The sequence below is a fragment of the Triticum urartu genome, chromosome 1A (genome assembly GCF_056163025.1).
Source record: "Triticum urartu cultivar PI428250 chromosome 1A, HENAU_Tu73, whole genome shotgun sequence".
Lineage (NCBI taxonomy): Eukaryota > Viridiplantae > Streptophyta > Magnoliopsida > Poales > Poaceae > Triticum > Triticum urartu.
This window is the reverse complement of record NC_141873.1, coordinates 36,176,084-36,248,172: the sequence shown is the minus strand read 5'-3', so window position 1 is coordinate 36,248,172 and position 72,089 is coordinate 36,176,084. Positions and strand designations below refer to the sequence as shown.

General features: G+C 44.5%; 3 protein-coding genes and 1 pseudogene across 4 annotated transcripts; 1 reads left to right on the top strand and 3 right to left on the bottom strand.

Moving 5' to 3' along the window:
• Window positions 1-34,702: 34,702 nt before the first annotated feature.
• On the bottom strand, window positions 34,703-37,438 carry LOC147988823 (uncharacterized). The gene is made up of 6 exons (XM_087535968.1): window positions 37,070-37,438; window positions 36,588-37,025; window positions 36,189-36,489; window positions 35,842-36,035; window positions 35,300-35,545; window positions 34,703-34,972 (listed from the first exon to the last, which is right to left on the bottom strand). The coding sequence occupies exons 1-6, from the start codon at window positions 37,436-37,438 to the stop codon at window positions 34,703-34,705; spliced, it is 1,818 nt and encodes a 605-aa protein (XP_087392094.1).
• A 12,979-nt stretch (window positions 37,439-50,417) lies between these two features.
• On the top strand, window positions 50,418-51,369 carry LOC147988822 (uncharacterized). Its single transcript, XM_087513433.1, has 2 exons — window positions 50,418-50,821; window positions 51,088-51,369. Exons 1-2 carry the CDS (start codon window positions 50,418-50,420, stop codon window positions 51,305-51,307), a joined length of 624 nt encoding a protein of 207 aa, XP_087369559.1. The 3' UTR covers window positions 51,308-51,369.
• A 4,526-nt stretch (window positions 51,370-55,895) lies between these two features.
• LOC125545927 (MADS-box transcription factor 23-like) lies at window positions 55,896-62,757 on the bottom strand (annotated as a pseudogene). The gene is made up of 8 exons (XR_015611133.1): window positions 61,218-62,757; window positions 59,534-59,609; window positions 58,818-58,879; window positions 58,065-58,164; window positions 57,924-57,965; window positions 57,733-57,833; window positions 57,458-57,604; window positions 55,896-55,989 (listed from the first exon to the last, which is right to left on the bottom strand). The product of XR_015611133.1 is annotated as an MADS-box transcription factor 23-like (transcript).
• Window positions 62,758-62,899: 142 nt separating this feature from the next.
• LOC125544494 (UDP-galactose/UDP-glucose transporter 5) lies at window positions 62,900-70,466 on the bottom strand. The gene is made up of 11 exons (XM_048708211.2): window positions 70,145-70,466; window positions 69,154-69,267; window positions 68,979-69,071; window positions 68,835-68,900; window positions 68,239-68,337; window positions 65,086-65,165; window positions 64,472-64,584; window positions 64,140-64,228; window positions 63,643-63,729; window positions 63,488-63,556; window positions 62,900-63,401 (listed from the first exon to the last, which is right to left on the bottom strand). Exons 1-11 carry the CDS (start codon window positions 70,271-70,273, stop codon window positions 63,288-63,290), a joined length of 1,053 nt encoding a protein of 350 aa, XP_048564168.2. The 5' UTR covers window positions 70,274-70,466; the 3' UTR covers window positions 62,900-63,287.
• Between the last annotated feature and the right edge of the window lie 1,623 nt (window positions 70,467-72,089).

Here is a 72,089-nt window from a genome sequence, read left to right as displayed (position 1 = left end):
GAGATCCGCCGGTTTTGACACCAACATTGGTGCTTTCATTGAGAGTTCCGCTGTGTGATCGACAAAAGGATTTATGGCTCGCCTGCAGATCAACTGCGACTTCGGCGTCTTCGTCACCAGTTCGACTGGTCACCTTGGTTCGACCAAGAATTGCGCCCCATGTTCGGATCACCATGTTCGGACGAGGGCCTTCATCAAACATCAACTCCGATCTCTATCAAGATCACGAAGGAATTATCTATGGAGCTTGGGGGCTCAACGTCAACATTGCCCTCAAGCGACCGTGCTGTTTTTTTTGGACAGCGAACTCGTATCTATCGCCACCACCTCCTTGAGTATCGCCTTTGACGATCGCTTTGGTGGAATTGTGCGGAATTGGGTCTATAACAACCCTGGAAAATTTCATCAACTTCCGATGGAGGAATCTCTGGCAATCCACGATATACCGGAGCCCTGTCAAATCTGGATGGGAATTTGGATGAGTTTAGGGCGTGGTGTCCAGCTTCTAGCTCGGACGTCCTTTGGAAGATCCAACCGTTGATCGGCTGCGCAATTCCTATATCTACCACCTCTCAAAATTTCAGCTCGATCCGACCGTCCAAACTCCAGAAACGTTCCGATTAGTGCATCACTTTTCGGATCTATTTTCTGCACGAAAACGAATCTGACCCGAGTTCATCTTTTTTATGAACGGGATTTCGGACATCCCTTTTGAAGAAAGTTTTGTATGGGGTATTGTGTTTTGTTCCCGAACACACCCCACTAACTTTAAGATCTTTTGAACATGATCTTCAACATCATGCTGGTGTCAAACCAGTCCTGCAATATTACTCCACGGCTGCGGACCTGCGCTAGACATGTCGTCACTTTAGCCGAGCTCAACTTCTTCGGATCATCATCTCGGCAAGCCGAACAAGAGTCCGGCATCGTGAAGGATAAATCACCATCAACATTGCCGCCCCACGGATTACACGGAGCAGGCATACCGGCATCGCCGCACGGTCGCTTCGTCAAGCCGGCATCGACCACGTCACGACCTGCATCGACAGGGCCGCACTATTGCTTCTTCAAGCTGGTGTCCATCACGCCGACCTACTTCGACATCTCGGCTGGACCGGGGGCTTCACCATCTCTTCATCAACCTGCTCCGGACGCTTCGCCGTCACTAGCCGACCAGCTCCATCACGTTAGCTGGGCCGAGGGCTTTGCCTCGGCGAGTCAACCTTTACCAGCATTGCCATGCCGTCGTTTTATCGTCCATCAGGCAATGGGTGTGCGGAGCGAGTCCCAATTGTGGGAATCATCTTCCTTCGGATTGCTACAACAAATAAATCAGGTGCTATTAATCCCAGTATTTTTTGCTTGTTTGGGTTCATTTTTCCCAAGGAATTATTACTCTGGTTTGTCCATGATATATACACAGGTCTATCAAATGGTGACCGCATTAACGACGGTCGCGTGGTGGTTCGATCAGTTTTCGTACATAGTCCGGCGAACGCCGCATCCGGAGCTCCGACCGACCTGTGAATTCAGGCTTTGCCACGCCTTTACTACATCAGGCCGATGCCCTGGATCGACATTGACTTCGGCGCCAGGCCATATTTCTTCTATTCCTCACTTTGCATAAATTATTTATTATGCAACATTTTTTTAATTATCATTATTACTATTATCTCCGGTTTGCACTATTTTTTGTGCACAGAAAAATGATCCGGGGACTTCGGCGTCACTCTGCCGGTCTGCATTGACCGTGCTATGTCACCACTTCGGCGTGTCGAGCTCTCCGCTCCGCCACCTCGGGACCGGCTTGGGGGATGGAACCTTGCCCCGCATCAAGCTCGGACCGTGTCATCAATACCGAACACATTAACCAGCTAAGTCGCTTTCATGCTCAAAGCTTTAATTTCTAACTTGTGTTCGGTTCGACCAAGAATTATACTTTTTGGAAAAAAGTTGCTTGTAAAAAATTTCCTTGTCCAAACTTTGTTTGTGACGCATAAATTCAAATACCCCGTTTACTTGGGGGCTTCCTTTATGAAGCTTTTCCTCTCGCATATGATTATACTTGTATGGCTTCGTTCCTTGTTCGTGTATTACGCCACAATATGCACCATATTGACTTAAACGATTTGCAAGATGGGTTGCCTCGCTCCTGTGTTTACCCCTACGTTCCCGATTGTTCGGCTAGGGAGTAAAGGGAGCACCTCTGCGATTGTCACGATCGGGTCACCCGAGCCAGACCTCAGACTGGGTGAAGCCGAAAGCTAGCGCTCTTATTGTTTTCAATGATGGTCGGCACACAAAGGAACTCATGAGTACAAAAAATCTATTGCACAAGTCTCATAATAACAATGAGCGCCGAAGAAAGGTATCGGTGGGGGTACTATTTTCTTCGAAGATGCTTCTTACACTTTGCAGTAATATAGCATAAGTTCCCTGAGCGTGCTTTCTCTGTTATAGCCTTATGGCCTGATTGCCTGGTTATTGGAAACACCATCGATATTCTCGACAGATGGAGTACATAACACTTTTCGGTCCTTGACCGAAGAGGGAGAAGCCGACGGTCGGTTAAGACGTGTTTAAAGTTCGGTTGAACATAGATATGATATAAGTACTTCGGTACATGGAATCATTCTTTTACTCAAGTCACTTGGGCGCTCTTAAGTTTATTTGAGCCGTTTTATAATAAGTGTTCTTCTTCTTAGTCGTTGCAAAGTTTTATTATTATTTATCACTCCTTTTTTCGACGTGAGTGTGCGGTCACTAGCCTGGGATCCTAATTTCTCTCTCAAAGCCGCTAGAGTTTAGTTTGCTAAACTGGCCTAATGAGAAGTACTCCGCCCTCGGGATAGGAGGTTGAAGCCGTAGGCTGACCCGCTCGAAGTCTTGAGATAGGATGTATCATGTTAAAGCACGACAGAAGCACTTCCTTTTTCTAAGACCAATTTTTGGATTGGCACCAAACACTTCATCTTGTTCGGACGTCATGTTTTTACTGACGTTTCTTGGTTTTCCAAGCTTTTTGGCACTTTTAAACTATTTGTGCTTTTCCAGCATTAGTCTCGCAGTGCAACGCCGGACACCTTTAGGGATTCAGCAAAAACATTCTCAGATATTGCTATATATGCATCGATTTCGAATTGTGTCTTCGGTCAATAGTTGGGTTGCCCGGCTCCTGCACTTGCTTCCTACGTTCCATTTTGTTTGGCTAGGCGTGCAAAGGGAGAACCACTGCGATTGTGCTTCCAGCTCACATGGTTAAGCACCTCAGTGGAGAAAGCCGAAAACTGACTTTCACAAATAAGCGTAAACTGGTCAGCGATCCGATGACTATGTTAAATGATGCGCCGTTCATAACATTGGCCGAAGTGTTTACGGCTTGACCCCGATTGTCGCCGAACACTACCGGGGGCTATTAACTGGCCTCCCAAACTAAATCCTCAATATTTTGCTCTTACATTAGAGCTGAGGTTTAATGATCATGCTTAGCATGACAACCCAAAGAAAGGAACCGATAGTGGGACTATTTTCTTTGGAAGACATTTCTTCTGTTAAAACTCTCTGCGTACCTTTGTTTATAAAACCGTATGGCCAGATTGCCTTGTTTGTTGTAAATCTTTGCCCTCATAAAGGCTTTATAAAGTAGGACAAACACTCCTCGGCTACTGGCCGAGGAGGTGGAAGCCGATGGCCGGTCAACAAAGTTTTGTACAATGCGGATCCAAGCATTAATGACGTAAAGTACTTGGATACATAGAGTCATTACACATAATTTGTGATTTTACTATGGATATTGATCCTTAATTCGGCCACCCGTGCCCGCATTAAGGCTCGGGGGCTACTGGGCTTCGGGCTTATTATTTACAAATATTAAAGGGGCACATTGATCCCCTGATCTGGTGTTACCACCCGACCAGTGTCTCGGGGGCTACTGCATTGCTTGTCCAATACAGAAAATTTTATGTGCAATATAGTTTCCGAGGAGATTTTGATCGTCAGGTTGGTCAGCCGCACCCAACCTGAGTCTCGAGGACTAAGCACGCCGCTTTTAGTGTCCTGAAGTATTCTGCCGAGCTTGGACTTGATCCTCAGGCCGATTTTGCAAATCAACCTGAGTCTCAGCGGCTACTGGGATCAGCGGTCTTACGTCATCCTTCAGGTGCATCTCGGGTTTTAGACCGACACACACCTTGAGGGCTACTGGCTATATATCTCGGTAGAGAATAAATTGCACCAATAAAAAATATTCACAAAAATCGGCCCACATTCGGGGTGGTGCACCACCTCGGAATCAGCCCGGCATAAAGCTCGGGCACTAGTGGCTGGCTCCATAGAGGGCATTTCCGGCATTAAGCTCGGCTAAACTCCTTCAACTTTTTTGAACCAAGGTGATATGACACCTCAGATATAGTCCGGCATTGGAGCTGGGACACTGTCCGGCATTGGAGCTCGGACATAGTCTGGCGTTGGAGCTCGGATACATTCCGGCGTTGGAGCTCGGAAGCGGTCCGGCATTGGTGCTCGGCCGCAAAAGATACCTCGAATGCAGTCCGGCGTTAGAGCTCGGATGCAAGAGGACACTGCCTCCCGGGAACAACTTCAAACCCGAGGTGTGGCATAAAAATAACAAGGCATTGTTAAAGGCCGGAAACTTAAAGGGGCTCCTCGGATACCCGACGTGTAAACTCGCCGAATGCATTTCGGCGATCCTCAAGATCGAAGATGAGAAGATTTGTTGAACCAGTTTTCAAGACCGTCGACCGAAGATGAAGAACAGTTTGGAAGAATCGAGGAGCGTCCCTAACTTGAAGACCGGTTCAGGGGGCTACTGACGGTGTCCTGGACTAGGGGGTACTCATCACATCGTCTACCGATCAGTTGGATTGGGCCGAGGACCCCCATGGCCGCATACTCATGGGCCAGTTCGGACAGCTGCCGCATACAAGGAAGATTCCACAAGACTTGGCGATCAAGACAAGGACTCCACCCCACCAGCGTATTCGGCTAGGACTCTTGTTATCCTAGGCCTCTGGTGCATTATATAAACCGAGGCCAGGCTAGTCGATAGAACATACAGATACATAACAACAATCATACCATAGGCTAGCTTCTAGGGTTTAGCCTCTCTGATCTCGTGGTAGATCTACTCTTGTACTTCCCATATCATCAATATAAATCGAGCAGGACGTAGGGTTTTACCTCCATCAAGAGGGCCCAAACCTGGGTAAAACTTCGTGTCCCTTGCCTCCTGTTACCATCCGGCCTAGATGCATAGTTCGGGACCCCCTACCCGAGATCCGCCGGTTTTGACACTGACACTCTACGTTCAAATACAACGGGTGCAAAACAGTTGCACACGCGGAATACTCAGGTTAAACTTGACGAGCCTAGCATATAACAGATATGGCCTCGAAACACGGAGACCGAAAGGTCGAGCGTGAATCATATAGTAGATATGATCAACATAGTGATGTTCACCATTGAAACTACTCCATCTCACGTGATGATCGGACATGGTTTAGTTGATTTGGATCACGTGATCACTTAGAGGATTAGAGGGATGTCTATCTAAGTGGGAGTTCTTAAGTAATATGATTAATTGAACTTAAATTTATCATGAACTTAGTACCTGATAGTATCTTGCTTGTCTATGTTGATTGTAGATAGATGGCCCGTGTTGTTGTTCCATTGAATTTTAATGCGTTCCTTGAGAAAGCAAAGTTGAAAGATGATGGTAGCAATTACACAGACTGGGTCCGTAACTTGAGGATTATCCTCATTGCTGCACAAAAGAATTACGTCCTGGAAGCACCGCTGGGTGCCAGGCCTGCTGCAGATGCTGCTGACAACGTTAAGAACGTTTGGCAGAGTAAAGCTGATGACTACTCGATAGTTCAGTGTGCCATGCTTTATGGCTTAGAACCAGGACTTCAACGACATTTTGAATATCATGGAGCATATGAGATGTTCCAGGAGTTGAAGTTAATATTTCAAGCAAATGCCCGGATTGAGAGATATGAAGTCTCCAATAAGTTCTACAGCTGCAAGATGAAGGAGAATAGTTCTGTCAGTGAACATATACTCAAAATTTCTGGGTATCATAATCACTTGACTCAACTGGGAGTTAATCTTCCCGTTGATAGTGTCATTGACATAATTCTTTAATCACTGCCACCAAGCTACAAGAGCTTTGTGATGAACTATAACATGCAAGGGATGGATAAGACGATTCCCGAGCTCTTCGCAATGCTAAAGGCTGCGGAGGTAGAAATCAATAAGGAGCATCAAGTGTTGATGGTAAATAAGACCACCAATTTCAAGAAAAAGGGCAAAGGGAAGAAGAAGGGAAACTTCAAGAAGAACAGCAAACAAGTTGCTGCTCAAGAGAAGAAACCCAAGTCTGGACCTAAGCCTGAGACTAAGTGCTTCTACTGCAAGCAGACTGGTCACTGGAAGCGGAACTGCCCCAAGTATTTGACGGATAAGAAGGATGGCAAGGTGAACAAAGGTATATGTGATATACATGTTATTGATGTGTACCTTACTAATGCTCGCAGTAGCACCTGGGTATTTGATACTGGTTCTGTTGCTAATATTTGCAACTTGAAACAGGGGCTACAGATTAAGCGAAGATTGGCTAAGGACGAGGTGACGATGCGCGTGGGAAATGGTTCCAAAGTCGATGTGATCGCAGTCGGCACGCTACATCTACATCTACCTTCGGGATTAGTTTTAGACCTGAATAATTGTTATTTGGTGCCAGCGTTGAGCATGAACATTATATCTGGATCTTGTTTGATGCGAGACGGTTATTCATTTAAATCAGAGAATAATGGTTGTTCTATTTATATGAGTAATATCTTTTATGGTCATGCGCCCTTGAAGAGTGGTCTATTCTTATTGAATCTCGATAGTAGTGATACACATATTCATAATATTGAAGCCAAAAGATGCAGAGTTGATAATTATAGTGCAACTTATTTGTGGCACTGCCGTCTAGGTCATATCGGTATAAAGCGCATGAAGAAACTCCATACTGATGGACTTTTGGAACCACTTGATGATGAATCACTTGGTACTTGCGAACCATGCCTCATGGGCAAGATGACTAAGACGCTGTTCTCCGGAACTATGGAGCGAGCAACAGATTTGTTGGAAATCATACATACAGATGTGTGTGGTCCGATGAATATTGAGGCTCGCGGCGGGTATCGTTATTTTCTGACCTTCACAGATGATTTAAGCAGATATGGGTATATCTACTTAATGAAACATAAGTCTGAAACATTTGAAAAGTTCAAAGAATTTCAGAGTGAAGTTGAAAATCATCGTAACAAGAAAATAAAGTTTCTACGATCTGATCATGGAGGAGAATATTTGAGTTACGAGTTTGGTCTTCATTTGAAACAATGCAGAATAGTTTCGCAACTCACGTCACCCGGAACACCACAGCGTAATGGTGTGTCCGAACGTTGTAATCGTACTTTACAAGATATGGTGCGATCTATGATATCTCGTACTGATATACCGCTATCATTTTGGGGTTATGCTCTAGAGACAGCTGCATTCACGTTAAATAGGGCACTATCAAAATCCGTTGAGACGACACCTTATGAACTATGGTTTGGCAAGAAACCAAAGTTGTCATTTCTTAAAGTTTGGGCTTGTGATGCTTATGTGAAAAAGTATCAACCTGATAAGCTCGAAACCAAATCGGAGAAATGTGTCTTCATAGGATACCCAAAAGAGACTGTCGGGTACACCTTCTATCACAGATCTGAAGGCAAGACTTCTGTTGCTAAATTTGGAATCTTTCTAGAGAAGGAGTTTCTCTCGAAAGAAGTGAGTGGGAGGAAAGTAGAACTTGATAAGTTAACTGTACCTGCTCCCTTATTGGAAAGTAGTTCATCACATAAACCGGTTTCTGTGACTCCTACACCAATTAGTGAGGAAGCTAATGATGATGATCATGTAACTTCAGATGAAGTTACTACCGAACCTCGTAGGTCAACCAGAGTGAGATCCGCACCAGAGTGGTATGGTAATCCTGTTCTGGAAGTTATGTTGCTAGGCCATGATGAACCTACGAACTATGAAGAAGCGATGGTGAGCCCATATTTCGCAAAATGGCTTGAGGCCAAGAAATATGAGATGGGATCCATGTATGAGAACATAGTGTGGACTTTGGTTGACTTGCCCGATGATCGGCAAGCCATTGAGAATAAATGGATCTTCAAGAAGAAGACTGACGCTGACGGTAATGTTACCATTTATAAAGCTTGACTTGTTGCAAAAGGTTTTCGACAAGTTCAAGGGGTTGACTACGATGAGACCTTCTCACCCGTAGCGATGCTTAAGTCTGTCTGAATCATGTTAGCAATTGCCGCATTTTATGATTATGAAATTTGGCAAATGGATGTCAAAACTGCATTCTTGAATGGATTTCTGGAAGAAGAGTTGTATATGATGCAACCGGAAGGTTTTTTTGATCCAAAGGGAGCTCACAAAGTGTGCAGCTCCAGCGATCCATTTATGGATTGGTGCAAGCCTCTCGGAGTTGGAATAAGCGCTTTGATAGTGTGATCAAAGCATTTGGTTTTATACAGACGTTTGGAGAAGCTTGTATTTACAAGAAAGTGAGTGGGTGCTCTATAGCATTTCTGATATTATATGTGGATGACATATTGTTGATTGGAAATGATATAGAATTTCTGGATAGCATAAAAGGGATACTTGAATAAGAGTTTTTCAATGAAAGGCCTCGGTGAAGCTGCTTATATATTGGGCATCAAGATCTGTAGAGATAGATCAAGACGCTTAATTGGACTTTCACAAAGCACATACCTTGACAATGTTTTGAAGAAGTTCAAAATGGATCAAGCAAAGAAAGGGTTCTTGCTTGTGTTACAAGGTGTGAAGTTGAGTAAGACTCAATGCCCGACCACTGCAGAAGATAGAGAGAATATGAAAGATGTTCCCTATGCTTCAGCCATAGGCTCTATCATGTATGCAATGCTGTGTACCAGACCTGATGTGTGCCTTGCTATTAGTTTAGCAGGGAGGTACCAAAGTAATCCAGGAGTGGATCACTGGACAGCGGTCAAGAACATCCTGAAATACCTGAAAAGGACGAAGGATATGTTTCTCGTTTATGGAGGTGACAAATAGCTCGTCGTAAATGGTTATGTCGATGCAAGCTTTGACACTGATCTGGATGATTCTAAATCACAAACTGTATACGTGTTTACATTGAACGGTGGAGCTGTCAGTTGGTGCAGTTCTAAACAAAGCATCATGGCGGGATCTACGTGTGAAGCGGAGTACATAGCTGCTTCGGAAGCAGCAAATGAAGGAGTCTGGATGAAGGAGTTCATATCCGATCTAGGTGTCATACCTAGTGCATCGGGTCTAATGAAAATCTTTTGTGACAATACTGGTGCAATTGCCTTGGCGAAGGAATCCAGATTTCACAAGAGAACCAAGCACATCAAGAGACGCTTCAATTCCATCCGGGATTTAGTCCAGGTGGGAGACATAGAAATTTGCAAGATACACACGGATCTGAATGTTGCAGACCCGTTGACTAAGCCTCTTCCACGAGAAAAACATGATCAGCACCAAGGCTCCATGGGTGTTAGAATCATTACTATGTAATCTAGATTATTGACTCTAGTGCAAGTGGGGGACTGAAGGAAATATGCCCTAGAGGCAATAATAAAGTTATTATTTATTTCCTTGTATCATGATAAATGTTTATTATTCATGATAGAATTGTATTAACCGGAAACATAATACTTGTGTGAATACATAGACAAACAGAGTGTCAGTAGTATGCCCCTACTTGACTAGCTCGTTGATCAAAGATGATTATGTTTCCTAGCCATAGACATGAGTTGTCATTTGATTAGCGGGATCACATCATTAGGAGAATGATGTGATTGACTTGACCCATTCTGTTAGCTTAGCACACGATCGTTTAGTATTCTGCTATTGCTTTCTTCATGACTCATACATGTTCCTATAACTATGAGATTATGCAACTCCTGTTTACCATAGGAACACTTTGTGTGCTACCAAACGTCACAACATAACTGGGTGATTATAAAGGTGCTCTACAGGTGTCTCCAAAGGTACTTGTTGGGTTGGCGTATTTCAAGAGTAGGATTTGTCACTCCGATTGTCGGAGAGGTATCTCTGGGCCAACTCGGTAATGCACATCCCTTAAGCCTTGCAAGCATTGCAACTAATCAGTTAGTTGTGGGATGATGTATTAGGGAACGAGTAAAGAGACTTGATACGTCCATTTTGCATCATGCTTTTATATCGATATTTATTGCATTATGGGTTGTTATTTCACATTATGTCACAATACTTATGGCTATTCTCTCTTATTTTACAAGGTTTACATAAGGAGGAAGAATGTCGGTAGCTGGAATTCTAGGCTGGAAAAGGAGCAAATATTAGATACCTATTCTGCACAACTCCAAAAGTCCTGAAACTCCACGGAATACCTTATAATAAATAAAGAAAAATCCTCGCCAAAGATGAAGACCAGGGGGCCCACACCCTTCTCACGAGGGTGGGGGGCGCCCCCCCTAGGGCGCGCCCCCTACCTCGTCGGCCCCTGGTGGCTCTCCGATGAGCATCTTCTCCTATATGAAGTCTTTCGTCGAGAAAAAAATAGGAAGCAACCTTTCGGGATGAAACTCCGTTGCCACGAGGCGGAACCTTGGCGGATCCAATCTAGAGCTCCGGCAGAGCTGTTCTGCCAAGGAAACTTCCCTCCCGGAGGGGGAAATCATCGCCATCGTCATCACCAATGCTCCTCTCATCGGGAGAGGGCAATCTCCATCAACATCTTCATCAGCACCATCTCATCTCAAAACCCTAGTTCATCTCTTGTATCCAATTCTTGTCTCCAAGTCCGGGATTGGTTCTAGTAGGTTGCTAGTAGTGTTAATTACTCCTTGTAGTTGATGCTAGTTGGTTTAATTGGTGGAAGATCATATGTTCAGATCTTTTATGCATATTAATACCCCTATGAACATGAATATGCTTTGTGAGTAGTTACGTTTGTTCCTGAGGACAAGGGAGAAGTCTTGCTATTAGTAGTCATGTGAATTTGGTATTCGTTCGATATTTTGATGAGATGTATGTTGTCTAGCCTCTAGTGGTGTTATGTGAATGTCGACTACATAACACTTCACCATTATTTCGGCCTAGAGGAAGGCATTGGGAAGTAATAAGTAGCTGATGGGTTGCTAGAGTGACAGAAGCTTAAACCCTAGTTTATGCGTTGCTTCGTAAGTGGCTGATTTGGATCCATATGTTTCTTGCTATGGTTAGGTTTACCTTAATACTTTTGTTGTAGTTGCGGATGCTTGCAATAGAGGTTAATCATAAGTGGGATGCTTGTTCAAGTAAGAACATCACCCAAGCACCCACTACTAGGAAAAGGCCTACTAATGGCGCACCAGTTTTGCCTACTAATGGTGCACCACTAGTATTTTTTACTAATGGCGCACCACTGCTGCGCCATTAGTATACCACATACTAATGGCGCACCAGTAGTGCGCCATTAGTATGCCTAGAGGTGCGCCATTACTATCTGACTTAGTAATGGCGCACCACATAGAAGTGCGCCATTAGTAATAATTTTTTTTCAAATTTTTTTTCATTTTTTTCATTTGTTTTTTTTAAATTCAATTTTTTTTCTTAATCTAGGGTCACTATGGCTTAATCTCGAGTCAATATGCTTAATCTCAAGTCAAATCGCACTTTGTGGTCAAACTTCCCGAAAGGTCACCCATCCTCACACTACTCCAGCCCAAGCACGCTTAACTTCATAATTCTATCCAACCCCAGCACCACCTCACTTCACAGGCACTTGTTGATATATCTATCATATCAATCCTATTAAACCTTGCTGATGTCTAGAACTTTGTTCATGTTCATGAGTATGATGAAATTTTGAAAAAATATTTCAAACTTCCCGATCATATTACGTATCATATTTTGAAAAATAATTCAAATTTTTTTTTTCAAAACCAATTTTTTTTTCTGTTACTAGTGGCGCACCTAGCATACGGTGCGCCAGTAGTAAGTTTGAAATTTTTTGAATTTTTTTGCCTCCGGATCTTAGAAGCCCCGTAACTTTTTTTCTGTTAGGTTTTTGGTGATCTTGAAAATGTTTAACGGGGAACCCCCTATTAAATTCGGATGTAACTTTTCGAGTAGATGATTTTTCATATAAAAAACTTTTTCATCCGAGTTCGTACGCAAAAGTTATGCCCATTTTTACAAATTCTCGAGACATTTTGCAAAAAAGTCGAAAATTCATGTTTGTAAATTTTGCTAACAACTAGACCACATATCACATGGAAATCTTATTTTCTTTTATTTTTTTGACATTTCTATCATTTTCTTTTATTTTTTTTTGAAACTGAAAAGGCGGTCCAAGTTAGTAGTTTTGCAAAAAAGATAAAGGGGGGGTGCATTCGGGCGAATGTTTGGGCCAAGTTACTAATGGCGCACCGTGGGAGTGGTGCGCCATTACTAGTTCAACTAGTAATGGCGCACCACCCCCACGACCCCACGGTGCGCCATTAGTAGTTTTGAAAAAAAAAATTAAATTTTTTTTACTAATGGCGCACCGTGGGAGCGGTGCGCCATTACTAGTTCAACTACTAATGGCGCACCACTCCCACGGTGCGCCATTAGTAATTTTGAAAAAAATTGAAAAAAATTGTTACTAATGGCGCACCGTGGATGTGGTGCGCCATTAGTATTTGGACACTAATGGCGCACCAACACATGGTGCGCCATTAGTACTAATGGCGCACCACATATCTGGTGCGTCATTAGTGTCATTTCCATCTATAGCCCTTTTCCTAGTAGTGACCGGTCCACCCACATGTCAAATTATCAAAGTACCGAACGCGAATCATATGAACATGATGAAAACTAGCTTGATGATATTCCCATGTGCTTCGGGAGTGCTTTTCCTTATATAAGAGTTTGTCCAGGCTTGTCCTTTGCTACAAAAAGGATTGAGCCACCTTGCTGCACTTTATTTACTTTTGTTACTTGTTGCTCGTTACGAATTATCTCATCACAAAACTATCTGTTACCATTTATTTCAGTACTTGCAGAGAATACCTTGCTGAAAATCATTTATCATTTCTTTCTGCTCCTCGTTGGTTTGACACTCTTACTTATCGAAAGGACTATGATAGATCCCCTATACTTGTGGGTCATCAAGACTCTTTTTTGGTGTCGTTGCCGGGGAGTGAAGCGCCTTTGGTAGGTGGAATTTTGTAAGGAAAAAATTTATATAGTGTGCTGAAATTTACTGTCACTTGTTACTATGAAAAGTAATCCTCTGAGGGGCTTGTTCGGGGTATCTTCACCCCGACCAGTAGAGCAAAGAGTTGGTCCTCAACCTAGTGAACCTATTGAAAATGAAATTCCTTATGAGTATCCTTCGAGTATAATAGAAAAACTACTAGCTAATCCTTTTACATGAGATGGAACAAAGCATCCTGATGAACACCTAATATATGTGGATGAAGTTTGTGGATTATTTAAGCTTGCAGGTATTCCTGATGATGTTGCTAAGAAGAAGGTCTTCCCTTTATCTTTGAAGGGAGACGCATTGACATGGTATAGGCTATGTGATGATATGGGATCATGGAACTATAGAAGATTGAAATTGGAATTTCATCAAAAGTACTACCCTATGCATCTTATTCATCGTGATCGCAATTATATATATAATTTTTGGCCTCGCGAAGGAGAAAGCATCGCTCAAGTTTGGGGGAGGCTTAAATCAATGTTATATTCATGCCCCAATCATGAGCTCCAAAGAGAAACAATTATTCAAAAAAATTATGCTCGGCTTTCTGATAACAATCGCACCATGCTTGATACTTCTTGTGCTGGCTCTTTTATGATGAAGACTATTGAATTCAAATGGGATTTATTGGAAAGAATTAAACGCAACTCTGAAGATTGGGACCTCGACAATGGTAAGGAGTCAGGTATGACACCTAAGTTTGATTCTGTTAAATCTTTTATGGATACTGATATTTTCCGTAAGTTTATCACTAAATATGGACTTGATTCTGAGATAGTAGCTTCTTTCTGTGAATCTTTTGCTACTTATGTTGATCTCCTTAAGGAGAAGTGGTTTAAATATCATCCTCCCATAGAAGTAGAAGTAGCTGCACCTATTAAAGTTGAAGAAAAGACTATCACTTATAATGATCCTATTGTTCCTACTTCTTATGTTGAGAAACCACCTTTCCCTATTAGAATAAAGGATCATGCTAAAGCTTCAACTATGGTTCGTAAAAGCAATATTAAAACATATACACCTCCTGAGCAAGTTAAAGTTGAACCTAATATTTCTATTGTTAAAGATCTCTTGTCTGATAATATAGATGGGCATGTTATTTACTTCTGTAATGAAACTGCTAGAATTGCTAAACCTCGTGATACAAATAAACCTAGACCTGTGGGTAGGCATGCCTGTTATTTATGTTAAAATAGGAGATCAGTGTTATCATGGCTTATGTGATATGGGTGCTAGTGCTAGTGCAATACCTATTGACTTATACAACGAAATTATGCATGATATTGCACCTATTGAGTTAGAAGATATTGATATCACAATTAAACTTGCTAATAGAGATACTATTTCACCGATGGGAATTGTTAGATATGTTGAAGTCTTGTGTGGGAAAACTAAATATCCTGCTGATTTTCTTATTCTTGGTTCCCCACAAGATAGCTTTTGTCCCATTATATTCGGTAGACCCTTCTTAAATACTGCTAATGCTACCATAGATTGCACAAGGGATGTTGTTACTGTCGGCTTGGATGATATGACTCATGAATTTAATTTCTCTAAATTTAGTAAACAACACCGCGAAGAAGAATTGCCTAGTAAGGATGAAATTATTGGTCTTGCTTCTATTGCCGTACCTCCTAGGGATCCTTTAGAACAATATTTGCTAGACCATGAGAATGATATGTTTATGAATGAAAGAAGGGAAATAGATGAAGTATTCTTTAAACAGGAACCTATGCTGAAACACAATTTACCTGTTGAAATACTAGGGGATCCTCCTCCACCTAAGGGTGATCCCATGTTTGAGCTTAAACCATTGCCTGATAATCTTAAATATGCTTATCTTGATGAAAAGAAGATATATCCTGTTTTTATTAGTGCTAACCTTTCAGAGCATGAAGAAGAAAGATTATTGAAAACTTTGAAGAAGCACCGTGCTGCTATTGGATATACTCTTGATGATCTTAAGGGCATTAGTCCCACTCTATGTCAACATAAAATAAATTTGGAAGCAGATGCCAAACCAGTTCGTGATCCTCAACGACGTCTGAATCCTAAAATGAAAGAAGTGGTAAGAAAAGAAATACTAAAGCTGCTGGATGCAGGTATAATTTATCCCGTTGCTGATAGTCAGTGGGTAAGTCCTGTTCATTGTGTCCCTAAGAAGGGAGGTATTACTGTTGTTCCTAATGATAAAGATGAATTGATTCCACAAAGAATTATTACAGGATATAGGATGGTAATTGATTTCCACAAATTAAATAAGGCTACTAAGAAAGATCATTAACCCTTACCTTTTATTGATCAAATGCTAGAAAGATTATGCAAACATACACATTACTGCTTTCTAGATGGTTATTTTGGTTTCTCTCAAATACCTGTGTTGGCTAAAGATCAATCAAAGACTACTTTTACATGCCCTTTTGGTACTTTTGCTTATATACATATGCCTTTTGGTTTATGTAATGCACCTGCTACCTTTCAAAGATGCATGATGGCTATATTCTCTGACTTTTGTGAAAAGATTTGTGACGTTTTCATGGACGACTTTTCCTTCTATGGATCTACTTTTGATGATTGCTTGAGCAATCTTGATCGAGTTTTGCACAGATGTGAAGAAACTAATCTTGTCCTGAATTGGGAAAAGTGCCACTTTATGGTTAATGAAGGTATTGTCTTGGGGCACAAAGTTTCTGAAAGAGGTATTGAAGTTGATAAAGCCAAGGTTGATGCTATTGAAAAGATGCCATGTCCCAAGGACATCAAAGGTATAAGAAGTTTCCTTGGTCACGCCGGATTTTATAGGAGGTTCATTAAGGACTTCTCAAAAATTTCTCGGCCTCTGACTAATTTATTACAAAAAGATATACCATTTGTCTTTGACGATGATTGTGTAGAAGCATTTGAAAGACTTAAGAAAGCATTAGTCTCTGCACCTATTGTTCAGCCACCTGATTGGAATTTACACTTTGAAATTATGTGTGATGCTAGTGATTATGCTGTAGGTGCTGTTCTAGGGCAAAGAGTTGATAAGAAATTAAATGTTATCCATTATGCTAGTAAGACTCTAGACAATGCTCAAAGAAATTATGCTACTACTGAAAAAGAACTTTTACCAGTTGTATTTGCTTGTGATAAGTTTAGACCTTATATTGTCGATTCTAAAGTAACTATCCACACTGATCATGCTACTATTAAATATCTTATGGAGAAGAAAGATGCTAAACCTAGACTTATTAGATGGGTTCTCTTGCTACAAGAATTTGATTTGCATATTGTTGATAGAAAAGGAGCTGAGAACCCCGTTGCAGACAACTTATCTAGGTTAGAGAATGTTCTTGATGACCCACTACCTATTGATGATAGCTTTCCTGATGAACAATTAAATGTCATAAGTACTTCTCGTAGTATCCCTTAGTATGCTGATTATGCTAATTACATAGTTGCTAAATTTATACCACCTAGCTTCACATACCAATAAAAGAAAAAGTTCTTCTATGATTTGAGACATTACTTTTGGGATGACCCACATCTTTATAAAGAAGGAGTAGATGGTTTCATTAGACATTGTGTACGTGAGCATGAACAGGAACAGATCCTACGCAAGTGTCACTCTGAAACTTATGGAGGACACCACGCGGGAGATAGAACTGCACATAAGGTATTGCAATCCGGTTTTTATTGGCCTACTCTCTTCAATGATGCCCGTAAGTTTGTCCTATCTTGTGATGAATATCAAAGAATTGGTAATATTAGTAGACGTCAAGAAATGCCTATGAATTATTCACTTGTTATTGAACCGTTTGATATTTGGGGCTTTGATTATATGGGACCTTTTCCTGCATCTAATGGATATACACATATTTTAGTTGTTGTTGATTACGTTACTAAGTGGGTAGAAGCTATTCCAACTAGTAGTGCTGATCATAACACTTCTATTAAAATGCTTAAAGAAGTTATTTTCCCTAGGTTTGGAGTCCCTAGATATTTAATGACTGATTGTGGTTCACATTTTATTCATGGTGCTTTCCGTAAAATTCTTGCTAAATATGACGTCAATCACAGAATTGCATCTCCATATCACCCACAGTCTAGTGGTCAAGTAGAATTGAGTAATAGAGAACTCAAATTAATTTTGCAGAAGACTGTCAATAGGTCTAGAAAGAATTGGTCCAGGAAACTTAATGATGCATTATGGGCCTATAGAACTGCATATAAAAATCCTATGGGTATGTCTCCGTATAAAATGGTCTATGGAAAAGCATGTCTCTTACCTCTCGAACTAGAACATAAGGCATGGCTATTAAAGAGCTCAACTATGATTTCAAACTTGCCGGTGAAAAGAGGTTATTTGATATTAGCTCACTTGATGAATGGAGAACCCAAGCTTATGAAAATGCCAAGTTGTTTAAAGAAAAAGTTAAAAGATGGCATGACAAAAGGATACAAAAGCATGAGTTTAATGTAGGTGATTATGTATTGCTATACAACTCTCGTTTAAGATTTTTTGTAGGGAAACTTCTCTCTAAATGGGAAGGCCCCTATGTTATCGAGGAGGTCTATCATTCCGGTGCCATAAAAATCAATAACTTTGAAGGCACAAATCCGAAGGTGGTAAATAGTCAAAGAATCAAACATTATATCTCAGGTAATCCCATAAATGTTGAAACCAATATTATTGAAACCGTAACCCCGGAGGAATACATAAGGGACACTTTCCAGAACGTTTCAGACTCCGAAAAGGAATAGGTATGTGGTACGGTAAGTAAACCGACTCCAAAACAATTTTTAAGGCAATATTTCTCTGTTTTGGAATATTTAAAAAAATAGAAAATTAAGTAGCAGTCTGGGAAGGACACGAGGGCCTCACGAGGGTGGAGGGCGCGCCCTACCCCCTGGGCGCGCCCCCTACCTCGTGAGCACCTCGTGTGCCTTCCGGACTCTGTTTTCTTGCACGATACGTATTTTGGTCGGTAAAAATTCACTATATAATCTCCCGGGGGTTTTGACTCCCGTATCACGCAAAAATCTCCTTTTTTTGTTTCGAGCTGTTTTTCTGATAGATCTAGATTATCATGACGTCCCCAAGTGTTTCCAAGGATAAGTTCTTCGAGAAGGTCATCAACCCTTACCTCGCGGAGGTGCTGCAACACCCTCAAACCATTGAGATGCGTGATGGGTTGCTGCACATCCGCGATGCTAAGGGACCAAAGGGAATCGGAAGCGTGGAGACGAGGCTCGAAGAAATGGAGCAACAAGTTTTCAAGTGCCAGGGGATGGTGGAGCGTGGAATCAACGCTAGCCACATGATGCTCGCGGAGTTCACTAACAACTATAAGCCGGATGCCAAGAACACCGAGGAGGCCATCTTCAAGCTACATGAGAAGATCGAGCACCTCCAAGCCCAAATCTATGACCTGCAAAACCAAAACTGTGAGTATGAATATAGATTCAAAAGAATGAGTTTGGCTGCAGATTCGAGGATTCCGGAGACTCGATCATCTTTCTATAATGGTGAACCTATGCCTTGGAAGATTGATGACAAGCCCGCATCATCAACAACACCTCCACCGTCTCCTCCAACAAAGAAGAATTGAGTATCTGGGTATGGGCACTCCACTTGGCAACTGCCAAGCTTGGGGGAGTGCCCCGGTATCGTATCACCATCACTTTTATCTTTACCGTTTTCCTTAGTTCGATCTTATTAGTAGTATCTTGATCTAGTAGAATAAAAGTTCTTAGTGTGATCCAGTTGTGAGTTTTGCTTTATTATCCTTCTATGTAATCGAGTCCGTGAGCTATATAATAAAGATTAGTTTTGAGTCAAGGGCTTGATTATTTTTCCATGATCCTAAGTAAATAAAAGAAAAGAGAAAGAAATAAAAAGAAACAAAGAGATCATATGGATCTCATGGAGAGTAATGAGCTCACATAGAAAAAGTATGATGAATAAAAGTTGTTGAGAGTTGACAAGCATAGTTTTGGTCATCGTTGCAATTAATAGGAAGTAATAAATAAAGAGAGGTCTTCACATATAGATATACTATCTTGGACATCTTTTATGATTGTGAGCACTAATTAAAATATGACATGCTAAAGAGTTGACATTGGACAAGGAAGACAACGTAATGGGTTATGTTTTCTTACATCTAAGATAAATTATATTGTCTTGGATCCTCCAACATGTTGAGCTTGCCTTTCCCCCTCATGCTAGCCAAATTCATTGCACCAAGTAGAGATAGTACTTGTGCTTCCAGATACCCTTAAACCAGTTTTGCCATGAGAGTCCACCATACCTACCTATGGATTGAGTAAGATCCTTCAAGTAAGTTGTCATGGTGCAAAGCAATAAAAATTGCTCTCTAAATATGTATGATTGATTGGTGTGGGAGAAATAAGCTTTATACGATCTTGTGATGTGGAAGTAATAAAAGCGACGGACTGCATAATAAAGGTTCATATCACAAGGGGCAATATAAAGTGACGTTCTTTCGCATTAAGATTTTGTGCATCCAACCATAAAAGCGCATGACAACCTCTGCTTCCCTCTGCGAAGGGCCTATCTTTTACTTTTATCTCCTACCTTGCATAAGAGTCATGGTGATTTTCACCCTTCCTTTTTACACTTTATCCTTTGGCAAGCACAGTATGTTGGAAAGATCCTGGTATATATGGCTAATTGGATGTGAGTTTTCATGAACTATTACTGTTGACATTACCCTTGAGGTAAAACGTTGGGAGGCAAAAGTATAAGCCCCTATCTTTCTCTGTGTCCGATTAAGACTCAATACCCATAAGTATTGCATGAGTGTCAGCAATTGTGAAAGATTATATGATAGTTGAGTATGTGGACTTGCTGAAAAGCTCTTATACATTGACTCTTTCCTATGTTATGATAAATTGCAATTGCTTCAATGACCGAGATTATAGTTTGCTAGTTTTCAATGAAGTTTACGATTCATGCTTGATATTGTAATTGAATTATTACTCTAGCATAAGATATCATATGACAAGAATTATATAAGTTGCTGCTCTAATAATGATCATGATGCCCTCATGTCCGTATTTTATTTTTATCGACACCTTCATCTCTAAATATGGGGACATATTTTTTGATTTCGGCTTTTCGCTTGAGGACAAGCGAGGTCTAAGCTTGGGGGAGTTGATACGTCCATTTTGCATCATGCTTTTATATCGATGTTTATTGCATTATGGGCTGTATTTCACATTATGTCACAATACTTATGTCTATTCTCTCTTATTTTACAAGGTTTACATAAGGAGGGAGAATGTCGGCAGCTGGAATTCTGGGCTGGAAAAGGAGCAAATATTAGAGACCTATTCTGCACAACTCCAAAAGTCCTGAAACTCCATGGAACACCTTATAATAAATAATGAAAAATCCTCGCCAAAGATGAAGACCAGGGGGCCCACACCCTTCTCACGAGGGTGGGGGCGCCCCCTCCCCCTAGGGCGCGCCCCCTACCTCGTGGGCCCCCTGGTGGCTCTCCGATGAGCATCTTCTCCAATATGAAGTCTTTCGTCGAGAAAAAAATAGGAAGCAACCTTTCGGGAGGAAACTCCGCCGCCACGAGGCGGAACCTTGGCGGATCCAATCTAGAGCTCCAGCAGAGCTGTTCTGCCGGGGAAACTTCCCTCCCGGAGGGGGAAATCATCGCCATCGTCATCACCAACGCTCCTCTCATTGGGAGAGGGAAATCTCCATCAACATCTTCATCAGCACCATCTCATCTCAAAACCCTAGTTCATCTCTTGTATCCAATTCTTGTCTCCAAGTCCGGGATTGGTGCTAGTAGGTTGCTAGTAGTGTTATTTACTCCTTGTAGTTGATGCTAGTTGGTTTAATTGGTGGAAGATCATATGTTCAGATCCTTTATGCATATTAATACCCCTCTGATTATGAACATGAATATGCTTTGTGAGTAGTTACGTTTGTTCCTGAGGAAAAGGGAGAAGTCTTGCTATTAGTAGTCATGTGAATTTGGTATTCGTTTGATATTTTGATGAGATGTATTTTGTCTAGCCTCTAGTGGTGTTATGTGAATGTCGACTACATAACACTTCACCATTATTTAGGCCTAGATGAAGGCATTGGGAAGTAATAAGTAGCTGATGGGTTGCTAGAGTGACAGAAGCTTAAACCCTAGTTTATGTGTTGCTTCGTAAGGGGCTGATTTGGATCCATATGTTTCATGCTATGGTTAGGTTTACCTTAATACTTTTGTTGTAGTTGCGGATGCTTGCAATAGAGGTTATAAGTGGGATGCTTGTTCAAGTAAGAACAGCACCCAAGCACCGGTCCACCCACATGTCAAATTAACAAAGTACCAAACGTGAATCATATGAACGTGATGAAAACTAGCTTGATGATATTCCCATGTGTCCTCGGGAGCGTTTTTCCTTATATAAGAGTTTGTCCAGGCTTGCCCTTTGCTACAAAAAGGATTGGGCCGCCTTGCTGCACTTTATTTACTTTTGTTACTTGTTGCTCGTTACAAATTATCTCCTCACAAAACTATCTGTTACCATTTATTTCAGTATTTGCAGAGAATACCTTGCTGAAAACCATTTATCATTTCCTTCTGCTCCTCGTTGGGTTCGACACTCTTACTTATCGAAAGGACTACGATAGATCCCCTATACTTGTGGATCATCAAGACTTGCCAGTAACGAGATTAAACTAGGTATTGAGATACCGACGATCGGATCTTGGGCAAGTAACATACCGATGACAAAGGGAACAGCGTATGTTGTTATGCGATTTGACCGATAAAGATCTTCGTAGAATATGTGGGAACCAATATGAGCATCCAGGTTCCGCTATTGGTTATTGACCGGAGACGTGTCTCGGTCATGTCTACATAGTTCTCGAACCCGTAGGGTCCGCACGCTTAAAGTTTCGATGACATTTACATTATGAGTTTTTATGTTTTGATGTACCGAAGGTTGTTCGGAGTCCCGGATGTGATCATGGACATAACGAGGAGTCTCAAAATGGTCAAGACATGAAGATTGATATATTGGACGACTATATTTGGACACCGGAATGGTTCCGGGGGTTATCGGATATATACTGGAGTACCGGGGGGTTACTGTTGGAAATATGCCCTAGAGGCAATAATAAAAGGATTATTATTATATTTCCTTGTTCATGATAAATTGTCTTTTATTCATGCTATAATTGTGTTATCCGGAAATCGTAATACATGTGTGAATACATAGACACCAAACATGTCCCTAGTAAGCCTCTAGTTGACTAGCTCGTTGATCAGATAGTCATGGTTTCCTGACTATGGACATTGGATGTCATTGATAACGAGATCACATCATTAGGAGAATGATGTGATGGACAAGACCCAATCCCAAACATAGCACAAGATCGTATAGTTCGTTTGCTAGAGTTTTTCCAATGTCAAGTATCTTTTCCTTAGACCATGAGATCGTGCAACTCCCGGATACCGTAGGAGTGCTTTGGGTGTACCAAACGTCACAACGTAACTGGGTGACTATAAAGGTATACTATGGGTATCTCCGAAAGTATCTGTTGGGTTGACACGGATCAAGACTGGGATTTGTCACTCCATATGACGGAGAGGTATCTCTGGGCCCACTCGGTAATGCATCATCATAATGAGCTCAAAGTGACCAAGTGTCTGGTCACGGGATCATGCATTACGGTACGAGTAAAGTGACTTGCCGGTAATGAGATTGAACGAGGTATTGGGATACCGACGATCGAATCTCAGGCAAGTAACATACCGATTGACGAAGGGAATTGTATACGGGGTTGCTTGAATCCTCGACATCGTGGTTCATCCGATGAGATCATCGAGGAGCATGTGGGAGCCAACATGGGTATCCAGATCCCGCTGTTGGTTATTGACCGGAGAGTCATCTCGGTCATGTCTACATGTCTCCCGAACCCGTAGGGTCTACACACTTAAGGTTCGGTGATGCTAGGGTTGTATGGATATGAGTATGCAGTAATCCGAAAGTTGTTCGGAGTCCCGGATGAGATCCCGGACGTCACGAGGAGTTCTGGAATGGTCCGGAGGTGAAGAATTATATATAGGAAGTGCAGTTTGGGCCATCGGGAGAGTTTCGGGGGTCAACGGTATTGTACCAGGACCACCGGAAGGGTCCCGGGGGTCCACCGGGTGGGGCCACCCATCCTGGAGGGACCCATGGGCTGAAGTGGGGAGGGAACCAGCCCATAGTGGGCTGGTGCCCCCCCCTTGGGCCCCCCATGCGCCTAGGGTTGGGAACCCTAGGGGAGGGAGCGCCTCCACTTGCCTTGGGGGGCACTCCACCCCCTTGGACGCCCCCCCCTAGGAGATCCCATCTCCTAGGGCCGGTGCACCCCTAGGGGGGCCTATATCAAAGGGGGGGAGGGAGGGCAGCCGGACCCTGAAGTCTTGGCGCCTCCCTCTCCCCTGCTACACCTCTCCCTCTCGTAGAAGAATGGCGAAGCCCTGCTGCGGTGACTGCTGCATCCACCACCACGCCGTCGTGCTGCTGGATCTTCATCAACCTCTCCTTTCCCCTTGCTGGATCAAGAAGGAGGAGACGTCACGCTGACCGTACGTGTGTTGAACGCGGAGGTGCCGTCCGTTCGGCGCTAGGATCTCCGGTGATTTGGATCACGTCGAGTACGACTCCCTCATCCCCGTTCTCTTGAACGCTTCCGCTCGCGATCTACCAAGGTATGTAGATGCATCCGATCACTCGTTGCTAGTTGACTCCATAGATTGATCTTGGTGAAACATAGGAAATTTTTTGTTTTCTGCAACATTCCCCAACAGTGGCATCATGAGCTAGGTCTATGCGTAGTTCTCTTTGCACGAGTAGAACACAATTTCTTGTGGGCGTAGATGTTGTCAACTTTCTTGCCGCTACTAGTCTTATTTTGCTTCAGCGGTATTGTGGGATGAAGCGGCCCGGACCAACCTTACACGTACGCTTACGTGAGACCGGTTCCACCGACTGACATGCACTAGTTGCATAAGATGGATGGCGGGTGTCTGTCTCTCCCACTTTAGTTGGAGCGGATTTGATGAATAGGGTCCTTATGAAGGGTAAATAGAAGTTGACAAATCACGTTGTGGCTTTAACGTAGGTAAGAAAACGTTCTTGCTAGAACCCTCTTGCAGCCATGTAAAACTTGCAACAACAATTAGAGGACGTCTAACTTGTTTTTGCAGCAAGTGTTTTATGATGTGATATGGCCAAAGTTGTGATGAATGATGAATGGTATATGTGATGTATGAGATCATGTTCTTGTAATAGGAATCACGACTTGCATGTCGATGAGTATGACAACCGGTAGGAGCCATAGGAGTTGTCTTTATTTTTTGTATGACCCGCGTGTCATTGAGAAACGCCATGTAAATTACTTTACTTTATTGCTAAACGTGTTAGCCATAGTAGTAGAAGTAATAGTTGGCGAGCAACTTCATGGAGACACGATGATGGAGATCATGATGATGGAGATCATGGTGTCATGCCGGTGACAAGATGATCATGGAGCCCCAAGATGGAGATCACAGGAGCTATATGATATTGGCCATATCATGTCACTATTATTTGATTGCATGAGATGTTTATCATGTTTTTGCATCTTGTTTACTTAGAACAACGGTAGTAAATAAGATGATCCCTCATAATAATTTCAAGAAAGTGTTTCCCCTAACTGTGCACCGTTGCGACAGTTCGTTGTTTCGAAGCACCACGTGATGATCGGGTGTGATAGATTCCAACGTTCACATACAACGGGTGTAAGACAGATTTACACATGCAAACACTTAGGTTGACTTGACGAGCCTAGCATGTACAGACATGGCCTCGGAACACAGAAGACCGAAAGGTCGAGCATGAGTCGTATAGAAGATACGATCAACATGAAGATGTTCACCGATGTTGACTAGTCCGTCTCACGTGATGATCGGACACGGCCTAGTTAACTCAGATCATGTTATACTTAGATGACTGGAGGGATGTCTATCTAAGTGGGAGTTCATTGAATAATTTGATTAGATGAACTTAATTATCATGAACTTAGTCTGAAATCTTTACAACATGTTTGTAGATCAAATGGCCAACGTTGTCCTCAACTTCAACGCGTTCCTAGAGAAAACCAAGCTGAAAGACGATGGCAGCAACTATACGGACTGGGTCTGGAACCTGAGGATCGTCCTCATAGCGGCCAAGAAAGATTATGTCCTACAAGCACCGCTAGGTGAAGCACCTGCTCTCCCTGCAGAACAAGACGTTATGAACGCTTGGCAGACACGTACCGATGATTACTCCCTCGTTCAGTGCGGCATGCTTTATAGCTTAGAGCCGGGGCTCCAAGAGCGTTTTGAGAGACACGGAGCATATGAGATGTTCGAAGAGCTGAAAATGGTTTTTCAAGCTCATGCCCGGTCAAGAGATATGAAATCTCCGACAAGTTCTTCAGCTGTAAAATGGAGGAAAAAAGTTCTGTAAGTGAGCACATACTCACTATGTCTGGGTTACATAACCGCTTGACTCAGCTGGGAGTTAATCTCCCGGATGACGCGGTCATTGACAGAATCCTTCAGTCGCTTCCACCGAGCTACAAGAGCTTTGTGATGAACTTCAATATGCAGGGGATGGAAAAGACCATTCCTGAAGTATTTGCAATGCTAAAATCAGCAGAGGTAGAAGTCAAAAAGGAACATCAAGTGTTGATGGTGAATAAAACCACTAAGTTCAAGAAAGGCAAGGGTAAGAAGAACTTCAAGAAGGGCGACAAGGGAGTTGCCGCGCCCGGTAAGCAAGCTGCCGGGAAGAAGCCAAAGAATGGACCCAAGCCCAAAACTGAGTGCTTTTATTGCAAGGGAAGTGGTCACTGGAAGCGGAACTACCCCAAATACTTAGCGGACAAGAAGGCCGGCATCACGAAAGGTATATGTGATATACATGTAATTGATGTGTACCTTACCAGTACTCATAGTAGCTCCTGTGTATTTGATACCGGTGCAGTTGCTCACATTTGTAACTCAAAGCAGGAGCTGCGGAATAAGCGGAGACTGGCGAAGGACGAGGTGACGATGCGCGTCGGGAATGGTTCCAAGGTCGATGTGATCGCCGTCGGCACGCTACCTCTACATTTACCTACGGGATTAGTTTTAAACCTCAATAATTGTTATTTAGTGCCAGCTTTGAGCATGAACATTGTATCAGGATCTCGTTTAATTTGAGATGGCTACTCATTTAAATCCGAGAATAATGGTTGTTCTATTTATATGAGAGATATGTTTTATGGTCATGCTCTGATGGTGAATGGTTTATTCTTAATGAATCTCGAGCGTAATGCTACACATATTCATAGTGTGAATACCAAAAGATGTAAGGTTGATAATGATAGTCCCACATACTTGTGGCACTGCCGCCTTGGTCACATAGGTGTCAAACGCATGAAGAAGCTCCATGCATATGGACTTTTAGAGTCTCTTGATTACGAATCATTTGACACGTGCGAACCATGCCTCATGGGTAAAATGACCAAGACTCCATTCTCAGGAACAATGGAGCGAGCAAACAACTTATTAGAAATCATACATACTGATGTGTGCGGTCCAATGACTGTTGAGGCTCGCGGTGGCTATCGTTATGTTCTCACCCTCACTGATGACTTGAGTAGATATGGGTATGTCTATTTAATGAAACACAAGTCTGAGACCTTTGAAAAGTTCAAGGAATTTCAGAGTGAGGTTGAGAATCAACGTGACAGGAAAATCAAGTTCTTGCGATCAGATCGTGGGGGAGAATACTTGAGTCACGAATTTGGCACACACTTAAGAAAATGTGGAATAGTTTGACAACTCACACCGCCTAGAACACCTCAGCGTAATGGTGTGTCCGAACGTCGTAATCGCACTCTATTAGATATGGTGCGATCTATGATGTCTCTTACCGATTTACCGCTATCATTTTGGGGCTATGCTTTAGAGACTGCCGCATTCACTTTGAATAGGGCTCCGTCGAAATCCGTTGAGACGACACCGTATGAATTATGGTTTGGGAAGAAACCTAAGCTGTCGTTTCTAAAAGTTTGGGGATGCGATGCTTATGTCAAGAAACTTCAACCTGAAAAGCTCGAACCCAAGTCGGGAAAATGCGTCTTCATAGGATACCCTAAAGAAACTATTGGGTATACCTTCTACCTCAGATCCGAAGGCAAGATCTTTGTTGCCAAGAATGGATCCTTTCTAGAGAAAGAGTTTCTCTCGAAAGAAGTAAGTGGGAGGAAAGTAGAACTTGATGAAGTATTACCTCTTGAACCGGAAAGTGGCGCAACTCAGGAAAATGTTCCTGTGGTGCCTGCACCAATTAGAGAGGAAGTTAATGATGATGATCAAGATACTTCTGATCAAGCTCCTACTGAACTTCGAAGGTCCACAAGGACACGTTCCGCACCAGAGTGGTACGGCAACCCTGTCTTGGAAATCATGTTGTTAGACAACGGTGAACCTTCGAACTATGAAGAAGCGATGGCGGGCCCGGATTCCGACAAATGGCTGGAAGCCATGAAATCCGAGATAGGATCCATGTATGAAAATGAAGTATGGACTTTGACTGACTTGCCTGATGATCGGCAAGCCATAGAAAATAAATGGATCTTTAAGAAGAAGACAGACGCGGATGGTAATGTGACCATCTATAAAGCTCGGCTTGTCGCTAAGGGTTATCGACAAGTTCAAGGGGTTGACTACGATGAGACTTTCTCACCTGTAGCGAAGCTGAAGTCCGTTCGAATCATGATAGAAATTGCCGCATTCTATGATTATGAGATATGGCAAATGGACGTCAAAACGGCATTCCTTAATGGTTTCCTTAAGGAAGAATTGTATATGATGCAGCCAGAAGGTTTTGTCGATCCTAAGAATGCTGACAAGGTGTGCAAGCTCCAACGCTCGATTTATGGGCTGGTGCAAGCATCTCGGAGTTGGAACATTCGCTTTGATGAGATGATCAAAGCGTTTGGGTTTATGCAGACTTATGGAGAAGCCTGCGTTTACAAGAAAGTGAGTGGGAGCTCTGTAGCATTTCTCATATTATATGTGGATGACATACTTTTGATGGGAAATGATATAGAGCTTTTGGACAGCATTAAGGCCTACTTGAATAAGAGTTTTTCAATGAAGGACCTTAGAGAAGCTGCTTATATATTAGGCATCAAGATCTATAGAGATAGATCAAGACGCCTCATAGGTCTTTCACAAAGCACATACCTTGATAAGATATTGAAGAAGTTCAATATGGATCAGTCTAAGAAGGGGTTCTTGCCTGTGTTGCAAGGTGCGAAATTGAGCTCAGCTCAATGTCCGACCACGGCAGAAGATATAGAAGAGATGAGTGTCATCCCCTATGCCTCAGCCATAGGGTCTATTATGTATGCCATGCTGTGTACCAGACCTGATGTAAACCTTGCCGTAAATTTGGTAGGTAGGTACCAAAGTAATCCCGGCAAGGAACACCGGACAGCGGTAAAGAATATCCTGAAGTACCTGAAAAGGACTAAGGAAATGTTTCTCGTTTATGGAGGTGACGAAGAGCTCGTCGTAAAGGGTTACGTCGACGCTAGCTTCGACACAGATCTGGATGACTCTAAGTCACAAACCGGATACGTGTATATTTTGAATGGTGGGGCAGTAAGCTGGTGCAGTTGCAAGCAGAGCGTCGTGGCAGGATCTACATGTGAAGCGGAGTACATGGCAGCCTCGGAGGTAGCACATGAAGCAATTTGGGTGAAGGAGTTCATCACCGACCTAGGAGTCATACCCAATGCGTCGGGGCCGATCAAACTCTTCTGTGACAACACTAGAGCTATTGCACTTGCCAAGGAGCCCAGGTTTCACAAGAAGACCAGGCACATCAAGCGTCGCTTCAACTCCATTCGTGAAAATGTTCAAGATGGAGACATAGATATTTGTAAAGTACATACGGACCTGAATGTAGCAGATCCGTTGACTAAACCTCTCCCTAGAGCAAAACATGATCAACAACAGAATTCCATGGGTGTTCGATGCATCACAATGTAACTAGATTATTGACTCTAGTGCAAGTGGGAGACTATTGGAAATATGCCCTAGAGGCAATAATAAAAGGATTATTATTATATTTCTTTGTTCATGATAAATTGTCTTTTATTCATGCTATAATTGTGTTATCCGGAAATTGTAATACATGTGTGAATACATAGACACCAAACATGTCCCTAGTAAGCCTCTAGTTGACTAGCTCGTTGATCAACAGATAGTCATGGTTTCCTGACTATGGACATTGGATGTCATTGATAACGGGATCACATCATTAGGAGAATGATGTGATGGACAAGACCCAATACCAAACATAGCACAAGATCGTATAGTTCGTTTGCTAGAGTTTTTCCAATGTCAAGTATCTTTTCCTTAGACCATGAAATCGTGCAACTCCCGGATACCGTAGGAGTGCTTTGGGTGTACCAAACGTCATAACGTAACTGGGTGACTATAAAGGTATACTACGGGTTTCTCCGAAAGTATCTATTGGGTTGACACGGATCAAGACTGGGATTTGTCACTCCATATGACGGAGAGGTATCTCTGGGCCCACTCGGTAATGCATCATCATAATGAGCTCAAAGTGACCAAGTGTCTGGTCACGGGATCATGCATTACGGTACGAGTAAAGTGACTTGCCGGTAACGAGTTTGAACGAGGTATTGGGATACCGACGATCGAATCTCGGGCAAGTAACATACCGATTGACAAAGGGAATTGTATACGGGGTTGCTTGAATCCTCGACATCGTGGTTCATCCGATGAGATCATCGAGGAGCATGTGGGAGCCAACATGGGTATCCAGATCCCGCTGTTGGTTATTGACCGGAGAGTCGTCTCGGTCATGTCTACATGTCTCCCGAACCCGTAGGGTCTACACACTTAAGGTTCGGTGACGCTAGGGTTGTATGGATATGAGTATGCAGTAATACGAAAGTTGTTCGGAGTCCCGGATGAGATCCCGGACGTCACGGGGAGTTCCGAAATGGTCCGGAGGTGAATAATTATATATAGGAAGTGCAGTTTCGGCCATCGGGAGAGTCCCGGGGGTCCACCGGGTGGGGCCACCCATCCCGGAGGGCCCCATGGGCTGAAGTGGGGAGGGAACCAGCCCATAGTGGGCTGGTGCGCCCCCCTTGGGCCCCCCATGCGCCTAGGGTTGGGAACCCTAGGGGAGGGGGCTCCTCCACTTGCCTTGGGGGGCACTCCACCCCCTTGGCCGCCGCCCCCCTAGGAGATCCCATCTCCTAGGGCCGGCGCACCCCTAGGGGGGCCTATATAAAAGGGGGGAGGGAGGGCAGACGCACCCTAAAGTCTTGGCGCCTCCCTCTCCCCTGCTACACCTCTCCCTCTCGAAGAAGAATGGCGAAGCCCTGCTGCGGTGACTGCTGCATCCACCACCACGCCGTCGTGCTGCTGGATCTTCATCAACCTCTCATTTCCCCTTGCTGGATCAAGAAGGAGGAGACGTCACACTGACCGTACGTGTGTTGAACGCGGAGGTGCCGTCCATTCGGCGCTAGGATCTCCGGTGATTTGGATCACGTCGAGTACGACTCCCTCATCCCCGTTCTCTTGAACGCTTCCGCTCGCGATCTACAAAGGTATGTAGATGCATCCGATCACTCGTTGCTAGTTGACTCCATAGATTGATCTTGGTGAAACATAGGAAAATTTTTGTTTTCTGCAACGTTCCCCAACAGTTTACAGACCACCCCCCACCCCCCGAGGTTATTGGGCCTCATGGGCCCAATTGGTGGAAGAGGAGAGGCGGCCAAGGGGCAGCCGCGCGCCCTCCCCCCCCCCCAAGTCCGAATTGGACAAGGAGGGGGCGGCGCCCCCCATTTCCTTTCCCCTCTATCTCCTTCCCTCTCCTCTCCTAATCCAACAAGGAAAAGGGAGGGAGTCCTACTCCCGGCGGGAGTAGGACTCCTCCTGGCGCACCTCTCCTGGCCGGCCGCCTCCCTCCCCTGCTCCTTTATATACGGGGGCAGGGGCACCCTAGAGATACAACAATTGATCTGTTGATCTTTTAGTCGTGTGTGGTGCCCCCCTCCACCATAGTCCACCTCGATAATACTGTAGCGGTACTTAGGCGAAGCCCTGCATCGGTAGAACATCATCATCGTCACCACGCCGTCTAGTTGGCGAAACTCTCCCTCAACACTCGGCTGGATCGGAGTTCGAGGGACATCATCGGGCTGAACGTGTCCTGAACTCGGAGGTGCCGTGCGTTCAGTACTTGATCGGTCGGATCGTGAAGACGTACGACTACATCAAACGCGTTGTGCTAACGCTTCCGCTTTCGGTCTACGAGGGTACGTGGACAGCACTCTCCCCTCTCGTTGTTATGCATCACCATGATCTTGCATGTGCGTAGGAATTTTTTTTGAAATTACTACGTTCCCCAACACCAGCTGGCTGTACTGATCCCCAAGTTTATCCAATTGCTTGTTCACCTTGTCCAACTCTTTCTTATGCTTCTCATGGTCCATAACTCTGCCACAGTTCTCCTCATGAAACATCTCCCATATCTTCACCAAGAATCTTTGAAGAATAGAAAGCCATGGGGCATCAACCCACTCAGCAACTCCACAATCAATACCATCCTGCATCAAGTATTACTAAATTAATAAGCTAACTGAAACAATAACTAAATCAAACATGCAAATAGTTGCACTTATAGTAAAGATTCAGTCACACTTGCCATTACAGTAGAGATTCAGTGGACTTGCAGTTAAAGGAAAGGTTCAGTCACATTAGCAGTTAAAGGAAAGGTTCAGTTACATGTCTATTTCCCTAAACTAGAGCTATAATTCATACAAATAAACACTTAACTATCATGTCTAATCCACTGTAAATAGCAAGTCTAATACACTGAAACTACAGCATACAAGCATTGCAAATTCACTGTTACAAGCATGTCTAATCCATCGAAACTATAATACACTACAACAATTGAATCAATACCACACTCCAACATACTTGAATAGTTCAATCCAATGAGATAAACTGAATTTTCTGATAGAAATAGGAACCACTGGCTGCCACTAACAAAAAACCTAGTTGGAGAACACAAACTTGAACCCCATAGCCATAGAATCTCCTCCTAGTGTTGATTCCTTCAAATGCAACATATTTCATGCATGAGGCCAAGTGCAGCCTACGTTTGATGCTTGGATCTGCAGCTCTACCACAAAATGATGCATCTACGGAGTGTCAGGGTTCTCCTTCATTGTAGCACAAGTATTAACCACAGAACAAAGAACTACTGCTCAAAGATGGTCTCAAATCCAAGACCAAGAACACATGAACCCTAACCCTAGGTGCAAAGCAGAGCACTTACCCACTGCTGCTCCATGTCCATGCCGGCCAGATCCTCCTCCTTGCTGCTCTCCTCTCCATCCTTCCACGACGGCACCACTGAAAGGTGGCGAGGGAATAGTCCTCCTTAGCAATGGCGGAGACCTCGGCGGCGACAGAGAGGGGAGAGAGTAGAGCAGGGAGAGTGAGCGAGTGGAGGGGATCAGGCGAGTGCGCTCGTTTATGTACGAGCGCCGACCCTAGCGGTCGTCAACCAACTCGCCGTCTCTATTGTCCGACGTGGCACCTGACCGGCGGGTCAAGCATTTAAGAAATCGGGGTTAGTGGCTTCAAAACGGTCATTTGTGTTTATTGAGAAAATTTACAAGCAAAGCGCTAGATTTTTGCGACGGTAGAAATGTGGTGGCAAATCCGGATGCAAACTTCAAATGTGGTGTGTGTCTTTTTTTTGCTATTCACTCTATATAAGATGCCATTGGATGTCATTTTTGAAAAATAATGTGACTCCGTATCAAATTTACCTTTCGCCTCGTATGCACATGGCATCACGCTTTGCCATCGCAATTTGTCCAATCCATGTGTTGTGCATAGAAAATGATAAGATAAAGTAGTACATACTTTCTGAGATCCTGTCGCAGACATAAACTGTAGGTTATATCTGCATATCTCTCAGCAGAAAAAAAGGGTATATCTACAGATCAAGATTGAGTAAAGTAGAAAGTATTTCTTCAGTCCGGGTTAATTGACCTCCCTCGCGTTTTTGGTCGAACTTTGATCGTCTATACGACTAAAATACATTTAAAAATATGCTATGAAAAATAGATAAGAAGATGTTCATAGTATAATCTTTGTGACATTTAGTTTATATTTTATTAGTTAAATTTATGATCAAATTTTAATTCAAAATACGAACGGGCCTAATAAACCGAAACGAAGGGAGTAAGAGCATCTACATCCAGGATCGGTTAATATCAATCCCCAAATGTTTGCGGTCGTGCCCGGACAATGACTGGGCGCGTCCGTTTGGAACCTTCATTTATACATGCATGCAACCATGCCCTACATACTTCGGAAATTGTCCGGTCAAACGCATGTGATAGGTAAAGATGAAGAGAGAAAGTGAAAAAGAAAGAATAAAGAAAGAGAAAAGGTGGTCCAGGGTGGGCCGCATCCTACGTGGAGGGCTGCTCGAACATCCTCATATAGTCCTATCCTCCCCATATTTGGTGTAGATATAGGTATTTATGCACAGCCCGGTCATACAAAGACAAAATGAAGGATCCGATTGAGTGGCTTTTTTTCTTCTCTCTTCTATTCGAACAACGCTTGGGCAGTCTAATTGGACATTCGAGGGGTCCGGTTATAGATCCTCTAGGAGACTACATGATGAAGCTTACTACTTCATTTTTACCGGTTTAGACGGCTTATCTCAATTTTTTCGTTTTTTCTGAATTAAAGGCTTATATCCGTCTCCTATTGAGATTCCGAGGTGTATTAAATCTTTGCATGCAAGAATTTGAAAAGGAAGCCACCAATGCATGTTCCTAATCATCTAGTGACCAAGCATGCATGCACTGCAATTAATCCAAATTAATGCATCGGTTTGATTTGGCTAGTTTTGTGAAGTATCAGATACATCCCTCCACTTATCATCTGTCTTGATTGATGAGATTTCAGATTTCAGCTAAGCCGGAAAGAACGGAGTACTACGTTGCTCAAGTCGTATAACAGGACAAGTGAGTTCATATTGTATACGGAAAGTTGGTCTGCCCCAGAATTTTAAATATATGACAAGTTGGATATCTTAAGGCTTAAGCAATCCACAGCTAAGTAATCGGAAGTCTTCGCTACGGTCCTAACGAGAAATAACAAGAATATAATATGTATACGTACGGTGGTTGATTGTGATAAGCTAGCTAAGCTGTTTGCAAAAAAAAAGTCATATACGATGTCCATTTCCACTTAGGTAAGCGTAGACAGACTGTATTTCTGTCGAGGGGGCCACGGCGACGGGGGCCGTGGCGTCGGGGGCCGCGGCGGGGGCGGCCGAAGAGGCTGCTGCGTCGGGGGCCGCTGCAAGGGCCGCAGCACCAGGGGCCACTGGCGCGGGGAGCGCGGGCAGGGCCGAACCCGGGGCGCGGCTGGGCGGTCCGCCAGAGGTGGAGGCAGGGACGAACCGCGCCGCAGGAGACTCCGAGGGTGACGGTACCTACTGAAACGGGAACACGAGTTCATCAAAGTACACATGCCGCGAAGTGAAAACGCGGTGGGAGACTGGATCATAGCACCAGTAACCTTTGATGTTGGGAGGATAGCCAAGGAAGATGCAAGGAAGTGACCGGGGCGCGAGTTTGTGAGGAGCGGTGGACGCGGTGCTAGGATAACAGAGACACCCGAAAATGTGAAGGCCATCATAAGATGGAATCGCACCGAAGAGGAGCTGGTGAGGTTTGTAGTTCCAGCGGGAACGACATGGGCGAATGTTAATGAGGAGGCTAGCGGTCGCGAGCACGTCCGGCCAGAACCGAGCAGGTACGTAGGAGTGGAAGAGCAACGTGCGGACACAGTCATTAAGCGTGCGAAGGACGCGCTCGACGCGACCATTCTGCTGTGACGTGTAGGGGCAGGTGAGCCGAAAGATGGTGCCGTGGGACGCAAGTAAATTGCGGACGGCGACGTTGTCAAACTCCTTGCCGTTGTCAGTTTGTAAGGCGAGAATAGGACGACCGAATTGTGTGGTGACATATGAATAAAAGGCGGTGAGTGTGGCAAGAGCGTCGGACTTGCGACGGAGACGGAAGGTCCACACAAATGAGTAAAATCATCCAATATCACCAGATAGTATAAATAGCCCATGTTGCTAGCAACCGGGGACATCCAAACATCACTATGCAATAACTGAAACGGAAAGGTGGAAATGTTTGTAGACTCGCTAAAGGGAAGACGAACGTGCTTTCCAAGACGGGAAGCCTCACAAGTGTGATCGTCGACCTTATTACATGAGAAGGAAAAACTCTGAAGAATCTGACGCATAACGGTGGAGTTGGGATGACCAAGACGGGCATGCCAAAGATCGACACTGGCGGCGAAGGCGGCGGGGCGACGGGTGGTGGTGGTGCCGGAGGAATGCACTGGATAAAGCTTGTCCGGGCTATCACATCGGTGGAGCATCATCTGTGTGCGGGCGTCCTTCACAGAAAAACCGATATCGTCAAATTCAACAGTTATAGGATTCTCATGAGCAAGGCGACGAACGGAAACAAGATTAGTGACTAAGTCAGGAGACACAAGAACATTAGACGTATGCACAGGAGTGGAAGTAGAAGGAAAAGACATATGACCGACGTGAGTAATGGGTAGGGAGGAACCGTTACCAACGGTGATACGGGTGGGAGTATGAACGGGAGTGGCAGATGTGAAGTTACCGGGATGAGCATTCATGTGAGCAGTGGCGCCCGAGTCCATGTACCAGTCACCACCGCCACCATAGGAGCTTGGTGCCGAGGCGGAGTGCAGTGCAACGAGCAAGGCCGGGTCCCACAGTGGCGGCACCTGAGGAGGGTAGAACCCTCCGTAGGCCGATGCGGGAGCAGCCCCGAAGGTCGGAGCGGTGGCGGCGCCGTAGGCGGGCGCGGCCCCATAGGCCGGCGTGGACCCGTAGGCAGCGCAGGCGGGGGGGGCACCATAGCCGCTGTAGGGAGCGGCGTTCTGCGCGGCAAAGAGGCCCTGGTGACCCGCCGGGTGGGGCCCAAGGATGCTCGGAGCCGGAGCCCGAGGGACCGGCATGGAGTACGCGTGGACGACGCCGGTCCATGGGTTGGTGCCATACGTCCATGGGGGAGCCACCTGCTGCTGCTGACGAGCCCCTCCCCTCCTCCCCGGCGCCTGTTACTGCTTTGGGGGGCAACGGGAGGCGCGGGCGGGAGGGGGAAGTACCCCGGAGGCGCTGGTGGCGGCGGCTGCTGGCGCGACGCGGGTGAGGCGGTCGGTGGAGGGGCGCCGCGGGAGGTGCCGGCGGCGAGGGCGTGGTGCTGCACACGCTTATTGACCCCCTTCATCCGGCTCTCCTCCAACCTCAAGTATGCCACAAACTTGGGGAAGGAGGGCTCCGGCATCAAGGTGAGGTTAGAGGCGGCGTTGCCGAAGTCCTCGTTGAGGCCGGCGGTGAGGGTGCTGAGGAGGAGGTCGTCATCCACCTTGGCTCCAATGTCACGGAGCTCATCCGCCAACGTCTTCAGGCGGCGGCAGTAGTCATCAATGGACTGTTCATCCTGATGACAGTCAAAAATTCCTGCTGCAAAAAAACGTTGCGCTGAAGCTTGTTGCCGGTGAAGAGGCTGTTCAGCTTGACCCACATGGCGCGGGCATCGTCACCGGCGCTCACGACCGTGTGGAACAAGTCCTTGGAGATGGTGGTGAAGAACCACCGGATAATCGTGGCGTCCATCGTGGTCCACTCGGCGTCGTCCACCATGGCGCGGGAGTCCACGGTGCCATCCACATGATCCACAAGATTGTTCTCGCGGAAGAGCAGCTTAAAGTACGTCTTCCACGCGAAGTACGTGAAGTTGGAGGCGTCGAGGATCACGGGGACGCGTGCATGGACGTTGATGTCATGGATCTCGGCAGGGTCGACGGCGAAGGGGTTGGAGTAGGTGGAGGCGTTGGAAGACATGACAATGAGATCGTGGGGAGGGAAGCGGCGGCGCGGCTGAGGAGAGGCGGCGCGGCGTGGAGGGGAAGGCGCGCGGTGGGGAGGTGGCGCGCGGGGAGGAGGGGTTGTGGCGATGGCTTGGGGCGGCGGCGGGAGGTCGCGGCGGCGGCGGCGGCCCGAGGCGGCGGCTAGGGTTAGCGGAAGCTGGAAGATCGACTTGCGATTGATACCATGTAGAGAATGATTTGGTGCATCGATGATTGATAGTGCACATATATATAGGTACAAAGGGTGCGACCGGTATCTTGTCTCCAAAGATACACATACATACAGAAAGAGACAGATACTACAGGTACTGCATACAGAACCCAAACCTACGTACATGTACACATGTTCTACAAAAATGGCCAACTTTTAGGATAGGAGCAGGGTCGGTCCTGACTTTTTCGAGGCCCGGGGCGAGCTTTAAAAGTGGGCCCCATGAAAAAAGACATTTCTTTTTGAAAGACATAGTCACTAATTTCATTCATACTGATATATATCACAAAAGTTTATCGGACTTCAAACATCTAACTAAACAACAGTACCAAGAATTCATTAGCAAATACAATCTCATAATACACCAGGGACATGGTAAATTTTAGCAAACAACCAACAAAGCTTTTTAGGTTATACGTATACTGCAGGAAAGGAGAGGGGACAGCTGAATCGTTGGAGGAGAAAAGTAGAAATTGAACCAGACAATTCCAAACATCTTCGACCTCGCTCCATCCTCAATTTCGTGTTTGAGAAACCTGTATAGAAAGAGAAGACCAACTAGTGAGCTAAAATTACATAATTGAGTACAAAGATCAAATGGAAAACAGACTGAAAAGTTACTAGAACTTTTTGAGGCGGTGTCCATCCTAGTTGCAAAGCAAACATAACTGATGTGGTTCGGCTGGCCTACCCCCTGCGGCTGCTCATAGGATGGGACGTACTTATAGGTAGCGTGCTGCAGAAAAAAAAGAGAAATCCATAAGGTACGAGTAGTAGTGATGAAAAATTTAAGGGTGATCAACGGAACCAGTCATAATCATTGCTAGGTGCTTCGGAAGAGGAGCGGAACGGAGAACAAGAAGACAGACGCGGGGAGAAGAAACATCGGCTGTAGCGTTAGCCCCTTAGTTAGATCGATGAAATCCGAACTCTACTTGAAGAAACGATTGGCTGAACAATAAAACAATGGGCTGTATAGCGTACGTACCACACAGGTTGGGGCCCCTCATCAGGTGGGGCCCTAGGGCGTATCCCACTTCTAGTTTTCAAGTTATATTCTTTTATGATGTTTCCTAAAAAGGGCATTGGTTAACGTTTGTTTGTACTGTTATTGTTTATCTATACTTTGTTAATTACAAATTTACCCTAGAATTCTATGATCTTTGCCTAAAAACAAGAAGTCTACTTCCTCGTGAGGCACTGGTTGTATGTTGCTCTTTCATTGCATATTTATCATGAAAATTTCATATTGACCTCCATATTGACTGCAAAGGCGTCACTAAGATCAATAATGTGCTATGGCGATAGATTCCTCTCTTTGATTTGTTATCCTCTCTCGGCATCTGAAAACAACCGACTTGAGCTGTTCCTATATTCGTAGCAGGGAAGCAAATGTACGCGCATGTGACCTCCTAACTGCCTATGGTGATAGATTCCTCTCTTTGATTTGTTATCCTCTCTCGGCATCTGAAAACAACCGCTCGAGCTGTTCTTATATTCGTAGCACAGAAGCAAATGTACATCGCATGTGACCTCCTAACTGCCTATGGCGATAGATTCCTCTCTTTGATTTGTTATCCTCTCTCGGCATCTGAAAACAACCGCTCGAGCTGTTCTTATATTCGTAGCACGGAAGCAAATGTACATTGCATGTGACCTCCTAACTGCCAAAGCATCTAGCCGATCACGGAACCTCAACAGGGTGCACTGTCATGTGCTAGAACCATGCATGTGAGAGGGCCAATCGTCTTCTTTCACTTTGCATGCGCGTACATTATGTAAGCGTTCCGTTCAACTACCAGCTCTTCATGACACACCCAAAAATGGCAACATTTGCTGACTTCCTCCCTCTTGTTGGTGCAAAGGTTTTCCTTTGAAATAAAATGGTAACGTGAAGGTACCTGGAGAACTTCCTTTGAATAAATGGTACTCCAAATCTCGCAGAATGTTGCCTGCAACTGAAAACTCTAACCACCATGTTTTTTTATGACACTTTATTTTATTTGAATGCAAGTTTATGCATCCGGGATTCAACAAAGCAAATTCCTGTTGCTTTGTTAGCAACAGTAATAATTTATTTAAAGAACAAGAAAAATAAAATACATGGAGCAAGTTGCAAATCTCCCAATTGTGGTTTATTTTTGTTAGAATTTGTGTTTATCTCCTTGATGTAATCTCAACCTTATTCTATCTCTCTCTCCCGTAGCCTGCTAGGATTCCTGTAAACAGCCAACTCCTCTCCCGACTTGGTTTCCTCTTCTTGTAAGCCACGACAGGGCTGTTCTGTCTCTCGCAATATAAATCAACGCGGCTCCTCATCGAGGAGTATGAACGCTTCCAAATCTTTCATGGTAATCAGAGCATCCTCTTCCTTAGACATCTAGCCACAAAAAAATCAAACACCAAGCACATCAGCATCGCCCCCATGTCGTCGTCAACAGGTGTCGCCCTCAACCTCGGCGCGCCCCCGTCTGAAAAGCTTGCGAGAGGCAACTTTATCCTCTGGAAAACGCAAGTGCTCCCAGCCCTGCGAGGTGCGCAGGTGACGGGGCTTTTGGACAACTCCGATGTTGCTCCCCCCAAGATGGTGGAGATCACCAAGGCGGACAAAACTTCGGCCATGGAGCCAAACCCGCTGTACGGGCCATGGATTGCCAAAGATCAGCAGGTCCTCTCATACTTACTCAATTCTATGACTCCAGAAATTCTTGGACAGGTCGTCGGGAAGGACTCTACCTTCGAGCTATGGACGACGGTGACAAATCTCTTCGCCTCTCAGTCGCAATCCAGGATCACAAACCTGAGAATTGCGATCACCACAACCAAGAAGGGCTCCATGTCAAGCTCTGCCTTCATGGCGAAGATGAAAAACCTTGCAGATGAACTAGCTGCTGCTGGCCGTCCGGTGTCAGATCCGGAGATGGTTGATTATATTCTTGAAGGGCTAGACCGTGACTATGATCCTATGGTTGCGGCGGTTGGTGCTGTCAAGAACTTGATCACGGCGGACGACCTCTTCACCCAAATCTCCGCTTTTGATCAGATGATGGAGATGTTGGGCGATTCATCTTCAGGCACTTTCCATACATCTGCAAACGCGGCTTACAGAGGCCGTGGCCAAGCTCGTGGAAGATTCTATCGCGGGCGAGGAGGAAGGGGGCGCGGCCGTGGCGACCGCCAGCCCCCTCCTGCTGGTGGAGGCGGTGCCTACAGAGGACGTCCTCGACAGCAACCACAACAGCAGCAAGGGCGTGATCAGCAACAACAACATGACTACCCTGAGTGTCAGATTTGCTTTAAGCATCATCCAGGGGGTGCACGCACATGTTGGTGGCGCTATGAAGAAAATAATCAGGAGGAAAAGGGGGCACATGTTGTCTCCTATGGTGTGGATACCAATTGGTATGCCGACAGCGGAGCTACAAACCACATCACTGGGGAACTTGACAAATTGACGATGCGAGAGAGGTACAATGGTGGAGACCAAATTCACACGGCGAGTGGTTCTGGTATGGAAATTTTACATATTGGTAGTTCAATTGTTAAAAACCCCGTAGAAACTTTGCACTTGAAAAATATCTTACATGTTCCTGAAACATCCAAAAACCTTGTTTCCGTTCATCGATTCACTCTTGACAACAATATTCTTATAGAGTTTTATCCTTATTTTTTCTTGGTAAAGGACCTAGCCACGAGGAGAATCATTCTTAGAGGACGGTGCGTGGGAGGTCTCTATCCACTCATATCATCATCATCATCGTCGTCATCATGGTCAAATAAACAAGCTTATGTCGTCACTAAGCCATCTTCAGCAAAGTGGCACAGTCGTTTGGGTCATCCATCTTCAGTTATTGTTAGATATGTTCTTAGCAAAAATAAACTCTCATATGAGTCTAGTATTGAGTCAGTTTGTGATCCGTGTCAACAGGCCAAAAGTCATCAGCTACCTTATCCTATTTCTACTAGTGTATCTACCGCTCCATTGCAACTTATTTTTTTCAGATGTATGGGGGCCAGCCCCTATGTGACGCCCGGATAATTAAGCTACAGTAATTCCCTGCTAATGATGCCACGTCACCAGGGTTACTGTTGTTAACCTCACGTTAGTTCAAAAACGGATTCAAAATTCTAATTCAAAATATGGCAAACCACAAAAGTTTTCGAACATCAAAACTAAATTGTTCGGGTTGTGTCAAATAATGCATAAGTAATTATGATGGAGGACCACGTTTTTATAAAGTGTTTAAATGATCTAATATAAATAAAATAGGATCAATCAAAATGATTTAAATGCCATTACTAATTAATAAAGTATCAAAATAAATTATATGGGGACTAGACTTTTGGTGGCAGTGCAGCTTATTGCATAGTATTTATATGTCAAGGCTCCACTTTTTACAAAAGTCATTTGGTTCAAGTTTTAAATGGAAAACAGAAGGTAATTAAAAGAAACAAAAAAAAGAAAAGGGCAAAACAGAAAATAAAACAAGAGAAAAGGAAAACCCCCTCCCCTGGGCCAAGGCCCAGCTGGCCAGGCCAGGCCAGCCCACTCCCCACGTCGCCTCCTCCTCTGTTCACAGAGGGGGTCGTGGGCAGAGCCGATGCCCGCCACGGCACCGGCCGACGTCGTGGCGGCCATCCGGCCGGCGACCCCGGCCTACAAGACCCCGGTGCCCCTCCCTCAAACCCTAGCCCCCGACCCCCCTCGCTCGCGCTCTCCCCACAGCCTCTCGCTCACCCCTCCCCCTCTCTCTGTTTTGACGGCCGGGCGGAACATCACCACGCCGTCGTCAAGCCCGCGGCCACCGGCCACCGCTCGCCGCACCGACGAGTTCAGGAGGATCGCCATCGTCGACCTCGTCCATCCAGAGCGTCAAATCGAGCGGAGCCGCACCGATTTGCCGCCATCGATCTCGTCTTCGACATCCTGCACCGACGGCCGCCGTCGTCGATTCGCTCGACCCTGACCGTCCCCAGCCTCCCCGACCACGTCCCCGGCTCCTTGGTGAGCTTCTCCTCCGGATTCCCCCTTCCTCAGCCTTGATTTGGTCGCCGTTTGCCGTCCCGAGCTCATCCGAGTCCGCTTGTACGCGTACGTACGTGCGTGAGTATTTGCTCGCGCTGCTCCTGCTGCCGTCACGCGCGGCCGCGCCGCGCCCGCCTGCGTCTACTGCTGCTCCTGCCGCGCGCCTCCCAACTGCTGCTGCTCGTGGCCGCTGCCTCATGTGTTGCCGTTGCTGCCGCTAAAACTCTGTTCCTGCTCCCTGCTAGCTCCGCTGTTGTTGCTGATTTGCTGATGCTGCTGCCACTTCCCGCGCCGGCGTACGCCTCCGCCCGCCTGCGTGTGTGCCCCGTCGTAGCCAGGCCACGCCCACGCGCGGCTGCCGCCGCTTGTCACCATGCAGCGCCGCGCCCCGCGCCCAGCTCGTATGCATGCCGCTGCTGCTCTACTGAATCTACTATTGCTACTACCTACTGTAGCTATTACTAGTTAGCTTTTCTATTTCTACACTGACTAGCCCTCTAAACAGCCCCTAAACTGTGGCTAAACACTGTTAACAGGAGCAAGAATAATATTTCTAGGTTGTACACTTGTCAAAGCTCAAATGTTTCCATTGGACCAAATCAATTTGATGCATGGATTAATTCCTATAAAAATCACAAAATGCTATCTTTTCTAAATAGAGAACAGAATTAACCCCTAGCACTATGTATGCATGTGTTGTGTGTACAGCGCGTGTGTGTAGTGCATGTGTGGTGTGTGTGGCCAGCTGTGCCACAGCCGTGTGTGGCCGGTCATGCTAGTTAGGAGTAGTTTAATTAGTAGGAGTAGTAGTTAATTAGTCTAATAGTAGATGACATGTGGATCCCCACTTCTAAATTAACTAGTTAAATAAACCTATTAAAATACTAGTCAATGATAGGTGGACCCCCTCTAATTATCCACTTAAACGAAATTGTTGTATATGTGTCAATGACGCCTGGGCCCGATCTGCAGTTTTGACCAGTTAACAGTCAAATAATTGACTGTTGACTAGAGTGTTGACTGAATCAACTGGACCCCTTGGTCCCACCTGTCATCCACTGTGGCTAGCCCACGATGGGTATAGAAAGTATATCCTGTTTTATTTTCGAATTATAATAAATTCAGAATTAAAAAAATCATTTAAAGCTTTAAAATTTAATATAAAGTAAATCGTACCTCAGATGAAAAAACTTTGTACATGAAAGTTGCTCAGAACGAAGAGACGAATCCGGATGCGCAGTCTGTTCGTCCGTCACATATCCCTAGCATAGCGAACACGCAACTTGCCCCCTCCGCCTCCTCTGCCCGAAAACGCGAAACACCGGGGATATTTTCCCGGATGTCATCCCCCTTCACCGGTATCACCTACTACCGCGTTAGGGCACCTCTAACGCCGTTACTTGTCATGTCATGCATCACTATGCATATGCTTGCATTATATTTATTGTTTCTTCCCCCTCTTCTCTCGCTAGACACCGAGACCGACGCCACTGCTACCCAGTACGACTACGGTGTTGACGACCCCTCTCTCTTGCCAGAGCAACCAGGCAAGCCCCCCCCCCCCCCTTGATCACCAGATATCACCTACTCTCCTCTATACTGCTTGCATTAGAGTAGTGTAGCATGTTACTGCTTTCCGTTATTCCTATCCTGATGCATAGCCTATCCTTGCTACTACTGTTGTTACCATTACCTGCTATCCTACTGCTTAGTATAGGATGCTAGTGTTGCATCAGTGGCCCTACACTCTTGTCCGTCTGCCATGCTATACTACTGAGCCGTGATCACTTTGGGAGGTGATCACGAGCATATACAATATACTTTGCATAGTTACCTTACCTGTGATACTGTTCGGAGATGGGGGCTGAAGGGGCAGGTGGCTCCATCCCGGTAGAGGTGGGCCTGGGTTCCCGACGGCCCCCGACTATTACTTTGAGGCGGAGCGACAGGGTAGGTTGAGACCACCTAGGAGAGAGGTGGGCCTGGCCCTGGTCGGCGTTCGCAGATACTTAACACGTTTAACGAGATCTTGGTATTTGATCTGAGTCTGGCCACTGGCTTATACGCACTAACCATCTACGCGGGGACAGTTATGGGCACTCGACATCGTGGTATCAGCCGAAGCCTTCGTGACGTCAGCAACGGAGCGGCGCGTGCTGGATTGGACTGGAACGCCTACTAGGCTAGGTCTGCTTCCGGCCGCCCACGCAACGTGCAGGTGTGCTAAGGGCGATGGGCCCAGACCCCTGGGCGCTTAGGTTTAGACCGGCGTGCTGACCTCTCTGTTGGTCTAGGTGGGGCTGCGACGTGTTGATCTTCCGAGGCCGGGCATGACCCAGAAAAGTGTGTCCGGCCAAATGGGATCGAGCGTGTTGGGTTATGTGGTGCACCCCTGCAGGGAAGTTAATCTATTCGAATAGCCGTGATCTTCGGTAACAGGACGACTTGGAGTTGTACCTTGACCTTATGACAACTAGAACTGGATACTTAATAAAACACACCCTTCCAAGTGCCAGATACCACCGGTGATCGCTCTCTCACAGGGCGACGAGGGGAGGATCATCGGTTAGGATTATGCTATGCGATGCTACTTGGAGGACTTCAGTCTACTCTCTTCTACATGCTGCAAGACGGAGGCTGCCAGAAGCGTAGTCTTCGAAAGGACTAGCTATCCCCCCCTTATTCCGGCTTTCTGCAGTTCAGTCCACATATGATTCCCTTAATCCATTTGATACCAATGCATACATATGTAGTATAGCTCGTTGCTTGCGAGTACTTTGGATGAGTACTCACGGTTGCTTTCTCCCTCTTTCCCCCCCTATCCCTTCTACCTGGTTGTCGCAACCAGATGTTGGAGCCCAGGAGCCAGACGCCACCTTCGACGACGACTCCTACTACACCGGAGGTGCCTACTACTGCGTGATGCCCGCTGACGACGACCAGGAGTAGTTAGGAGGATCCCAAGCAGGAGGCCTGCGCCTCTTTCGATCTGTATCCCAGTTTGTGCTAGCCTTCTTAAGGCAAACTTGTTTAACTTATGTCTGTACTCAGATATTGTTGCTTCCGCTGACTCGTCTATGATCGAGCTCTTGTATTCGAGCCCTCGAGGCCCCTGGCTTGTAATATGATGCTTGTATGACTTATTTTATTTGTAGAGTTGTGTTGTGATATCTTCCCGTGAGTCCCTGATCTTGATCGTACACGTTTGCGTGTATGATTAGTGTACGATTAAATCGGGGGCGTCACAAGTTGGTACCAGAGCCGACTGCCTGTTGGAATCCCCCTTCCACACTCCTTGGCCGAAGTTGAGTCTAGACATTACAAAAACTTTTACTAACACGGCTGTGCGGCCCATGGGCCCACGTCGCCATTGGGTGGTATTAGGATCTTTTACTTCTCGATCTTTACTCCGGGATTCTGAACTCTCTTCTATTCGTGTTAAACGATTTTTACTAAAATCTAACTTTAGGTTCTCGAAAATACTTTCTCTCAGAGAGCCCCTTCAGTCCAGATGATCACCGGCTGCACTAGAAGATTTCGAAGATACTCTCCGATATTCTCTCGAGACCTTGTGTCCGTTGCTTTTGCAATTCCCTTCCACCGAAATATCCCTATGGATAAATACTTACACCTGTCGTTCTTACTTTTATTCCCAGTTGATCTTGTTATTACAAGATAACCCAAAATTCTCTATAATGTTTCGAGTATACTTTATGCCCACTGCCTTGCAGTTCCTTGCCACCTGAATACCCCTACGGATAATTCTCGCACTTATCGAGTATCCGCTCATCCCCCAGTTGTTCATGTGTTTCACAATGGTCATCAAAATACTATTCGATCCTCCAAAATCCTTAGTAGCTTATTGCTCTGCAATACTTGTCTGCTTGCATGATGGATGCTTTCCATATGTCTGGCAATATTCATTAGTATCCTTAGACACCATCATTTTGATACCTTTGATTCAACATGAGTGCGAATGCACGCAATCATCAGTTGATCCTTCTAAATTATCTTTCCAGCTCAGACATCATTTTAAACAGGAGCTGGTTCTCAACAAATCCAATTGCCGTCGATTGTACCCCTAAGGCTATTCAACTTATCCATCCCTAATCAGAACATTGCTTCTGATCCCTTGAATTGAAAATCATAATTCCTTTGCATTTGTGCTCTGGATTAGTCAGTTGTTTCCATAATCCAATGCCTTTGCATTGTTACTTCCTCTGGTTGTGTGCCGATGCGCACGTCGGCTCTGTTATGGACCGGCAGATCCTTTAATGGATTTTATCCGACAGCATCCTTCATATTCAATAACCTTGTGAGCCTTCCCTCGGATACATAATGCCTTTTGTAAATGGTATCATCTACTTTCTCAACCTTGCTCTACTTTCGAGCTTGTAATATTTACTCTTGAAACTTGTGGTATATGTTTCTAAGAAGCCCCTATGGGTTGAACATATGCCTTCTCTAAACTGTGTGAACTCGAAAGCTTTCGCGAGTCATACACCTCTGGTATTTTGCCAGATAAAATTTCAAACACTACAACTTCTTCGAAAGTGAGAAGTGAATGAAAGGTTATTCATTGGAGAAGTGGGAGTCGACCTTGAACTTTGTGTTCATGCCCATGGACACGATGTAGATCTTATCATTAAAGCTTCTCTTAAATTAAATTATTCCTTTGGTATAAGTTCATCTTATATCCGGGATCTGGCCTTTTGCAATCGTGGTTCCGACCATGTTCTCTTTTAAATACCATTTCGCGTGCAAGTTTAAGCGCTTGTCTTCTGTAGAGCAATACCCCAGTCCAACCTCTACTTTGATTTGTCATCGAGTATTACCCCTCAGGTATCTCGAAATTATCATGGAACTGCATAACTTCTTATGAGTTCTTCTTCAAGTATTATTTGACTTTCCTTGCATCATCATTTGACTTGATGTCATCGCTGACCGATTACATCTTCATGAAATCTCTCGACAAATGTGTCGTGGTCATCATCAACATCCTGAGCTCTTCCAAGATATATATCGAATTCTTGATTAGATATACCATCCTCGCCCCTCAATGGTTTGTGTTATCCCCGACCACTTTATTGCCTTCCGTTAAACACAAAATCATTCGTGTTTTGTGTTATACCTTGAGATCCTTGCTATCCAGCATTTGCTCTTCTTTACCTTGGAATATTACCACCTTTTATGTCAAGAATGTCGTGGTAATTTTACCACCTCTTGAGAATTCTTGATATAGTAATATCTCTCGCCTTTTGCGTTCATTTCTTGGTCTCCGTGTTAATTCTAACCGGAATACCGACAAATGGTCTGTGATGTGTAAATTCTAAACTTCTAGCAACCCTATTTGCTTTGAAGTTATTGGTCTACAGTTCCATTCTAAGTCTATTGCTTATTGAATCATCATTCGAACATTGATCGTGCTACCTAGTCCAGATTCCTGGGTGCACCCTTCTATCATTGTTCAGTTGTGTATGTTTCCCTCGAGCATACATCATTATATCATTTGATCCGACAAATGATATTTCCTTATTCACATAATTGTGGAAATCAAATCCTTTGGAAATCTCGATGATTTGTTGCTGAGCCTATCAGCCACCTCATCCTCTCCTTGGTTTAATGATGAACTCCTGTTGCGGAACTCGCTTCCATAGTTCAATTCCCGAGAATCTTAAAATGCCATCTTGACAATTTGTGTTGCAATTTCTTCTCAGGTATCCTAACACCATTCAGATCTGAATCTCAGTCAGATATGATGGTTGGAACATATTTCCAAGAGTTATAACATTGGTCTTTATGTGACCCAGTAAGGTGATGTCGTGCCTAGCACACCTGTCCCGAGGACCTATCATTATAGTTTCCTTTTTAACAAGGTTAACCATTCTTCCATGAGGAAATTGTAAGGCTTATTCTACAAGTTATTCCTGATGGATCCTTTGTGTTTCCAAAGTCTGATCTTCACAGGATGACCATGTCAATGCTATCTCGAAGCATGTCTATGGTACTCTGAATTTCAACAAGAACATTTGAAGCCCAATGCTAAATGTTTCCTGCTCTATTATCCAAACACCGTTGTATGGATAATGTCATGAAAATCTCTCTCCCCTACCTAAAGAGTTTTCTACGTTATATCCTGTCATGGATATCATGCTCAGCTTGTCCTTGAGAAGGATATACCCTTGAAATATGTTGAAATATGTGTTTAAACACATTTTTCTTTCCATTGTTCTGATTAAATAGGATAGACACTTTTCCCTTTCCATTGGTTTGTTTAAACCCTTTCTATGATCTATAAGATATAAGCAGTAATAATTCCCTGCTTGTGCAAACACCTTGGTGTACAACTCTGTCAGTAAGACCCTGTTGCTATTGTTGATGACATTCCGGTAGCCACCGATGGACGAGAACTTTGCCTATTGGTCCGCCTCGTTTCGACGAGCAGGAAAATGGTTCTCTTCGTCCCTCGCCCTTGGTACCGACGTTGTTGCCGACATAATCGATGGGCCACCCTCTGACATGCCTTGCTTACATGATCGTGCAAGACGTCACCCCTCTTCCTACTTTTAACCCACATGGTGGACCCATAACCCACAGTTCCACAGGATCGAAACCTGACTCACCTGTACAATCCTGTTTCTAATGGTTATTCCCATGCTTGGCTTTGTATTTAACTCACGGGCCACCTTCCTAGTGCTCTATTCTGGTATCAGACGCTATACTTACTCTCGCTGCTCTGAACCCCTTTCTCACTCTGGTTCGGACTTCGAGCAACTATCTATCTGCTTGGAACCTCTTATTGTACCTTCGAACCTCACTCTCGATGTGTTTTATTTGTTCAACTCAAGAGGTACTCATATACTCATTCATGGGTTAATCCCAGATTATTACCCTTATAGCATTCTGTCGTTGCCGATCTACCCCGTTACCTATTCGTAAGTACGATGAAGATCCCGAAGAAAGGATGTCGACTTCATCATGATGACCGGCAGCAAAGGAATGAAGACATCAATGTAATGGATCGACCTCTTCGAGAAGAGCAACTATGACCGAGAAGAATCGTTAGAATTTCGTAACCAGAACTTTCCCCCTTACTCCCGGTCCTAAATCTCGGGACGAGATTTCTTGGAGGAGAATTGTGACGCCCGGATAATTAAGCTACAGTAATTCCCTGCTAATGATGCCACGTCACCAGGGTTACTGTTGTTAACCTCACGTTAGTTCAAAAACGGATTCAAAATTCTAATTCAAAATATGGCAAACCACAAAAGTTTTCGAACATCAAAACTAAATTGTTCGGGTTGTGTCAAATAATGCATAAGTAATTATGATGGAGGACCACGTTTTTATAAAGTGTTTAAATGCTCTAATATAAATAAAATAGGATCAATCAAAATGATTTAAATGCCATTACTAATTAATAAAGTATCAAACTAAATTATATGGGGACTAGACTTTTGGTGGCAGTGCAGCTTATTGCATAGTATTTATATGTCAAGGCTCCACTTTTTACAAAAGTCATTTGGTTCAAGTTTTAAATGGAAAACAGAAGGTAATTAAAAGAAACAAAAAAAAAGAAAAGGGCAAAACAGAAAATAAAACAAGAGAAAAGGAAAACCCCCTCCCCTGGGCCAAGGCCCAGCTGGCCAGGCCAGGCCAGCCCACTCCCCACGTCGCCTCCTCATCTGTTCACGGAGGGGGTCGTGGGCAAAGCCAATGCCCGCCACGGCACCGGCCGACGTCGTGGCGGCCATCCGGCCGGCGACCCTGGCCTACAAGACCCCGGTGCCCCTCCCTCTAACCCTAGCCCCCGACCCCCCTCGCTCGCGCTCTCCCCACAGCCTCTCGCTCACCCCTCCCCCTCTCTCTGTTTTGACGGCCGGGCGGGACGTCACCACGCCGTCGTCAAGCCCGCGGCCACCGGCCACCGCTCACCGCACCGACGAGTTCAGGAGGATCGCCATCGTCGACCTCGTCCATCCAGAGCGTCAAATCGAGCGGAGCCGCACCGATTTGCCGCCATCGATCTCGTCTTCGACATCCTGCACCGACGGCCGCCGTCGTCGATTCGCTCGACCCCGACCGTCCCCAGCCTCCCCGACCATGTCCCCGGCTCCTTGGTGAGCTTCTCCTCCGGATTCCCCCTTCCTCAGCCTTGATTTGGTCGCCGTTTGCCGTCCCGAGCTCATCCGAGTCCGCTTGTACGCGTACGTACGTGCGTGAGTATTTGCTCGCGCTGCTCCTGCTGCCGCCACGCGCAGCCGCGCCGCGCCCGCCTGCGTCTACTGCTGCTCCTGCCGCGCGCCTCCCAACTGCTGCTGCTCGTGGCCGCTGCCTCATGTGTTGCCGTTGCTGCCGCTAAAACTCTGTTCCTGCTCCCTGCTAGCTCCGCTGTTGTTGCTGATTTGCTGATGCTGCTGCCACTTCCCGCGCCGGCGTACGCCTCCGCCCGCCTGCGTGTGTGCCCCGTCGTAGCCAGGCCACGCCCACGCGCGGCTGCCGCCGCTTGTCACCATGCAGCGCCGCGCCCCGCGCCCAGCTCGTATGCATGCCGCTGCTGCTCTACTGAATCTACTATTGCTACTACCTACTGTAGCTATTACTAGTTAGCTTTTCTATTTCTACACTGACTAGCCCTCTAAACAGCCCCTAAACTGTGGCTAAACACTGTTAACAGGAGCAAGAATAATATTTCTAGGTTGTACACTTGTCAAAGCTCAAATGTTTCCATTGGACCAAATCAATTTGATGCATGGATTAATTCCTATAAAAATCACAAAATGCTATCTTTTCTAAATAGAGAACAGAATTAACCCCTAGCACTATGTATGCATGTGTTGTGTGTACAGCGCGTGTGTGTGTGCATGTGTGGTGTGTGTGGCCAGCTGTGCCACAGCCGTGTGTGGCCGGTCATGCTAGTTAGGAGTAGTTTAATTAGTAGGAGTAGTAGTTAATTAGTCTAATAGTAGATGACATGTGGATCCCCACTTCTAAATTAACTAGTTAAATAAACCTATTAAAATACTAGTCAATGATAGGTGGACCCTCTCTAATTATCCACTTAAACGAAATTGTTGTATATGTGTCAATGACGCCTGGGCCCGATCTGCAGTTTTGACCAGTTAACAGTCAACTAATTGACTGTTGACTAGAGTGTTGACTGAGTCAACTGGACCCCTTGGTCCCACCTGTCATCCACTATGGCTAGCCCACGATGGGTATAGAAAGTATATCCTGTTTTATTTTCGAATTATAATAAATTCAGAATTAAAAAAATCATTTAAAGCTTTAAAATTTAATATAAAGTAAATCGTACCTCAGATGAAAAAACTTTGTACATGAAAGTTGCTCAGAACGAAGAGACGAATCCGGATGCGCAGTCTGTTCGTCCGTCACATATCCCTAGCATAGCGAACACGCAACTTGCCCCCTCCACCTCCTCTGCCCGAAAACGCGAAACATTGGGGATATTTTCCCGGATGTCATCCCCCTTCACCGGTATCACCTACTACCGCGTTAGGGCACCTCTAACGCCGTTACTTGTCATGTCATGCATCACTATGCATATGCTTGCATTATATTTATTGTTTCTTCCCCCTCTTCTCTCGCTAGACACCGAGACCGACGCCGCTGCTACCCAGTACGACTACGGTGTTGACGACCCCTCTCTCTTGCCAGAGCAACCAGGCAAGCCCCCCCCTTGATCACCAGATATCGCCTACTCTCCTCTATACTGCTTGCATTAGAGTAGTGTAGCATGTTACTGCTTTCCGTTATTCCTATCTTGATGCATAGCCTATCCTTGCTACTATTGTTGTTACCATTACCTGCTATCCTACTGCTTAGTATAGGATGCTAGTGTTCCATCAGTGGCCCTACACTCTTGTCCGTCTGCCATGCTATACTACTGAGCCGTGATCACTTCGGGAGGTGATCACGAGCATATACAATATACTTTGCATAGTTACCTTACCTGTGATACTGTTCGGAGATGGGGGCTGAAGGGGCAGGTGGCTCCATCCCGGTAGAGGTGGGCCTGGGTTCCCGACGGCCCCCGACTGTTAGTTTGAGGCGGAGCGACAGGGCAGGTTGAGACCACCTAGGAGAGAGGTGGGCCTGGCCCTGGTCGGCGTTCGCAGATACTTAACACGTTTAACGAGATCTTGGTATTTGATCTGAGTCTGGCCACTGGCTTATACGCACTAACCATCTACGTGGGACAGTTATGGGCACTCGACGTCGTGGTATCAGCCGAAGCCTTCGTGACGTCAGCAACGGAGCGGCGCGCGCTGGATTGGACTGGAACGCCTACTAGGCTAGGTCTGCTTCCGGCCGCCCACGCAACGTGCAGGTGTGCTAAGGGCGATGGGCCCAGACCCCTGGGCGCTTAGGTTTAGACCGGCGTGCTGACCTCTCTGTTGGTCTAGGTGGGGCTGCGACGCGTTGATCTTCCAAGGCCGGGCATGACCCAGAAAAGTGTGTCCGGCCAAATGGGATCGAGCGTGTTGGGTTATGTGGTGCACCCCTGCAGGGAAGTTAATCTATTCGAATAGCCGTGATCTTCGGTAACAGGACGACTTGGAGTTGTACCTTGACCTTATGACAACTAGAACCAGATACTTAATAAAACACACCCTTCCAAGTGCCAGATACCACCGGTGATCGCTCTCTCACAGGGCGACGAGGGGAGGATCATCGGTTAGGATTATGCTATGCGATGCTACTTGGAGGACTTCAGTCTACTCTCTTCTACATGTTGCAAGACGGAGGCTGTCAGAAGCGTAGTCTTCGAAAGGACTAGTTATCCCCCCCTTATTCCGGCTTTCTGCAGTTCAGTCCACATATGATTCCCTTAATCCATTTGATACCAATGCATACATATGTAGTATAGCTCGTTGCTTGCGAGTACTTTGGATGAGTACTCACGGTTGCTTTCTCCCTCTTTCCCCCCCTATCCCTTCTACCTGGTTGTCGCAACCAGATGTTGGAGCCCAGGAGCCAGACGCCACCTTCGACGACGACTCCTACTACACCGGAGGTGCCTACTACTACGTGATGCCCGCTGACGACGACCAGGAGTAGTTAGGAGGATCCCAGGCAGGAGGCCTGCGCCTCTTTCGATCTGTATCCCAGTTTGTGCTAGCCTTCTTAAGGCAAACTTGTTTAACTTATGTCTGTACTCAGATATTGTTGCTTCCGCTGACTCGTCTATGATCGAGCTCTTGTATTCGAGCCCTCGAGGCCCCTGGCTTGTAATATGATGCTTGTATGACTTATTTTATTTGTAGAGTTGTGTTGTGATATCTTCCCGTGAGTCCCTGGTCTTGATCGTACACGTTTGCGTGTATGATTAGTGTACGATTAAATCGGGGGCGTCACACCCTACTTCAGTTGGTAGATTTTCCTATTATGTAAGCTTCATTGATGATTATAGTAAATTTACTTGGATTTACTTATTGAAGAAGCGATCTGAAATCTTTCAAGTTTTCATCAACTTACAAAATCTTGTTGAACGCAAACTAAACTCCAAGATCATTGCTATGCAGACTCACTAGGGTGGTGAGTATGAGAAGTTAAATTCCTTTTTTCAAAAACTTGGTATTTCGCATCATGTCTCTTGTCCTCATGCTCATCAACAAAACGGATCGGCTGAAAGAAAGCACCGTCATATTGTTGATGTAGGACTCGCATTACTAGCAAATGCATCCATGCCACTCAAATTCTGGGATGAAGCTTTTTTAACTGCTACATATCTTATCAACTTGCTCCCAAGCAAAGTTATCAAACTTGAAACACCCATTACATGGCTTCTTGGTGTCACACCTGATTACACATCTCTCCGTATCTTTGGTTGCGCATGTTGGCCAAATCTTCGACCCTATAACACACGCAAACTTGCTTTCCGTTCAAAAAAATGTGTTTTCTTAGGCTATAGCCCTATGCACAAGGGGGTTAAATGTCTAGATGTTCCCACTGGTAGGGTTTATATATCTAGAGACGTTGTCTTCGATGAATCCGTGTTTCCCTTTGCATCTCTTCATCCAAATGCCGGTGCTCTTCTTCGAAAGGAAATTCTCCTTCTTCCATCACATCTTCGAAATTTTGATCACGGGGGAGACAATTGTACTGACCAATATGATGATAATCCTGCCAGTTCCTCTACTCTTATGCCTGTGCAGGTTCCTGAAGAAAACGGCGTTCAAAACGGTCAAAACCATGAAAATTTCGCTCAAGATGATGTGTTATTTCATGCTCCAGAAGAAGACGAACCTGGCGCTGATCCCGGTGATGATTTGGCGGCGCCTGGTACTCCTGCCCGCTGGCAGGCCTCGGATCGGGCGCGCACATCCTTTTTGGATCGCGTCCCAGGCGGCCTAGATTCCTGGGCGGGCCAACCCCGCACCGACGCGTCCCCCGATAGCGGGACCAGCCGCGCGGTTGTTTCCTCCTCGCGCCCCGCGCGCATGCATGCTGGCGGATCCTCTGCACCTGCGAGTCCTGCAGCTTCCCGGGCGTCCAATGGCAGGGGGGTCACACCGATCTACTGGATCTTCTGCGCACACGTCAGATGGATCTCCTGCACCAGCAGATTTAGCAGCAGCAAGTGGATCTTCTGCGCCAATACTCCCTGTACACATGCCACAAGAAGAAGCTCCCTTGCGAGTTATGACCAGATTACAAAAAGGTATACGTAATCCAAAAATACGTACTGATGGTACTATACCGTATGGCATGCTATGTATTTCAGGGGAACCAACAACATTAACTGATGCACTTGGTGACCCTAAGTGGAAGACAGCAATGGATGAGGAGTATTCTGCACTTATGAGGAACAAAACTTGGCGTCTTGTGGCCTGACCAAAGAGGTAAAAATATTATTGATTGCAAGTGGGTGTACAGAATCAAAAAGAAAGCAGATGGCTCCATTGACAGGTATAAGGCACGTCTAGTTGCAAAGGGCTTTAAACAACGTTATGGTTTAGACTATGAGGATACCTTCAGTCCCGTTGTAAAAGCTGCAACTATAAGACTTGTGTTAGCCATTGCTGTATCTAGGGGATGGAGTCTAAGACAGCTAGATATACAGAACGCGTTTTTACATGGTGTTCTAGAAGAGGAGGTGTTCATGAGGCAGCCACCAGGATATGAGAATAAGAAAATGCCACGGTATGTCTGCAAGCTTGACAAAGCACTCTATGGTTTGAAACAAGCACCTAGAGCATGGTACTCCAGGTTGAGCTCACAGCTGAAGTATCTTGGTTTTATTGCTTCCAAAGCTGACACATCTCTGTTCATTTATAACAAGGGAAAAGTAGTCATTTTTGTGCTCATATATGTGGATGATATCATAGTTGCAAGTTCATCACAAAGTGCTACTAATGCTCTTCTACATGATTTGAGCTTAGAATTTGCTTTGAAAGATCTGGGTGATTTGCACTTTTTACTAGGCATTGAAGTTAAGAAGACTCAAGATGGCATAGTACTAAATCAAGAGAAATATGTTACTGGGCTTCTATCTCGCATGGGGATGAAAAACTGCAAGCCTGCGCCTACACCTTTGTCCTCCTCGGAGAAACTTTCAGCATATGAAAGAGAGCCACTTCAGGAGGGAGATAGCACAAGGTATAGAAGCACTGTTGGAGCATTGCAGTACTTGACTCTTACTCGTCTAGATATCTCTTTTGCTGTTAATAAGGTTTGTCAATATCTGCATGCACCTACTACTACACATTGGACAGTTGTCAAGATAATTGTAAGGTATGTTAAACATACTATGGGAACAGGACTGCATTTCAGACGCTCCAATTCCACTCTTGTGAGTGCATTCTCCGATGCTGATTGGGCAGGTTGCAATGATGACAGAAAATCAACTGGAGGCTTTGCAATATTTTTTGGTCCTAATCTTATTCCTTGGAGTGCCAGGAAACAGGCCACTGTGTCAAGGTCAAGTACAGAGGCTGAGTACAAATCTTTGGCTAATGCAACTGCAGAAATTATTTGGATTGAGTCACTACTAGAAGAATTGGGAATTAAGCAGAATCGCATCTCATGCTTATGGTGTGATAATTTGGGAGCAACATATTTGTCAGCAAATCCAGTGTTTCATGCAAGAACCAAGCATATAGAGATTGACTTTCACTTTGTACGTGAAAGGGTTGCAGCAAAGAAACTTGAGATACGGTTCATTCCTTCCAAAGATCAAGTGGCGGATGGATTTACTAAGGCACTACCAGCAAAACCATTTGAAGAGTTCAAGAGGACTCTAAACGTAGGATAGTTGAGATTAAGGGAGGATGTTAGAATTTGTGTTTATCTCCTTGATGTAATCTCAACCTTATTCTATCTCTCTCTCCCGTAGCCTGCTAGGATTCCTGTAAACAGCCAACTCCTCTCCCGACTTGGTTTCCTCTTCTTGTAAGCCACGACAGGGCTGTTCTGTCTCTCGCAATATAAATCAACGTGGCTCCTCATCGAGGAGTATGAACGCTTCCAAATCTTTCAGTTTTTACAGCACTGGAAACATGCATGAACTTGCACTTGATTTAGAACGGAGTTGGCACATCAATCCTCGATCATCTGGCAGTCCTAGCAGTAGAAACTTTTAGCCTGTCATTTTTTGAATCTTTCAGCTGGTAGCCATAGACTGTTGCATGCATTGCAGGGAGAGGTTGCTCATAATGTCAGTTTATGTGTGCTTGCTTTGGCTTAATAATTTCAAGGGCAAAGCAAATTAGAAAAAAAAAACTTTATCGTACCCCAGCGTTGGTGATTCTGGTTGCTCATCCCTTTCTGCATGGTCTGGATAGCTGAGTTCCAGACGAACTGGATCCTCTCGAGCAGCAATGTAGTACTCACTAGATGAACTTGTAATTGTCCCGTTTACTTCGGCCTGGCCATTTAACTGAAAATGGAATCAACATGACAACTTACACATGCACATGTACGCAAGATAAGTTTGTGGAGTATGGATTGAGTGCTCCTTTAAACTCCCTTTGTTTTATTTTATTTTATTTTTCCATGGATCGATGGACTCTTATACTCATGCACCTTGTTTTGCAAATCTATGTTCTCTTGACGAATGATGTTTAGTTTCTTGTGTAGCTCAATATTTTCCTGGTGCACGAGGCTTGCCTGCAGTTCAAAAGCATTAGGCTATTTAGACATAAAACGTACCGCCCTATAATATGGTGGTAATAGCTTCGTAATGATAAAAGCACTTACCTTCTTCTTTAGCTCTTAAGTTTCATCAATCATAAGTTGGTCCTGGAAAGAACAACGTGGTTAGTGGCACTACAGATGCATGATGTCTATATACATATTTTGCATGATATCTACATTGTGCTTAGGAACACTAAGCATTACCTTTGTTAGCCGAATGTTATGTATGCTTGTTTCCAGCTGGTTCTCTAAACCCCTCAAGTCTTCCAAACCTAAGCCGGATAGATGTTGTCCCAGCAACTGTCTGCAGTAGTTTAGTGAATGCACACATGTATTAGTGCTCTTCTCTCTAAATATACTTAGATAATTTGTTGATTTTCTATTACTGTTCATTAGGGGTGTTAACAGTGCAACTTCTGTTATAAGAAATTATGTATCAGAAGAACCTTTCTTTTATCACTATTTCATTGTTGCTCAAATAAAAGTTATTTTTTGCTTTTGCAAATATATACAGTTATGTGATATTATACATTGCCTTTCATTGTAAAATTCATATTATTTTTCATGCATGCGGATACAAGGAGTCATCAAACTACGGCAGTGGTAGAGGGAAATGCATGACCCGTTTTCGTCCGTATTAATATTATCTTGAAAATATGAGAAATTGATAACCTTAAGCCTTATTTTTTAATATTTGAGGGAATACAACCAAAGGGAACACACATATATCGATACATGCTCGGACGCTGCATGGAATAACTGTTAGCAATATAGTGCGAATGTGTACTCATCGTAATCTGAGTATGGATAATACGCCTATTAGGGCTTTGAATGGACGTAATTTAATACTTTAGCAGATGCAAAATCAGTAGCTATTTCTTTCATAATTACTATTGATATATCAATCATATAAGTTTACGTGTAATTGTTTTTGTAGGGATAATTTATTTGGCATACCTATGATTCTCTTGCAAGTTATGTAGTTGTTGCCTCAGACGCACTCCCTCCGCTTGCCAGAACTGTTAATGGATTTTCATGTATATAGCAATAGTTTGTGCTCTCGAATTTGAAATAGAACAAATGAACAAAGAGAACCTATATTGTAGTGGGTGTATTCTAATTTGGTGGAATAGTGAATTACCCATTCACTGGAACTGCTAAAGCAAAGAGAATAGTTCCATATTATGTACATAACTATTGCTAACAACCAGATCTAGTTCCTTAGATGTCACTAACATATTGTAATCCCATGTGCAAGATGTTGGGAATGATATCTCATTCACATTTAGACAAGAAAAGTCTATCCACTTTGGGTCGTGATCCTAGATCCCCGGTGAAAAATGGGCAAGGGAGAGCTAGGGGTTCCCACATTAGATATGGCTATATGGAAATGGCCGTCCTAATGGTTGTTTGCAAATTAGTGATCATCATACACTATTCCTTCATGATTCTTACTGTTAACTTTCACCGTTGTTATCCTATGAGAAGGTATATTGCTAAATATATGGTGAATTAATTAGAGATGCCATGCATGTTTTCCACATGTCACGAAGATGAGCTATGTACTTTCAACTACAGTATAAGGACACGAAGAAAAGACTCGATGAACTTGGAAGAAAACATAAACCACATGACTAGCTAGCTTATTGATAAACATTGATTGAAAGGCATACCTTAGCCTCAGCGCTTGCACTCATGAATTGTTGGCCCTCCTTAACATGTTGGTATCTTTCAATTATGGATTTCATCCTAGTAAAGGGATAACATATTATAAGCTCACAGACAAGACATAATTATAGCATGAGTGAGTGCATGAGGAAAAGATTCTACATCAATAGTTTCTTTGTGTTACTTTCATACATGGGATGCATATTGGAATGAATGTTTAGTCATAGTATATGCATGTATTACTTGTGTATGATCGAAGGGTAACATAATTTTATTTATATACATTTTTTATTAAACCCATCGGTTCATATTGTTTAAATAGTACCGACCTGAATATTTAATTAAAAAGGGTTTGTGTAGTATTGTCCTAATTTTGAAAACTAAGTACATATGAATAGGTGTAAAAATGGAAACATCAAAAATAAAAAGAAATATGTATGAACTAATGTCCTAGACTTGGCTAGTATCTTGGATGATACCGAAGAAACAAATTGGCTAATGATCTCTATATATAATAATTGATACATGAAAAAAGTATTCATAAGTACTTGCTAATGTGATTTGGAGATAATATATATAGAGGAGAAGTGGGAGCTTGAGAATTTGAGACAGCATGAAATGGCCATAAAGGTACTTCACAATGTTAGTAATGAAAATAAGCTGGAGAGAGAAATAATGTGTCTCATATGATCAGTAGGTAATTAATATAATTGGAGGGGGAGATAGCAAGGAGTAAACCATTTGCAAATTAACTGTTACTAGGTATGCATGCACACTATGTGGAAACATGTTCAATACAGTGTTTTCTTCAAATATGTGGTGCTTTTGAGTCCTAATCAGTGAGAACTTGTGAATGCATCAACAAATAACACTAGTTTGCCGCAAATAACAAGTAAATAACACTATTTGAAATTACATGCTTAAGTGAGATTACACATATCAACAAACACCACCAGACCTGCTCATATCTTATACAGGCGAGACTAGCAAAATACCAGCTCATCCTTTTACTAAGGTGACATCTCTCGATCGTCAATATAGAGAAAGGAGATGCGTGGACTTCGCATGCTCTGCGAAGTAGGAAAGTAAAATATCGCCAAAAAAATAATTAGGAGCAACAAGGCAGTAATCAATTTGAGATAGCAAGGAGGAAACCATTTGCAAATTAACTGTTACTAGGAAACCATTTGCAAATTAACGTTCTTGGGTGGAATGAAGAAATTATTTAAATTTAGCTCGGAACATTGACTGATGGCATGGGCATGAATTAATACTGAATCACTTGTTAACCGAGGTTCTAGGTGTGCTTGCAAGATTCATCTACCGGGGTTTGCACGTGTTGAGAGATAGAGGGTATGTTTGGTTGATGGTAAATTCAACCCTCCAATTCTACATGAATGTTTTGTGCTTTCCTTGGATAGTAGCCAAAATATTGACATTTCGGTGCTCTCTAGCCAAAATATTGGCTAGCCAAATTTGTTGCTGCAGTTGGTAGATTTTGTACTAAAACCAAACATGCTCTAAGAAAGATGGTGGTTGGATCTTGTTATTCAGGAAGGCACGTCGAACTCCATATAGATGCACTCGCAAGCAAGATGGGGGTCTAAATTAGTTTGAAGAAGGCAATATGTTATATATGGGTCCATAGAACATGAACTTGGAGGGCCAGAGATATAAACAGCACCGTACCCGGAGTTGGAGTTGGAGTAGTCGTAGAGGCGTCCGGTGTTGGAGAAGAGGAGTACGGCTACCTGCGCATCGCAGAGGACGCCCAGCTCCCTGGCTTTCTTGAACAGCCCGCTCTTCCTCTTGGAGAAGGTCACCTGCCGGCTCGTCGTGTTTTCGATCCTCTCGATGACCGCCTTTCCCCGGACCATCACGTACCACCAGTGATCCACGAGCTTGAGCAGATAGCAAGCACGCCGGCCGGCTAACCGGAGATTTTATCCACACACACACACACACACACACACACACACACACACAGAGAGAGAGAGTGCTGTGTGGGGGAGTTGGTCACCTGAGGTTTGTTTGAAAAGCACTACACTTGTTACCCACTTTGCCTCACAGTCTCGTCATTCCAACGTATTGGAAACTGACACGTTGGCTCACGTAGCATAGATAATGCATGTGCTCCCGGAGTATTATACAGAGCCTATACCCTTCTTTGGGGCAAGGCAAAGACCAACTTGAATGCTAACCCTTGTTAATTTTTCCCCTCTTTGGAGCTTTGTGCAACGACTTTGGGTCATGGTGGCATATGGTGCAGACAACATAATCGTCTGCATGTGCCCACATCTGTACGGCAGCGTATCATCGTCCACTGTCATACAATGTTTTAGTAACAATTTCCCTCCGTACATAGATAAATGCCGGCAGTGCTCCGTACAGATCGATGCAGACTTGTACTCCTCCGTTCCAAAATAGATAACTCATCTTTATACTAACTTTGTACTAAAGTTAGTATAAAGTTGAGTCATCTATTTTAGAACGGAGAGAATAGTTAACAACTTGCTAGTCCATTCAAACCTCTCTTGCTCGATCTTCAGCATATGACCATCGATGTAGAAAAAATGTACCACATATACAAATTGGTGAAAGTTATTTTCATAGTCGATAGTACCTTTTAAGAAACATATTTCGTATGATTAAATTGGCGGCAAAAGAGGCAAAGATCAACTGACCTAGTTTGTGCGACAAAAGTTTAAAATTTCACATGGCATAGAACATCGCCTCACGATTGCTCACAAGTTGTCCAGTCTGTTCTACTCCCTCTGTAAAGAAATATAAGAGCATTTAGATATGTTGTGATCTAAATGCTCATATATTTCTTTACAGAGAGAGTACTAACTAAGAAAGCAAAGTCTATGTAGGTGCTCACTGCTCAAAAAGGTCTTAAGGCATACGCTATGTTATGTCTTAATGTGACAGTAAAGCCTAAAACTAAGAGGCTACAACACTGAGAATGTCCCTCCATTCAAATTCAAATGTATGACAGGTTCGAAAACCTGAGCATTCCACAGGTCGATCAAAAGTCTTCGCTATGATCCTAATGGAAGACGACAATTTATGATCACCTCTACGTCTAAAAAATAGAGAATCAAACTTTGCTTGAGTTACTGAGGCGGTTTAACATACATCTAGTGATACCAAGATTTAAACATGCCATTGTGAGATCAAAACCATGCGCGCAAGATATGCTTCTCTTTGAAGCACTCTATATGGCTACCGCCTATTCATGCATGTATATAGTCACAAAAAACCACAAAATTATCTCATGAACGTGCCAAGTACGGTCCTATGGCACGACCAACTCTACACCACACCGTCAGCCATGAAAAAATCAGTGTGCAGATGCTGTGTGCCGATCATGCCCTAAGGTAATGCGCTGTACGCACAAAAAATCCAGCCTTTCCTCCCTCTTGTGGGTGGAAAGAGTTCTTCTATCTATGGAGTAAATCAAGTTTACAGTTTAGATCACAACATAATGTTACTGTAGCTAACAGCAAACGACCTCAGAGAACAAATTCAGCAGTCCCGATCACTCTTGCTCATCAACAAACTAATGGGCCTTCAGCTAAGCCTTTCAGAGCTCCCCAGGTTGATGATTCGGAGCGAAGGCATGACTCTACAATCTGTTCTCTCTCAGTCAATTTGTTAGGGTGCCTGTCATTCGCCACGGACATGAAAAATTCCATCCGGTACAGCAAAGTGACAAGTAGATCAAACTTCGGTGTTCCTATTTGCTATTTCTTCCAGTCAACTGTTAGCAGCATTTGGAACAGAACCCTGCGGCGATGAGCTCGCGACCATGGCCTTCTGCGTTTTGTTTCTTGAGAAGGTTTTCGCATACAGGGCTCCGAATACAATGGCCTGGTATAGCACGGAGTTCGTTTTTAATTGGAACAGAGACAAGAAACGTTGTGAGACGAGTGATGAGACAGAGATAGATAACTTACAGCTCCAACCCACTGCATCCAGCTAAGGGGATGCACGAACCAGACGCAAGACAGTAGTATGCTCACCAACTGCGGAAACACGTGTTGAATTGCGGTAAGGAAACGATCGAATGATTTAAATGCAAATATTTGATACAGGTGAGAACTATATCCACCTGTCTGGTTGTCATGATGGTAGCGAATGTGAGAGCCCCGAATGTCCGGATAGTGTAGGATATGAAGAACTGGCTAGCCGTTGCAACCTGGGGAGAACAAATTGTTTAAATCCCATGGCCAAAAGATATATTGGAACTACCATTCAAACAGTTATGGTGCAGCTTCAATTTGTGGTCATGGGAGGGTGTAATTTGAGATAGCTAAAACTGCAACTTGTCCAAGAATTCACATTGTGCTAGACAGAAAAAAAAAAAAAAAGGGCAGCCCGGTGCATGTAGCTCCCGCTTGCACAGGGTCCGGGGAAGGGTCCGATCACTTTGGGTCTATTGTGTTAGACAGGAAGTCACACAATATTTATGTCGGTTTATTTACATTTCCTAAAATTCGATTTTCTCTCCCTCCACCGATATCCATCAGACTTGTGTTGATGTGCTTCGGGAAGAAAAAGGAACAAGCACATTGCATTTTGATTAAAGGGTCAAAAGGTAAGTCTTACAGTGGATAGGATTAGGACGTCATAGAAGCAATCTGGATGACGAACCATAAAGTCCACAGCTGGAAGAAGATGATTCTGGAGAATAAGCCCTGTGAAAGGAAAAAATAACAAAGAAATAAATTATTCATTGCAACTGTTAATAGTGTATTGTACAGTGTAGGTGTAACAGACTAGGTGCGACAGACTAACATTCAAAACTTCAACAGAATCTCCAGTAATAGAAACTTTGATAGCAACAGCTTTGGTCCCAATATAAACTATAAGTTTAACTTCCAAGGAAATGCAAAACATGATCAAACGATAAGACAAGTAACCATTGAGTAAGCAATTACCACTCAAGCTAATAACACAAGAGCACATTGTCGTGTAGAATATTTGGTTGTGAATTTCCATCTCATACCCTTTGAAGAGTTTGTCTTGAAAGGTGCTTGTGAAACCATCAAATCTAGAAATCCAAGAGAAGGAGGATCATGTTAGATAACAACCAGGGTGCGAAAACCAGTCCAAAGAAAGAAAACAATAAACCTTGTAAGCAAATAGTGTGCCACTGCACCGACACTCACACCCTACAGTAGTGACTAGTGGGAAATTGTAAATGTAAGTTGATCTTGTGAACTTTCATGTTTTAGAAATTTACTAGATTACATCCAATCTACAGCTGCAACAACCTCCAAAATTATAATGCCACCATCTCCTCAGCAGTTTAGATACTCAATGAGTCATAGACTCATAGCAATACATGCAGTTCGTATGCATAATTCTAGCTAACGATACTTAATACAATAAAAAATAACATGGTAGAAACTAAAAGCAGACTTGCATGTCAAATAGAGCTGTGAAATCGACAAAATTCACAAAACTGAGCTAGCATTACATTATATCATGAATTAAAATATTATTGCTTATTTCCCAAGCAGAAAATTAAGTAGAAGAAGAGAAGTTGTACCCAAGATAACCAAGCATGAGTGAAACACCCCAAACAGTACTTTCTCTGCCTTTATTAAGTGGACTAACATCCATTGATGCCTGCATCCATGAGACCAGAAAGAAAAATATATAACTTCAGCCACCCCATATGATTCAGGCACCATTCCAAAATACAAAGGTGATCACAGGTGCATTGGCTAATTACCAAATGAAGTAAATTGGTTTCTTAGGGTATGTTCGGATTGTGGCCAAAAGTTACCCTGCCAATATTTTGGTCATGACCAAAAACTTGGTCTTTGTATGGAATCATGGCCAATTTTTTGGCATGCCAATGCTTCTTTACCCACCCTAGTTCAGTTTTCTTGCCAAAGTTGGCCAAATCATTGGCTAGCAAAACCTTGACCAGAATTTTGGCTAGCCAAATATTTGGCAAGACAAGCTTAGGCTAAAACCAAACACGCCGTTATTATCAGCTTCCAAAACCCCATAATCGAATATGTTGCCTAACATAGTGTCGTGAACTGTATGGGCCACTGGATCTGACTGTATGAGCTACAACAACAAGGGGCTTGAAACCCATGCCGCTGAAGTAGGTGAAGGCGCACAATTCTACTTACACTAGTGAAGAGAAAGCGACAGACGCATCAGTCAAGACATAGGTGAACCAGAAGAGCCTATTGAAGTGGGGTTGCATCATATACAATGAGAGCCATCTCAACACCCTTCAACACCTCTAACATGACCAGCTTTAGCACCACACCACCATCACCAAGGTAGTTCTTGGACCTGGCTGGGCATGTGACGATGTTGTTTGAGGAGGTGCTCACCTTTGGAGGGCCGACTTCCACGCTCGACTAATCCGCAAAACCAGACTCACACCTGGTAATTCCCCACTGCCTCCACCGAGCTGGCTGCCTTACGGTGTTCGTCGATGTGGCATCGTTGTCCATGGCCACCAGCGATTACCTCATCAAACCATGTCATGGTCAACATCAGTGTCTTCTGCCTCACCAAATCGACACCCACCTACTCGACGTGGGGCCCCGACCACGACATCCGTCCAGAAGACCTCGCTGATGTTTCCTTGACTCCATAGAGTGCACATGCATCCTTCACCATGCCCCCAGAGGACTCGCCAGCCCGCCCTTGAGCCATTACCTATGCTCAACCTCGGCACAATGGTGCCCACCAAATGTTCGACCAAATGCTCTGACCTCAAGGCCAACGTTATGATGCTTGCTTCCTTGCATGGTGCTAAGAGTGCTACCTCAACAACTGTGTTCCTTGACGACACCCAGTCCAGCTCAATATTGCCTGAAATGTCAGATTTTGTGTGCCCAAATGCTCAGCAGGACACAGCACAAAAGCTGTTCAAGGAGAAGCCTCGTGATGCTGATGCCGAAGTTCAGACTGGGCTGCAACTGCAAGTTGGGAAAACTGTAATCGCCCCTGCTACTAGTCCTGTCTGGTACGCACACAACCTTTGTTAAGCGGTCTGCTCGACAACGGTGCCATCAGTGTCGTCAACATCATCAAGCTGGATACAACTGTGCCCATTAGGCTATTCCCAGTAAGGGTTCTCACCACCGTCACCGCCAAGTCTAATGACTGTGGAGAAGCAACATGTCCTGCGGCTCAAGGATGATCATTCACTTCAAACTTGGTCATGTACTCACTCTTGGAGATGATAGAAGTTGTGATGAGTACAAGGTGGAATGCATGTCAGTTGTTAATTACACAGCTGTGAGCTACCACTGGTTTCCATTCAGAGAGGCAATGGGATCCTAGAGGTTTGTATCCCTCTGCTTGGATTCGCCAACAGAACTTGTAAACAGCAAGGGTGGTCAAACAAGAGTGCATTAAGGAGCCATGGTCGCCACTTCAGGGTATGCAAGGGATGCAATCTTTGAGGAAACAACATGAAGGTGTTTGCTGCTAACGCTATCAATTTTGACCTGCATAAAACTAGCTCTGGTGCTGGAATTAATTCACAAGCTCTTGCAGAGATGATGTGTTTTCTCATGAACTGCTTGCAAGTGGGAAGCCAGGGAAGTGTTAGCCTTACGTACAAACATGACATGGACATGCTATGGATTTCTTTATTACAAAGTCTAGGAAGTATTTTCCATTGTTGCAGCCAAAGCCCCCATGGCCTCATATACTAGACAACTCTAGTGTTGAGATCACAGTAACTGAAGGATTATCAACTCATGTTGTTCGGTTTTATTGCAAGGAAATAAGGTCATTGTTTGGGGGCTCATCAATCAGTCTTTTTATGAGAATGAATCAGTACTGATACTACACTTGGGCTGGACTTGCTCTTCAGTATTCAATAGCTTAAAAAATGCAGCAACAATTACAGTGCACCAAATATGAGACATGGTGCAACCAGCAAGCATTGTAGCTAGCAATGGACATTACTTGGATGGTTCAATGGGAGTGGCCTTGTGTTGATTAGTCTCATGCCGACAGTAATGAGAAGAATACAAGCTTCACCTTTGTGTGGGCTCCTTACCAGGACTGCAACTCTGCAAGTGCCTTGGGATCCAGTTGTCCACAGTCCAGGTTCATCCACTTGAGGACAAGCCGGGTGTTAAGGAGGGGAGAATGCATAGACAGATAGACCGTTTGGGCCACTATACCTGGCTGTATGGGCTGCAGTGACAAGGGGGCTAGAAGCCCATGGTGCTGACGCAGATGAAGGTAGGCAACTCTACTTAAGCTGGTGGGGGGCAAGAGATAAGGGCATCAATCAAGAGATAGTGAACCAGAAGAACCCTAGCAAGGGCCTGAGTCCTTCCTCCCTGGACCTCTTCTTCATTGTATCCCCTTCTCTTTCTAGAACCTTTTACCGCTTGTACCCCCTTGTTGCCTGAAACTTCATTCAGTATTGGCTGTATTGAAGTGGGGTCGTAAAAGATAGTTTATAGGGGTATATTTCAAGCCAATCTCCATCCTGCTTTGAATTCAATCCTATAGTATATAGTATATCATTACTACCTAATTGGTAATGTGGTGTGCAGATGGCAGATGCAGTATTGGTTGTTAATGAAATTTCTATATTCTCCAGTCTCAATAACATTTTCTAGACGTGGACAACTAGAGAATCATGCAACATGCAACCATGTCGTGCTAAAAAATACAGAGAAATGAGTTGAGATATTTGAATTACCGGGTATAGAATGAACAATGAGCAGCCCATGGTCACAATGACTGCAAAGAAGTAATCTTTTCCACCGTACTTCTTTTTCATAATTATCGTTCCCCAAATCTACAAATCAATCAAATTGAAGAATGGTCATAACAAGGCTTAATATCCAGGAAATGAAATCAAAATACATAAATTGTGGAACAAAAAAAGAAAGCACGTCCAGATATATAAACTCAAGGCGATTGATATACAATCCTGATTTTCTGTCCATACAAATACAATCCTGATTTTCTATGCTTTAACATCTACCTGAGAGATGAATGAAAGTGGCCAAATAGTAGTATCCGATGAACTGAGAGTCTCAGAATCATCTTGCACAGTAATTTTCACACGCAACTTTAACTTATAAACTAATTCTCCATCTTTGATAGCCACTTTATTCACATAGGTTCAGTTAAACAATAGCACCAAATTAGCCTATGCACAAGTTCCTTACATCGACCACTGTTTATTAACTTGGAAGAAAAGGGAGACATCTATACTCTTCTAGCAGACACTGACAGTGAAGATGTATGAAAATCAGGCTAGCTCACAGGTCACAGTACAAAAGACATTACCATAACAGGAATCATCTTTGCACATTTGGCAAGTGTCTGGACAGGGAAACTAACATACTTGAGGGCCTGAAATAATCATGTCATGTATTATGTACAGAAGCAATAGGAACCAACAACAGCAGATATACAAAACTAATACATAACCTCGTACTGGCAAGTTGTGGTTAGAATGTTTGAGAAGGAGACAACGCAGTATTTCTGAATTGGAGCCACTGGGTCCGTGGACTTCTTACTCGACTGCATAAATATACACAATTTAGGAGACCAGCAGGTTCCGAAAATTTAAGTATTAGAACAAACGATATAGGCAGATCCATACCAGTAGCACGAGTGCAGACACCATGGATGTGGTGATACGGTTACAGAAAACAAGAAATAGTGAGTATCTGAAGAACTCCTTCTCTGCTCCATAGGGAACTCTCATAAGTTTTTCCTGCATAACATTGACCAGAACCCTCCATTTAGTGTTTTATGCCCATTCAACACTATGTAAAGCAGAACTGAGTTTGTTTCAAGCAAGCTAAAGAACAGGTAACGGACAGTCACAAATAGATGCGGTACTTGCACATCGAAGGGTTCAGACGTGTGAATACACCATTCACCAAAGTAACAAGAGGTGATTTAGTTCATGAACAACCACACTATACAGTTTGGCAGCACTGAACTGTTCATATGCAGCATCCGGTCTGAACAGCGAACGGAGCCATAAATACATGTGTCCAAACTAAATTACTAAAAAGAACTATCATGGAACAACCTGATCGTGGAGAATATGTTTTATCTGTATTCTCTGTGTTTTAACAACTACATGATCATGGAGAATATTCTTTTGTCTGGATCTGAGAAATGAATCAAAAGGTGCTCAAAGGAGTGCAAGGAAGAATGCTCCACACTCTCCTTTTACTGCCTGAACTGAACTTTTTAGGTCATACACAACAACATCCCTATCACAACAGAGCATTGATATTTTTCATCGAATACAAGCTACGCATGCTTCCCAAAATGAACTGACAGTACTAGCCATTCACCAACACAAGTACCACCCAATCGCTCGGTACAATTTGTGCAGTTCCATTCTCAATCTGAAGCCTTTGAATGGAACGCGCCGTACACGCTACTGGCCAGCTAACTCCGGAGGCAAGCGCAATCTCACCATTTCGAACCGTGAATTTCGCCGGAGGGAGGAGCAGACAAACACGAACAGATCGCTAGTAATCCCCCGCTATCACCGCACCCGGCGGCACACTCCTCGGTGCGAAAAACCTGGACACGAGTGATTCGAACGGAGTAGAGGGGGGGAGGGGGCGGACCTGGAGGACGCCGTAGACGAGGAGGGTGCTCATGATGCCGACGACGGCGAGCGCGCACCTGCCCATCAAGCGGCGGCGCTCGTCCTTGTCCCTCCCCGCCGCCACCGGCAGCGCCGGCTCGTCCGCCATGGCCAACGAGTAGATCGGGGAGGGGCCGTAGCTTGCTCGGGCGATCGATTGACGGCGACGGCGGAAGAAGTGGGGGGGCACTGGGCTCGGCGGTGGGGCCGGCGCGGGGGCGAGGTGAGGGGGCGGAGGTGGCTCGCCTACCCTTTTCCGGCGTGCGGCGTGTGGGGCAACAGCCTCCCACTGGCCCCCGTGCAGCGTGCAGTGGTTTTTACTTTTTGTTTTCGGCGAATTTTGCTGGCCGTTGGATCTTCTGCTTTGCCCATCGTGCGCCCATGATTGAACCATATCGATCCATTCTTATTTTTGGGTCTTCTAAACAACACAATTGGCTACCACCGGGCATATTGGCTGATATTTATGGTAGATACTAGCACTGTTATGGCATGGAAGACTTCATCACAAGCTCCAACGTACTTGAGGACAGAACGATGATATACACACGATAATTTTCGAACAATTCTCCGACGACGCAGAACATCAAGCCGTCCATTCGTACTACAAACCTGGACATCACCGTCCAATCGTGCATAGTTCGTTCGGCAACTGTCGACAAGCACACCAACACCTTCCTTTTGTCCTCTTGTTCATTCTCAGGTATGTGGTATACTTGGTATGCATCCACATATTACACATGTACAATACATTTTAGGTGGTTGATAAAAATCTAGCCTTCCACTCATCCTACGATCCGTGACACGAAAAACTCAGGAGCATATTGCAGCAATTGTAATTGTAAAGAGTGTCGAAGACATCACCTCACGGTGCAAATTGTCGGGATGGGTTACTCCCATCTATGATGTGAGTTTTTTTTAATCAGGCTGCCCCCCCCAATTCCATTACTTAATGGAAATACAAAGTTTTCCATTAAGCAGAGAGACAAGAGGCGGGAAAGAGTTTATATCAATAGGATGGCACTTGTGTTGACATGAGCATCTTGTTCCTTGAATGCAAGACACCGGACAAATAAACATAAACATAAAAGCAACAACATTGACAATATTGGTTGTGACCTCCATTCACATACATGTTTGGAAGTAAACCATTTTCACATTGTTTGCCTTCCTTCCGAGTCACCATGATGGTAATTATTGGCTATGGTAGACTCATGGGTGTTGACAAACCTTATATGCAAGCTTCTTGAGACATTCTCATGCCATCAGACTTTACGCTACAATGGCTCTTATCTTTATCAGCTTTGGCCCTCTTCTCAAGTCATGAGTGTCTATTGTTGTCCATGCCGATTTGACCACCCTCGATGTTGCCCCTTGGTTGTCATTCTACGACCAAGTAAGAACCATTGTTGCATCCCCTCCTCTCATTAAAGTTTCACATCATATGAGCTTTGAATGTATGCAACCTCTCCGATGCGATTGATGGCGTTGTCCTTATATCTGTGACTCTTTTGCTCACTCACAACGCAATCAGTTCCTCTAGTTGTGCTACCAATCTTGCAGCTTGTGCCTCTATCTCCATCGTCGACACATCCCGTTCTCTACCCCCTACATCATCTGCTCCACTGATGCGCCCATCGTGTGCCTCTTTTTCGGTTGTGCATGCGCCCATGCGATGTGGGACATCGTCCTCCCCAACATTGGGTGCATGCAGTCTCTTGCATGGACGGCTTGTGGTATGCCAATGTCCCTCCCACCCACCCATCTCCCTACCCCGGAGAGGAAGCCTAAGCAGATGGTGATTGCAACCATCCTCTATGGAATCTGGAAGAGCCGAATGCTAAGGTCTTCCACCTTGAGGTGATTCCTATGTGATATGCCAGCCACAATATTACGATAGAAGCAGCGCCACCGCTCTTGAAGAA

Excerpts from the sequence above, each read along its gene's own strand:
- LOC147988822 (XM_087513433.1), top strand. The coding sequence starts at position 50,418 with ATGCCCGCCACGGCACCGGCCGACGTCGTGGCGGCCATCCGGCCGGCG. Across the intron at positions 50,822-51,087 it reads ACCATGTCCCCGGCTCCTTG|CTCCGCTGTTGTTGCTGATT; the intron begins GTGAGCTTCTCC and ends GCTCCCTGCTAG.
- LOC125544494 (XM_048708211.2), bottom strand. The coding sequence starts at position 70,273 with ATGGCGGACGAGCCGGCGCTGCCGGTGGCGGCGGGGAGGGACAAGGAC. Across the intron at positions 69,268-70,144 it reads TCGTCTACGGCGTCCTCCAG|GAAAAACTTATGAGAGTTCC; the intron begins GTCCGCCCCCTC and ends AATGTTATGCAG. Across the intron at positions 65,166-68,238 it reads CATTGTTCATTCTATACCCG|GCATCAATGGATGTTAGTCC; the intron begins GTAATTCAAATA and ends TCATGGATGCAG.
- LOC147988823 (XM_087535968.1), bottom strand. The coding sequence starts at position 37,438 with ATGTCTTCCAACGCCTCCACCTACTCCAACCCCTTCGCCGTCGACCCT. Across the intron at positions 36,490-36,587 it reads GGCTCCCCCATGGACGTATG|GGCCTCTTTGCCGCGCAGAA; the intron begins GCACCAACCCAT and ends GCGGGTCACCAG. Across the intron at positions 34,973-35,299 it reads CGTTGCTCTTCCACTCCTAC|GTACCGTCACCCTCGGAGTC; the intron begins GTACCTGCTCGG and ends CCGTTTCAGTAG.